At 49.0% G+C, this 60,948-nt stretch overlaps 1 protein-coding gene and 14 non-coding genes across 15 annotated transcripts in view; 9 read left to right on the top strand and 6 right to left on the bottom strand.

Annotated features, from left to right (window-relative positions):
• The first annotated feature begins 4,115 nt into the window (after positions 1-4,115).
• On the top strand, positions 4,116-4,188 carry TRNAR-UCG (transfer RNA arginine (anticodon UCG)). Its single transcript has one exon. It is a non-coding gene; the product is annotated as a tRNA-Arg (tRNA).
• Positions 4,189-5,707: 1,519 nt separating this feature from the next.
• Positions 5,708-5,780, top strand: TRNAR-UCG (transfer RNA arginine (anticodon UCG)). Its single transcript has one exon. It is a non-coding gene; the product is annotated as a tRNA-Arg (tRNA).
• Positions 5,781-7,329: 1,549 nt separating this feature from the next.
• TRNAR-UCG (transfer RNA arginine (anticodon UCG)) lies at positions 7,330-7,402 on the top strand. Its single transcript has one exon. It is a non-coding gene; the product is annotated as a tRNA-Arg (tRNA).
• A 3,789-nt stretch (positions 7,403-11,191) lies between these two features.
• Positions 11,192-11,264, top strand: TRNAR-UCG (transfer RNA arginine (anticodon UCG)). The gene has a single exon. It is a non-coding gene; the product is annotated as a tRNA-Arg (tRNA).
• Positions 11,265-12,051: 787 nt separating this feature from the next.
• Positions 12,052-12,124, bottom strand: TRNAR-UCG (transfer RNA arginine (anticodon UCG)). Its single transcript has one exon. It is a non-coding gene; the product is annotated as a tRNA-Arg (tRNA).
• Positions 12,125-13,099: 975 nt separating this feature from the next.
• Positions 13,100-13,172, top strand: TRNAR-UCG (transfer RNA arginine (anticodon UCG)). The gene has a single exon. It is a non-coding gene; the product is annotated as a tRNA-Arg (tRNA).
• Positions 13,173-14,089: 917 nt separating this feature from the next.
• Positions 14,090-14,162, top strand: TRNAR-UCG (transfer RNA arginine (anticodon UCG)). Its single transcript has one exon. It is a non-coding gene; the product is annotated as a tRNA-Arg (tRNA).
• Positions 14,163-16,332: 2,170 nt separating this feature from the next.
• TRNAR-UCG (transfer RNA arginine (anticodon UCG)) lies at positions 16,333-16,405 on the top strand. Its single transcript has one exon. It is a non-coding gene; the product is annotated as a tRNA-Arg (tRNA).
• Positions 16,406-20,282: 3,877 nt separating this feature from the next.
• TRNAR-UCG (transfer RNA arginine (anticodon UCG)) lies at positions 20,283-20,355 on the bottom strand. Its single transcript has one exon. It is a non-coding gene; the product is annotated as a tRNA-Arg (tRNA).
• A 1,020-nt stretch (positions 20,356-21,375) lies between these two features.
• On the top strand, positions 21,376-21,448 carry TRNAR-UCG (transfer RNA arginine (anticodon UCG)). The gene has a single exon. It is a non-coding gene; the product is annotated as a tRNA-Arg (tRNA).
• Positions 21,449-25,831: 4,383 nt separating this feature from the next.
• On the bottom strand, positions 25,832-25,904 carry TRNAR-UCG (transfer RNA arginine (anticodon UCG)). Its single transcript has one exon. It is a non-coding gene; the product is annotated as a tRNA-Arg (tRNA).
• A 1,681-nt stretch (positions 25,905-27,585) lies between these two features.
• On the bottom strand, positions 27,586-27,658 carry TRNAR-UCG (transfer RNA arginine (anticodon UCG)). Its single transcript has one exon. It is a non-coding gene; the product is annotated as a tRNA-Arg (tRNA).
• A 1,067-nt stretch (positions 27,659-28,725) lies between these two features.
• Positions 28,726-28,798, bottom strand: TRNAR-UCG (transfer RNA arginine (anticodon UCG)). The gene has a single exon. It is a non-coding gene; the product is annotated as a tRNA-Arg (tRNA).
• Positions 28,799-30,584: 1,786 nt separating this feature from the next.
• On the bottom strand, positions 30,585-30,657 carry TRNAR-UCG (transfer RNA arginine (anticodon UCG)). Its single transcript has one exon. It is a non-coding gene; the product is annotated as a tRNA-Arg (tRNA).
• Positions 30,658-60,113: 29,456 nt separating this feature from the next.
• The window catches only part of LOC119105393 (uncharacterized), a 30,623-nt gene continuing 29,788 nt past the window's right edge, over positions 60,114-60,948 (top strand). Inside the window, exon 1 of the mRNA XM_037228860.1 lies at positions 60,114-60,312. The gene's annotated coding sequence lies outside the window, so the exon portion shown is untranslated. The remainder of the gene's footprint in view (positions 60,313-60,948) is intronic.

The following is a 60,948-nucleotide window of genomic DNA, read 5'->3' as shown; positions in this document are numbered from 1 at the left end:
GAAGCATGAGGCGCCACTCGCATCAGGCCTGCCTGTTCTCCGCCTCCCAATTACAGGGCTGAGAGCACTTGCGGGCACTGGCACCAAATGTCTCGTGGTACCAGCAGCAGCTGCCTGGCGAGTCAGCCCGGGATCTGGGACGGGAGCGGGAGGCCTGGCGTGACCGCCCAGGTGTGGCCGAGCGAGACCTGGATCGGTAGACGCGCTCTTCCAGTCGCTTGTTTGACGCTTCCAGTCGGCTGACCATGGCAGTCAAACTGGCGATGGCGGCCGCCAAGCCTGATCCCTCTGCGTTGGCGCAGGTCAGCTGGCTGGGACCAGGGGCTGGCGTGGCCGATGACCCTCCCGCGATGCTCGCAGAAGCAGGCGGGCGAGACTCCTCCAGAAACCTATCTGCTGCCGCAGCCAGATCCTCCAGAGGCGTGCTGTCGGGAAGGAGCGAGAGGGCTGCCCTCGCTGCCTAAACAGCATGCGCAGCAGGTTGTTGTCGGCCGGCACGTCTCCTGCTGACGTTAGTTCGCCGCGCATGCTGCGCAGAAGCTGCGAGGGCGCCCTGTCGCCCAGCTGCTGGTGGCGCAGCAGGGCTTCCAAGCGGCTGGCTCGAGAGTGCGCCAGCCTCTCCCGCAACGCCACACACAGCACACCAAACTCTCCACGCTTGGTGACTTTAACGTCACGCACCTGCGAGGCGATGGCCATTGGCAGGTTTGCCACCAGCAGCTTAACCTTGGTGGCAGAGTCCGTGATGCCGGACGCATCGAAAGCACCAGCCAGAGTTCTGAGACCTGAGACCTGCACCAGCCAGAGTTCTGCAGCTTCCGGCGAGAACGCTGGCAGCCTGAAGGACGCTAGCGGCCGTGGATGAGTCGCGGTCACGTCCATGCTGGCCGGCGCCGGCGACAGCGCGGGCGTCTCGGCCTCGCCGTGGTCTCCAGCCATTATCACCCTTCAGATCACATCGGGGTCACCAATATCGCGGCACTGGCCGTCCGCGATCTCCGGCAAACGACACAACCGGTGGATGCGCGATATATATGTATATTCTGTGCAGGTGGCCGAGTTGACCTCGTATGAAGATTGCGCGCGTGCCCCCGGTGTCGCAGCGTGGGACGTCAAGGCCGGTGCGGCGCCGTCGCGCACCGTAACTAAAAACTATTAGATTGTGTTACATAATCGAGAACGACTACTGAGAGGACACTGTTAAATAACAGTTGAACTTCACAATTAATAATAATAACATCCCTATCTACAATCGACACGAATTAAGTAGGTAATTACAAAGACAGAAAATAACTCACATGACACATTTCACATACATTCAAGGTCTGGCGCAAACGAACTTATATACAAACACGACGCGGCAGGCACAGGCTTAAAACACTGCCGTGCGTTGACGCCACAGAGCTCACGGTAAAATAAGGTGTTATAACCGAAATCCTGTGCGGAAATTGCGAGAAAACCTGCGATTTAATAGTCCCGCGGGTTGAGCAGGTGTGGGATCACACTTATTTGACATAGGAGTGTGAATCAGGCGTTTGAAATGGGTGTGATCACTGCTAGTGCGTGCCAGTGGCTTGTATTGGTCTTGATGTGATGGGGCGTGTGCGTGCGAGGTTTGTACTTCTTAGGGAGAACATTGATTTGGCATTCTTTGAATCTAATAACTTCCAGCAACTGTGATATATTGACGCCTGCCTCTATCTTCAGGTTTCCGTTTGAACATAACAAGGCAGTGATGTCGGCAAACTGGATGAAACACTAGACCTATGCTGCAGGGGTGTTCAGGGCTAATTTGCTCCTTCATTATGATCATGCCGACAGTTTGAATTCATTCAGGTATTACAGCATGTAATTAATCCATTGCATGCCATTACATTAGCAATTCAATTAGGCAGTAGGGACAGGCCAGCAGATCCCATTAATGCACTTGTTTGGTTTAAGGTCGCATGATACGGCTTTGCAAAATTCTCTTTCACTTAATAATTCTTAAAACATAGTGGTGTAATATTATAGGTGCACGTACCATTGTCTTGACAAATTTTGTATGCGTGCTTGTGAGTCATCATTGTCATGGTTCTGCAACTTGTGTAAGATGCTGGGTGCTGAGGAAGGTGGAGAAGTATTGCTGTTGATTTCTTGGATAGCACTTGACAGTATTTTATCATGAGCCTTGTGTGCACCGGCAGCTTCAGCACTTCCTTGCATTTCGCCCATCTAGCAATAATTACATGCACTTGTCATGTCTCCAGCGTTGTGCAGGGTCAGCATGTTTGGAAGTCCATTTCACAACATGCGATATTTTCTTGTCATTCGTGTGCTATTACTTGTGCGAACAATACTTTTGAGTGACACAACCTGATGGCTGCAGCATGCTGCATGACTGTGGAAGCAGAAGACGTGTTTACATCTTTGTCACCCACGTTTGGTGTGTTCCCAAAGCAGGCTGAGCAAGTATGTTACTTATTGGCTGTGTGCTTGGCTGAAAGTGTTTGTATATTGTATCATGTGTTTTTGGTCAGTCATATGTCAGATGCGGATTTAATACAGAAATGCATGCTTAACCCGTCTTTTCATGATGGACTTTATTAAGAAAGCAGCAGGAATTGTGGTACAAAACTGCATCATTGTTCATTATGCCATGCAGCAGCACAGCACTGAGGTAGCACCACGATGACACTGTTGACCCGTGCCATCACATAATGTACCTCATTGGTTGACTACTCTGTGTCAAGCTTATGAGATGACAGCTAATAATTTATGAATGACTGGCAACAACTGATTTAACATCGCCAAAGGGCTATCACCATCGAGAATGGTGTTGCACCACAATGGTTATGTAATGGTTAGCTAGTAGCTGCATAAATAATCCCAAGCAAGAAAAACACTTGGTACACTTGGTATAGAGCACCTGATCATCTTCACCATAGAAAGAACAATGCTTTGGCAATTAATTCATAGCAATGCTACATATTTATTTATTGTTGCATGCAACTGCATTTCCAGCTACAAATAATGAGAAAGTAACTACTGTGCACATCACATCATGTCAATGTCAGGACTACAGCACTGCAGGCGAGGGTAAGTCGATAATACGACATTGACATCCTCAACAGTCCCTGGCAGGTTTCGGTAAGAAATTCATGACGCCATATAATAGTCTTCACAGCATGTCGTGCTTTAATATTGCCAATCTGCCCCAAAAGCTGACGGTCGCTACGTTGCGTATGTCAAACAGTCCAATAAAGCTTTTCTTACGACCAGTACCAAGACAAAACATCTACAAACAAGTCATTCACTAATCCGCCGCCCAACACAGCGCCCGCGACGAGAATGGCCGGTTGGCGTCAGCTATCGTGCGTTTCGAGGTATTCTTTACTCCTTATGTCTGGATACCAGATGCTGCCAGCTACTGCTGTCGTCACAAAACGATTTCATGACGCCATCGAGCAATGATGCGATGGAGTGCATTTTTATGAAATTTAAAATTTTGTTACTCAGGGTCATTTTTGAGCCTTAAAAGCCTGCCAACAATTACAAGTAAGCTTTTCCCATCATATCTGATACTCATCTCAACATCTTCAAGTGTAGAACATTCGCTTTAACTGAACCTATTCCGTGAGCGTTACAGTGTGGGTCGGTTACATATCAGAAGGCGAGCATACTCTGCCTCTCCCAAATTTTGAAGGAAGCATCCTACCGATTTTCTCCCGGAAAACGTCGACAAAATTCGTCTTTATGCAAGCCAAATTCCAAAAATATTAATTCGATTGAAAGGTATGTTACCGGGGGTTCAACGTCCACAGTCCAGCAAAATTGATGACAAGTCACCCTGCCTCATGTATGCAACGTGAGTCAATAGGCGTTGCACCCTTGATGTTGATGTTTTGGTTGATGTTGATTATGTTTATGTTGTTGAAGAGCTATTTTGAACATTAAAAAATCGGTTAGCAGGTAAGCAGGCAAAGCGAGCATATTTAACTGATCCATCGGTAGAAAGCGTACAAACACAGCGCCGAACAATGGCATGATGAGTTTTAGGCGCATGGCAAGGAAGACGGCGCGAAAATGTGACAGCAGCAGTTAGTTAACTCATATGTGTGAAAGCATACCACATTGGCCGCGTAGCCTAATGGATAAGGCGCCTGACTTCGGATCAGGAGATTGCAGGTTCGAGTCCTGCCGTGGTCGAAACTGTGATGCACAGGCGTCCCGCCCCCCCCCCCCCCCCCCCCTCCACCTCCATTGACATGTGAGCGGACAGACAAATGCTGCCTTTCCCAGATTTCGAAAGAATCATCCGACCAACTTTGCCCCTGAAAACGGCGTCGGCGACGTGTTCTTTATTCTTAGAACAAGTATTTATTCAGGACGAGTTATAAATACATCGAATCTGATTAAAACAGAGTGTTATCGAGGGTTTATTTTTTAAGGTATTAGGTAGAAAGCGAGCATTGGTAGAAAGCATGCAAACACACCACCGAATAATGACATGACAAGCCTTAGGCGCGTGGTAAACAAGAGGGCGGGAAAATGTAACAACAACAGTCAGCTCAGTAAATGCTGGGTCAGTGCCCTCTCAATAAATACGAGGTTAGCCCCAACTTAGTAAACACGAGGACAATTCCGTGGTGCCCACATGGCTGAACGAATAAGGTGTATGCTTCGATCGCACGCGTACGATCAGGAGATTGCGTGTTCGAGGCCTGCCGTGGTCGAGAACTGTTGTTTTGACCTCATCCAAGCGCCATGCTGCTCAGCTTCCTCGGGCCTCAGCGTATGACAGTCCCGTCCCCCACCCCTACCTAACCCATTTATTGAACTTATTTCGTGAGCGTTGCAGTGCATAAATTTTGAAGGAGGCACCCCACTAATGTTCCCCGCAAAAAGTCGAAATATTCGTTCTTATGCAAACCAAATTCTAAGCATATTAATTCGATTGAAAAGGTATGCTACCGAAGGTTCAGCGTCCAAAGTCCGGCGAGATTTGTGACAAGTCATCCTGCCTCATGTATGCAACATGAGTCAATAGGCGCTAAGCGCCTCATGTTGAAATTGAAAGCTATTTTGAACATTCAAAAATCGTCTAGCAGGTAGGCAGGCAAAGCGAGCATGGGTAGGAAGCATGCGAACACACCGTCGAGCAATGGCATGATGAGTTTTAGGCGCGTGGTATACAGGGCGGCGGGAAAATGTGACGGCAGCAGTTAGTTAGCTCATAGATGTGAGTGTTATGCCACCGTCGCCGCGTGGCCTAATGGATAAGGCGCCTGACTTCGGATCAGGGGATTGCAGGTTCGAGTCCCGCCGTGGTTGAAGGCGGGTGTTTTGACCTTGCTCAAAAGGCAAGCTGCTGGCGCTGCCCAGGCGCCTGCGCATCACAGCCCCCCCCCCCCCCCCCCATCGAGCGGGCCGTTGGCATTGCGGTTTGATTCAGTAACGTATAGGAGGGCAAACAAGTTCTGCCTTTGCCAAGTTCTGTCTTTCTGTAGAAAGCGAACATGGGTGGACGGCATGCAACACCCCACCGAATAATGACATGATGAGCTTTAGGCGCGTGTTGAATAAGACGGCGGGAATGACGGCGAAAATGTGGCAGCGACAGTCAACCCAGAAAATATTGGGCCAGTGCCCTCTCAATAAACACGAGATTGCTCCCAACACAGTAAATAAGAGAGCTAACTCATAGATGTGAGTACCGTGGAACTGTGGCCGCGTGGCCTAATGGATAAGGCGCCTGACTTCGGATCAGGAGATTGCAGGTTCGAGTCCTGCCGTGGTCGGAAGTGGATGTTTTAACCTCGCCAGGCGCCTGTGCATCACAACCCCCTCCCCATGGACTGGGCCGGCAGGCGGTTTGATTCAGTAACGTAAAGGGGTAAACAAAGTCTGCCTTTGCCAGATTTCGCAAGAATCAGCCGACCACTTTTGCCCTGGAAAATGGCGACGTGTTCTTACTCTTTGGAATAAGCATTGATGCGAGACGAATTCTGAATATATGAAATTCGATTAAAAGAAGTGATGTCGAGGGTTATTTAGAAAGCGAGCATGGGCAGAAAACATGCAAACACACCACCGAATAATGACATGGTGAGCGTTAGGCGCGTGGTAAACAAGATGGCGGTAAAATGTGACAACAGCAGTCAACTCAGTAAATACTGTGCCAGTGCCCTCCACGCTAAATACGAGGTTAGTCCCAACTGAGTGAACACGAGGGCAATTCCGTGGTGCCCACATGGCTTAACGGAGATTGCGGGTTCGACGCCTGCCGTAGTCGAGAACTGCTGTTTTGACCTCATCCAAAAGGCATGATGTTCAGCTTCCTCGGGCCTTAGCGTATGCCAGTCCCGTCCCCCACCCCTACCCCACCCATTTACTGAACCTATTTCGTGAGCGTTGCAGTGTGTATATTTTGAAAGAAGCATGCTACTAGTTTTCTCCCGCAAAAAGTCGACCTCCTCGTCTTCATGCAAGTCAAGCTCTAAAAATATTAATTCGATTGAAAAGCTGTGTTACCGAGGGTTCAAGCTCCGAAGTTCGTCGAGATTTATGACAAGTCATCCTGCCTCATGTGTGCAACGTGAGTCAATAGGCGCTAAACGTCTCATGTTGATATTGAGAGCTATTTTGAACATTCAAAAATCGTCTAGCGGGTAGGCAGACAAAGAGCGCATAGGCAAAAGGCATGCAAACGCACCGTCGAACAATAACATGGTGAGTTTTAGGTGCGTGGTAAACAGGGCGGCGGGAAAAGTGTGACAGCAGCAGTTCGTTAACTCATAGATGTGAGCACCATACCGCGTTGGCCGCATGGCCTAATGGATAAAGCGCCTGACTTCGGATCAGGAGATTGCAGGTTCGGGTCCTGCCGTGGTCGAAAGTGGGTGTTTTAACCTTGCTGAAAAGGTATTCTTTTGGTTCTCGCCAGATGCCTGTGCATCACGCCTCCCCCCCCCCCCCCCCTTTCCGTCAACCAATTGACTGGGCCTTTTCCGTTGGCATTGCGGTGTGATTCAGCAACATGTAAGAGGGCAGACAAATTCTGCCTTTCCCAGATTTCGCAAGAATCATGCAACCAATTTTACCCCGGAAAACGGTGACGTGTTCTTTATTTTTAGAATGAGTGATCATGCAAGTTAAATTCAAAAGACATCAACTTCGATCACAAAGTATTGTTACCGAGGGTGAGGTAGAAAGCAAGCATGGGTAGAAAGCATGCAAATAGGCCGCCCAATAATGACATGATAAGCCTTAGGCGCGTGGTAAACAAGACGGCGGGAAATGTGACAGCAGTAGTTAGTTAACACACATGTGTGTGGAAATCGCCACGGCGGCCGCGTGGCCTAATGGATAAGGCGCCTGACTTCGGATCAGGAGATTGCAGGTTCGAGTCCTGCCGTGGTCGAAAGCGGGTGTTTATTCGTCCTTCCTCGCCTAAAAGTTATGCTGTTGCGGCTCACCGGACGCTTGTGCATCACAGCCCCCCCCCCCCCCCCCCCCCACCTCCATTTGACATGTGAGAGGGCAGACAAATACTGCCTTTCCCAGATTTCGTAAGAATCATCTGACCAATTTTGCCCCTGAAAACGGCGTCGGCGACGTGTTCTTTATTCTTAGAACAAGTTTTTATTCAGGACGAATTATAAATACATCGAATCTGATTAAAAATGAGTGTTATCGAGGGTTAGGTAGAAAGCGAGCATGGGTAGAAAGCATGCAAACACACCACCGAATAATGACATGACAAGCCTTAGGCGCGTGGTAAACAAGACGGCGGGAAAATGTAACAACAGTCAGCTCAGTAAATGCTGGGTCAGTGCCCTCTCAATAAATACGAGGTTAGTCCCAACTTCGTAAATACGAGGGCAGTTCGACGGTGGCCGCATGGTCTAACGGATAAGGCATACGCTTCGGATCAGCCGGTTGCAGGTTTGAGTCCTGCCGCCATGCTGATCGGCTTCCTTGGGCGTCGCCGTATGGCAGTCCCCTCCCCCCTACCCCATCCACTTAAGAGAATGCTCCTCTTTTTCACGGGATATTGAACTGAAATAACCATATTGAAGATTTTTTGATGCAGTGCACGGCCATTCACTTTTTTTTAGAGCCAAAGCCCTCTGATTCCTGAGCTATCTGATTCCTGAGCTACATAGCCATAGGTCGATGTTACAAAAAGACAACACCACCGTGTGCAAAAAATACAGCACCGAAAAAATAACGACACTCTCCTAAATGTAAAAAATCTACTTCTGCTGGCGTATTTCTTACAGACAGCTCAGTTGGCGCCTCGTGTACCGGAGCAAAGAAACCTGGACGGTTTATGGATGAGCAAGGCATTATGAAATTTGAGGAAATGTTACAGTAATTTTAGATACATATTTTACCAGATATCTAACACATATTGAGGAACAAGTTTAGATCTTGGACAAAAATTGTGTAACACAAGTACAGCCTCTTGATTTGTATCAGCATGAACCCCCGTTGGGACTTGGTTTTGAAGGGAGCACACGGTGAAATGCAGTGTTATAACCGAAAACCTGCGCGGAAATTGCGAGAAAGCCTGTGATTTAATAGCCCCGCGGGTTGAGCAGGTGTGCGATCACACTCATTTGACATAAGGGTTGAATCAGGCGCTTGAAATGGGTGTGATCACTTGTAGTGCGTGCCAGTGGCTTGTATTGATCTTGATGTGATGGGGCATGTGCGTGCGAGGTTTGTAATTCTGAAAGAGAACATTGGTTTGGTATTCTTTGAATCTAATGACTTCCAACAAACTGTGAAATATTGATACCTGCCTCTATCTTGAGGTGTCCATTTGAACATAACAAGGTAGTGATGTCGGCAAACTGAAAGAAACACTAGACCTATGCTGCAGGGGTGTTCAGGGCTAATTTGCTCCTTCATTATGATCATGCCGACAGTTTGAACTCATTTAGGTATTACAGCATGTAATTAATCCATTGCATGCCATTACATTAGCAATTCATTTAGGCAGTAGGGACAGGCCAGCAGATCCCATTAATGCACTTGTTTGGTTTAAGGTCGCATGATACAGCTTTGCAAAATTCTCTTTCACTTAATAATTCTTAAAACATAGTGGTGTAATATTATAGGTGCACGTACCACTGTCTTGACAAATTTTGTATGCGTGCTTGTGAGTCATCATTGTCATGGTTCTGCAACTTGTGTAGGATGCTGGGTGCTGAGGAAGGTGGAGAAGTATCGCTGTTGATTTCTTGGATAACGCTGATAGTATTTTATCATGAGCCTTTTGTGCACCGGCAGCTTCAGCACTTCCTTGCATTTCGCCCATCTAGCAATAATTACATGCACTTGTCATGTCTCCAGCGTTGTGCAAGGTCAGCATGTTCGCAAGTCCATTTCACAACATGCGATATTTTCTCGTCATTCGTGTGCTATTACTTGTGTGAACAATATTTTTGAGTGAAGCAACCTGATGGCTGCAGCATGCTGCATGACTGTGGAAGCAGAAGACGTGTTTACATCTTTGTCACCCACGTTTTGTGGATTCCCAAAACAGGCTGAGCAAGTATGTTACTTATTGGCTGTGTGCTTGGCTGAAAGTGTTTGTATATTGTATCATGTGTTTTTGGTCAGTCATATGTCAGATGCGGGTTTAATACAGAAATGCATGCTTAACCCATCTTTTCATGATGGACTTTATTAAGAAAGCAGCAGGAATTGTGGTACAAAACTGCATCATTGTTCATTATGCCATGCAGCAGCACAGCACTGAGGTAGCACCACGATGACACTGTTGACCCGTGCCATCACATAATGTACCTCATTGGTTGACTACTCTGTGTCAAGCTTATGAGATGACAGCTAATAATTTATGAATGACTGGCAACAACTGATTTAACATCGCCAAAGGGCTATCACCATCGAGAATGATGTTGCACCACAATGGTTGTGTAATGGTTAGCTAGCAGCTGCACAAATAATCCTAAGCAAGAAAAACACTTGGTACACTTGGTATAAAACACCCCATCATCTTCACCATAGAAAGAACAATGCTTTGGCAATTAATTCATAGCAATGCTACATATTTATTTATTGTTGCATGCAACTGCATTTCCAGCTACAAATAATGAGAAAGTAACTACTGTGCACATCACATCATGTCAATGTCAGGACTACAGCACTGCAGGAGAGTAAGTCGATAATACGACACTGACATCCTCAACAGTCCCTGGCAGGTTTCGGTAGGAAATTCATGACGCTATATAATAGTCTTCACAGCATGTCGTGCTTTAATATTGCCAATCTGCCCCAAAAGCTGACGGTCGCTACGTTGCGTATGTCAAACAGTCCAATAAAGCTTTTCTTACGACCAGGTACCAAGACAAAACATCTACAAACAAGTCATTCACTAATCCGCCGCCCAACACAGCGCCCGCGACGAGAATGGCCAGATGGCGTCAGCTATCGTGCGTTTCAAGGTATTCTTTACTCTTTAGGTCTGGATTCCAGATGCTGCCAGGTTCTGCTGTCGTCACAAAACGACTTGATGACGCCATCGAGCAATGATGCAATGGGGTGCATTTTTATAAATTTAAAATTTTGTTACTCAGGGTCATTTTTGAACCTACCTTAGGTATTGGTAGGCTCTTAGCCTACCAATAATTACAAGTAAGCTTTTCCCATCATATCTGATGCTCATCTCAATATCTTCAAGTGTAGAACATTCGCTTTAACTGAGCCTATTCCGTGAGCGTTACAGTGTGAGTCGGTAACATGTCAGAAGGCAGGCAAACTCTGCCCTCCCGAAATTTTAAAGAAGCATCCTACCAACTTTCTCCCGGAAAACGTCGACCAATTCGTCTTTATGCAAGCCAAATTCCAAAAATATTAATTCGATTGAAAGGTATGTTACCGGGGGTTCAACGTCCAAAGTCCGGCAAGACTTATGACAAGTCACCCTGCCTCATGTATGCAACGTGAGTCAATAGACGTTGCACCCTTGATGTTGATATTGAGAGCTATTTTGAACATTCAAAAATCGGTTAGCAGGTAGGCAGGCAAAGCGAGCATATTTACCTGATCCATCGGTAGAAAGCGTACAAACACAGCGCCGAACAATGGCATGATGAGTTTTAGGCGCATGGCAAGGAAGACGGCGGGAAAATGTGACAGCAGCAGTTAGTTAACTCATGTGTGAGAAGCATACCACGGTGGCCGCGTGGCCTAATGGATAAGGCGCCTGACTTCGGATCAGGAGATTGCAGGTTCGAGTCCTGCCGTGGTCGATGGAGGGCATCTTGGCCTCTGCCCAGCGTGCGTTTTGCTGGGTCATCTTGCGGTCGCCATCTCAGATCATCTCAACAGATGCGAATTGCGCCTTCTCGTGTGTCATGGGTTAGGCCACGACGCAAACGACGCTGTACACGATGCTGTACTCTGTCCTGTCATGCCATCCCATTCTCGGCCATACGCCCTGCCATGTTCTGGTGGTGCGGGCTGGTTCCCTTCCTTCTGAATCCATTCCGGTTCAGAAGATGCGGGAAATACTAAGCAGTCAGAACAGGCTGTCTTCTGTCCTACTGGTGCGGTTCTTCGCTTTTGGCTTACTTGTCTACAGTAGCAGCTGTCCCCAACATATTCGGATAGCTCACCGGACGTTTGCCTGGGTCACAAATATAAAAACAAACGAAAGAAGGAGAAAAAAGACCAGAAATCTTGCAGCCCCAAGCTCTGAACTGCGTACTGCCAAAAGATGCCTCAAAAGCCGACTAATGACGCGGTCTTTGAACTTGCTGCTCAGCGAGGAACGGGGCGAATTTCATCTGTCCAGCTGCTCTAAGTTGCTAACGCCAGGAACTTCGAACTATAGCTCCTACCTTGGCTTTTAATGACCGCTGCTCTGGCAGCAGCTGCAGATGGGTCTCACCGATGAATCTGTCTGCCCGCTTACATGTTACTGAATCACACCGCAACGCCAACGCGGTCAGGGGGGGGGGGGGGGCGACTGTGATCCACAGGCGTTCAGCAAGGCTCAACGGCACCCCTCGTGGGCGAGGTTAAAACGTCCCCTTTCGACCACGGCAGGACTCGAACCTGCAATCTCCTGATCCGAAGTCAGGCGCCTTATCCATTAGGCCACGCGGCCGCCACCCACTACCCGTCGGTTTGCTGTCGTGTCTGATTGCTGCCGCCACAGTTTCCCGACGTCTCATTTGCTGCACACCTAACCTGAAAATCATCCGATCAATTTTGCCCGGAGGACGGCGACGTGTTCTTTGTTCTTTGAATAAGTCTTTATGCAATACCAATTCTAAATACATGGAATTCGATTGAAAAAGAGTGTTACTAAAGGTTAGGTAGAAAGCGGGCATGGGTAGAAAGCATGCAAACAGACCACCCAGTAATAGCATGATAAGCTTTAAGTGCGTGGTTATAGAGACAGCGGGAACATGTGACAGCAGCAGTTAACTCAGCAAATACTGGGCCTGTGCCCTCTCAGTAAATACAAGTCCCAACTTAGTAAATACGAGGGCGGTTCCACGGAGGCAACGTGGCTTAACGAATATGGCGTGCGCTTCGGATCAGGAGATTGCAGGCTCAAGTCCTGCCGTGGTCGAGAACAGGTGTTTTGACCTCATCCAAAGGGCATGCTGTTCAGCTTCCTCGAGCGTCAGCGGGTGACAGTCCCCTCCCCCTGCACCACCCATTAACTGAATCTGCTCCGTGACCGTTGCAGTGGGAGTCGGTAACGTGTTAGAAGGCTGGCAAACTCTGCCTCTCCCAGATTTTGAAGACGCATCCTACCAATTTTCTCCCGGAAAACGTCGACCTACTCGTCTTCATGCAAGCCAAGTTCTAAACATATTAAATCGATTGAAAAGGCATGTTACCGAGGGTTCCACGTCCAAAGTCCGGCAGGATTTGTGACCAGTCATCCTGCCTCATGTACACAACGTGAGTCAATAAGCGTTGCGCGCCTGCTGTTGATATTGGGAGCTATTTTGGCATGATTAGTTTAAGGCATGATGGCATGATTAGTTTAAGGCGCGTGGGAAAAGAGACGGCGGGAAATTGTCACAGCAGCAGGTGGAACTCATATGTGTGAGAGTAACGCCACTGTGGCCGCGTGGCCTAATGGATAAGGCGCCTGACTTCGGATCAGGAGATTGCAGGTTCGAGTCCTGCCGTGGTCGACAGCGGGAGTTTTGGCCTCTGCCCAGCGTACATTTTGCTGATTCATTTTGGGGTCGTCATCTCAGATCGTCTCAATAGATTCGAGTTGCGCCTTCTCGTGCGTCATGCGTTACGCGACAACGACGCAAACGACGCTGCACACGATGACGTGCTCTATCCTGTCATGCGCTGCCATTCTCGGCCATTCGCCCTGCCATGTCCTGGTGGTGCTGGATGATTCCCATCGTTCTGAGCCCATTCCGGCTCAGAAGATACGGGATATAGTGAGCAGTCAGGACAGGCCGCCTTCTGTCCTGCCGCCGCGGTCCTTTGCTGTTCACTTTCTCGTCCACAGTAGCAGCTGCTCCATTACATTCGGATAGCCCGCCCGTACGTCTGCGAGGGCCACAGACTTACACCTGAAGTCGGGCAGCCTCAGATCTGGACTGTGAACTGGCCAAAGCTGGCTCATAAGCCGACTAATGACGCGGTCTTTGAACTCGCTGTTCAGCAAGATCGGAGCAAATTTCGTCCGCCCAGTTTCTCCATATTGCTGACACCAGGAGTTTCGAGCTGTAGCTCGTACCTTGGCTCTCAGTCGCCGCTGCTCAGGCAGCAGCTGCAGATGGGTCTCGCCGGTGACGGGCGGACTTTCTCACCTCTGCGTTCAGTGTTACGCCTCAACGCCAGGGTTTTGTGATGTTCAATGTCTTGAAACTGACTATCAGTTCAAATCAGTCACTCGGAATGTTCAATGAACCACTGGTGTCATCCATGCGGTTGGCAGTCATGGGCACGACAGCGTTGGGCGATAGACGTCTCAGCTTTCTGCTAAGCACTGTGGCCACCCTCAGGTTAGGTGTGCAGTAAATAGTACGGCGGGAAACTGTGACGGCAGCAGTAAGGCACGACGGTAAACCGACAGGAGCTGTGCGGAGGCCGCGTGGCCTAATGGATAAGGCGCCTGACTTCGGATCAGGAGATTGCAGGTTCGAGTCCTGCCGTGGTCGAAAGTGGGTGTTTTGACTTCTGCCCAGCAGACCATCCGCTAACCTTTGCAGGCATCCGCTACTCGAAATCTTAAAGTAAATGACAATTAATAGATGTCACTTGTGAAGATATCGAAGCAAGCATCAGGTATGGTGAAATAATCTCGCTTAGAGCTAGAGATGTAAAAAAAGACTGCCCTGAACAACAAAATTCCTCTATATAGTATATGTAGCCCTCAATACGTCATTGCTTGATTGCATCATGGAACATCTGTGTGCAAGCACTCATCTCTAAGTCTTCAATCTCCCGAGAGGTGGCCCGCGATTGTGCTGGATATGTTCTGGACCAAACATGGACAGGTGTTCGTGTGTTGACCCTTTATCGTGGTGCTCTTGCATACTATCTTTGAGTTTAAGGTGTATACTTGCATTAACATGCTCGGGTGGCGCTTTTCTTAAGTTATTCGAGTACGAGCTTTATTTCCATACCAACCGGAATGATTGCAAAACTTCTTGTATGATGGGAACGCAATTCGTTGTTGGAACGCAATGGGAACGCAGAAAACGCAGTTCGTGTTAGATTCTTACAAAGCTTGCACAACATTGGCTTACAGCCAATTAACAGTTGTTGTATACGAAAATCATGCTCACGAACACCAACGCATGTCTTGACCTTAAACGCGCAGTGAAATGGCAGGATATGAATAACGGCCTTATGATGCCATAGATATGTGGCCAACCTCGACATTTTTTGCACATCTTCGCATGCGTGTAACTCAGAAACCAGAAGACTTGGCTTTAAGAAGGGCAGGGCTGTGAACCGCACTGAATAATCTTCAAGGTAGCTCTTTCAGTGCATACCTACACAGATCTATGGGAGATCTTTTCAAACATGCTAGAGTATGATCCGGTTCATGGCTCAAACGCGGAGGAAGACAAACGGAGGTTTAAAATTTCGGTCATGTCAGTGCCACCAACCTCCAGAATTGAACTGCAAACGCTGACACTCGGTAATGAAGTGCCAAGCGTAGCACATACATGACAATGCTCTTTTTATAAAAAAAGACAGGCAGAAAGTGGTTTTGAAGGTCGCGTAAGGCTTTACCTGATTGGTGTACTTAATGCCAGTGTATTTGAATTTTGGTGACTGTAACCATGATAAGGCGGTAAACGAGCAAATATGGGCGACCCTTTTAACTCAAGTCCTATAACTTGAAGCTGTCCGTTATGGCAGCAGGAGTGTTATATCGCACTGCACCACATTCCGATGGTAACTCATCAGTAACTGTTATTTGAGACACGTCAAACCAGGCCGTGGAGCGAATGCAAAGTGTGCATAGCCCTCGCCATCTCAGGTCATCTTGATAGAAGTAAAATACATCTTCTCAAGAACCATGCGTCTTTTCAAAGACGCAAACGATGCTGTACTTTGTCCTAACATGCTCTGCCCTTTTCTGCCTTACGCCTTACAAATCCTGTTACTCCGTACCGATTCCCATCACTCTGAGTCTAATCCTTTTAGACGATGCGGGAAATACTGAGCAGTCACAACCGACTGTGTTCTGTGCTGCCGCTGCGGCCATTCGCTGTTGGCTTACTTGTACACAGTAGCACCTGCTTCACCGTATTCGGATAGCTCGGCGGACGTCTGCCTGGTCCACAGACCAAAACCGAAGTCTGGCAGCCTCAGGTCTGGACTGTGAGCTGGCCAAAGTTGGCCCATCAGCCATGTAATCACGCGGTTTTAAACTCGCTGCTCAGCCAGGAGCGGGTAGCGAAGGTCGTGTGCAGAGTTACTTAATCTTGCTGACACATCATCTTCAAGCTGAAACTATTGTCTGGCTTTGGCCATAGCTGCTCTAACAGCAGCTGCAGATCGGTCTCGCTGGTGACTGGATGGATTTTGGCTGAGCCAGAATATCAGCACTTGGTCCTCCACAGTGGCGGCATTCATCACCAGACTTTCTTGCCACACTGCGTTCGGCATTCCACTTCAACGTCGGGTCTATGCGGTGAGCAATGGTTTAAACCTTTTCATCCGTCCGTATCAGTCCCTAGGTATGTTCAAAAGAACCACTAGCATCATTCAGCGCTGTGACAACCTCAGGCTATGCGTGTGATAAACAACACGGCGGGAAAACGTTACAATAGTAATGAGTCGGCTTAGGAAGCGCGAGAGGAGCTGAAATGTGGCCGCGTGGCCTAATGGATAAGGCGCCTGACTTCGGATCAGGAGATTGCAGGTTCGAGTCCTGCCGTGGTCGAAAGCGGATGTATTAACCTCGCCCAAAAGGGTAGCTGTTGAGCCTGGTGGCTGTTGAGCCTGGTGGCTGAAGCCGGGCGTTTTGACCTTGCACAAAGGACATGCTGCTGAGATTTCCCGGAAGCGTGTGCATTATAGTCACCCCCCATTCCCCATGGACCTGCATTTTGCTGACACCAGCATTTTTGAGTCGTAGCTCTTACCTTGGTTATTGGCCATATCTGCTCTGGCAGCAGCTGCAGATGGGTCTCAGCGGTGACGGGCGGAATCTGGCGGAGCCAACATATCACTACTTGGTCCTCCTCAATGGTGATCCATCACAAGTCATTCTCACCTCTCTGCGTTCAATATTACACTTCAACGCCAGGGTCTTGTGATGTCCAATGTCTTGAAACTGCTTCTCAGTCCAAATCAGTCACTTGGGCTGTTTAAAGAACCACTGGTATCATCCATGTGGTTGGCAGTCATGGGCACGACAGCGTTGGGCGATAGAGAGACGCCCCAACATTCTGCTAAGCACTGTGGCAACCCTCAGGTTAGGTGTGTAGTAAATGGGACGGCAGGGAACTGTGAAGGCAGCAGCTAGGCACGACGGCAAACCGACGGGACTTCGATGGAAGCCGTGTGGCATAATGGACAAGGCGCCTGACTACGGATCAGGAGATTGCAGGTTCGAGTCCTGGCGTGGACGAAAGTGGGTGTTTTGACCTCACCCAAAAGGCATGCTGTTGAGTTTCACCGGACGCCTGGGTATCACAGCCCCTCCTCCCCCGCGCTGATTGAAACTATTCCGTAAGCGTTGCAGTGGGATTCGGCTAACGTGTAAGAAGGCCGGAAAACGCTGCCTTGCCCAGATTTCGTGAGAATTATCTGACCAATTTACTCCCGGATAACGACGACGCATATTTTATTCTTAGAATTAGTCTTTATGCAAGAAAAATGATAAAGATATGTAATTCGATCGAAAAAGAGTGGTACCGAGAGGTAAACGTCCAAAGTCCGGGTGATTTCTGACCAGTCACGCTGCATCACGTATGTTACGTGAGTCAATAGGTGCTGCACGTGTGTTGTTGATGTTGAGAGCTGTTTTGAACACGAAAAAACATGGACGTATCCAGGCAGAGCGCAAAGGGGAATAATTGCTGGGCAAAAGCAGGCTGGCAGGTTAGCAGGCAAAGCGAGAATATGTGTAAAATACGGGAACACATCGCCGTATAATCTTATGGTAAGCTTTAGGCGTCCGATAAAAAAACGGCGGAAAACTGTGACTCAGCAGTAAGCCACCTCAGAAACCGTGAGGCCGTTTCGTATCGGCCGCGTGGCCTGATGGATAGGGCGCCTGACTTCGGGTCAGGAGATTGCAGGTTCGAGTCCTACAGTGGCCGGTGAGTGCATTTTTGAGCTCTGGCCATTGGGCATGCTGCTGGCTGTCGCCGGCCGGGCGGGTATTCTATGGTGTCTGCCGTTGACCCCCGACTCCGTGGGCGAGATCGTATGACACGATGTTGCTGATAACGGAATCACAATATTCACTCGACTTATTCTCTCCTGCAAAGCGCTGGTCGATTCCGCATAACGTAACGAAAGCGCTAAATAGTTAAGAATGGAGTGTTTTTAACAGATATTACAGGGCGCAAGACGTTAAGTTTCAGGAAATGTTTGCATAAAGCCCTCGCTGCGTTATTCCCCTCAACGAAATTTGATAGGTATTCGCATTGGGTGTTCATATCCTGAATTACTGAAAATGCTCCAAAACTATAGGCACAGTCATGCAGCGTGGAAAGAGGAGTTTTTGTGACGGAAGTGATTGTGGAATCTTCCACCCAATTTTCTTGATGGAAACATAAAATTAAGATGTTTTAAGCACATAATATGTGCTTAATAATGCGTTTAAAAAACGGATATATATATATATATATATATATATATATATATGTATGTATATATGTACATACCCACCCACTCCTCTTTCCAACAGTGCTGTGACATATTTACGGCTGAAATAAAAGTTTGAGTTGCATTCCACATCAGAAAAGAAACCTGTGCAATCCTTTTATAATCCGTCTCCTCCTGATTGATTTCCATCGCTCACCGCTATACTAAGTCCACTCCGCCATTGGCCGCTACGTCTGCTCCCATCTTTCGCTGTCCGTCGCGCCCACCGCAGCGCGTGCTCGCGCCACATTCCGGAGCATCTAAAGACAATTGACCGTTAGGCTGCCGTTTAACGCTGCGATGGACGCTGCAGAGCATTCTGATGACTTCGCAACCTGAATTCGCGAATGCCTGAAGACTGCGCCTCTGAGTCCGGCACAGTGAAAGCGCGTTTCATGTTTTTCTTTCGCGGCTGATGTCACCCAAAACGAATCGGTCTGTTACAAATAATATGTGTTATAAAGTGTTATATCATGTGTTATATCATAAAGCAAAATGACATACACTGATGAGCGATCAACATCAGCTATGGAAAGAATGATACGGTATGGCAAACCGTCCAAATTTTTCATGTCCATGCCTTTCATTTCCGCCTTTGTAACCACGTATATCACAACTTTTCTGGACTAATAAGAGTGGTGTTGCCAGGATTTCGCCAAAGAGGGGCCATATCCGGGAATCTAGAAATATAAATAACAGAGGCTGTTTCAGCAAAGGAGGCTCCCATTCTGGACTTCATTTCAGGCTCGCGATCTAACTTTGATACATCAAGGTCGCTTCTGAGGCTTTGCCAAACGGCGTCAAAGGCTCGCAAGAAATTGCACCTCCTGTGGTGACTTGCAACTACTGTCACATTTTCCCACCGCCTTGATTTAAGGGCATGTCTCACAGCTAAACGTATGGAGGCAAACATCAGACATCATAAAATAACAACTCATGCAACTATTGGTATGCATTAAAAAGGGAATGTTCCACATTTGAAGATAGTTAGGCAAGCATCAGACATAATGAACTAAGTTCACTTTTAACTACTGGTTTACCCTGAAGTTCTAACACTGCTGGAGAGAACACAATTTCTCTATTAAATAACTATCTCCTCAATACGTCATTATTTGATTGTGTCATCGTACTTCGCACAACATTGATTGGGGCCCAATGGAAGGCCGTCATTTTTTGGAAATGCTGCTCACGAACGCGAGTTATGAACGACGCGACGCTTATATTTATGTTAGCCTTGATCGCAAAATGGCAAGAACATGGAATTGAATGACGTTTTCATTGCGTCATTAATGCCTCATGAGCTTGAGATAGTCTCCACGAAATAGTCCGCACATCTTCGCAGGCATGTAGCTCAGAAAGTAGAGTGGTTGAGGTCTTCAGAAGGACTAGGCTGTAAATTGCACCAAATGACTTTTAAGATGGCTATTCCAGCTCAAAACGTGATTCAAAAGGTGGAACACTCTTTTAGAGTGCAAAACATGCCTCCATGCAACACAATTTTCTCTAGCAAATGGTTATGCTACTCAATACGCATGGCTTGATCGCATCATGGAACATTTGCATGACGCCAGAGGAGCTGCCAAATTAGCTGTGTGGAATAACTTTGGTAGCGGACGGGCAGACACACTTGTAGCAATTAAAGTTCTCGAGGGGTGTTATCGGCGCGTTGTTGGCAGAACCCAAGCATCGTAATGTGCACATACTTTGATCCTTCCCTGGGGTATACTTGCATAATAATATGTGATGTTGTATTGTCTACTTGCATTAACATTCTCGTTCATGACAATGTTGTTCGATCCCGCAAACTGTAAAACCCCCTGAAGCGTAAACCGTACCTGTCTCTAGCATGCACAAGATTTCAAAACGCGGGAGGCCTGCAACACCCACTCGTGCAGCAAAGATCGGCAGAACAACTGCTGGGTAAAGGTCAAGACTCCTAACATCGACCACGGCAGGACTCGAACCTGCAATCTCCTGATCCGAAGTCAGGCGCCTTATCCATTAGGCCACGCGGCCGCCGCGAAAACAGGCCCGCACTTACTTAGGCTACTTATTGTTGCTGTCACATTTTCCCAGCGCCTTGTTTACCGCGCGCCAAGTGTGAAGCTTGTCGCGCCATTGCTTGGTGCTGTTCTTTGTTGGTGACAAAGCCCAGCACAAGATTGGTATTTAAAGTACCCCCAGACTTCATAATGCAGCCGTCTTGAGCCTGGATAGTTGATCCAAGGAAAAGGTCACTGGTGCTCAGCTTAGTTCAGTGACCAGGTTTGACCTTTGGAAGATCATGGAGACCAAAGACATGCGAAATATTTTGATTTTTTAAGCTGAATGTGCGTTAAGGGTCATGCTACGTGGTGTCATCTCGGTTCAGCGACCTACTCTGACCCTTCAGAGGCCCATGCAATAAGGTGCGTTCTAACAGAATTTGAAATTGCGTTACCCAGAGGCATTTTTGAACCTTAGAAGCTTACCAATAGTTTCAAGTAAGCTTTTCCCATCATATCTGATGCCCATCTTAATATCTTCAAGTGTAGAACAGTTCGCTTTAACTGAACCTGTTCCGTGAGTGTTGCAGTGTGAGTCGGTAACATGTCAGAAGACAGGCAAACTTCTGCCTCTCCCAAATTTTGAAAGAAGCATCCTACCAGTTTTCTCCCGGAAAACGTGGACCAATTCGTCTTTATACAAGGCAAATTCCAACAAACATTAATTCGATTGAAAGGTATGTTACCAGGGGTTCAACGTCCAAAGTCCAGCACGATTTATGACAAGTCACCCTGCCTCATGTATGCAACATGAAACAATAGGCGTTGCACGCCTGATGTTGATATTGGGAGCTATTTTGAACATTCAAAAATCGGTTAGCAGGTAGGCAGGCAAAGTGAGCATATTTACCTGATCCATCGGCAGAAAGCGTACAAACACAGCACCGAACAATGACATGATGAGTTTTAGGCGCATGGTAAGGAAGACGGCGGGAAAATGTGACGGCAGCAGGAAAATGTGACATTCATATGTGTGAGAAAATATCGCGGTGGCCGCGTGGCCTAATGGATAAGACACCTGACTTCGGATCAGGAGATTGCAGGTTCGAGTCCTGCCGTGGTCGATATCGGTCGTTTTGGCCTCTGCCCAGCGTAAATTTTGTTGGGTCATTTTGCGGTTGCCATCTCAGATCATCTCAACAGACGCGAATTGCGCCTATTCGTGCGTCATGGGTTAGGCCACGACGCAAACGACGCTGTACACGATGCTGTACTCTGTCCTGTCATGCCATCCCATTCTCGGCCATACGCCCTGCCACGTCCTGGTGGTGCGGGCTGGTTCCCATCTTTCTGAATCTATTCCAGTTCAGAAGATGCTCGAAATACTGAGCAGTCAGAACAGGCTGTCTTCTGTCCTACCGCTGCGGTTCTTCGCTTTTGGCTTATTGTCTACAGTAGCAGCTGTTCCAACATATTCGGATAGCTCACCGGACGTTTGCCTGGGCTACAAATATAGAAACAAACCAAAGAAGGAGAAAAAAGACCAGAAATTTGCAGCCCCAGCTCTAAACTGCGTACTGCCCAAAGATGGCTCATAAGCCGACTAATGGCGCGGTCTTTGAACTTGCTGCTCAGCAGGGAACGGGGCGAATTTCGTCTGTCCATTTGTCGGAGAAAATCGGTAGGATGCTTCCTTCAAAATTTGGGAGAGGCAGAGTTTGCCTGCCTTCTGACATGTTACCGACTCACACTGTAACGCTCACGGAATTGGTTCAGTTAAAGCGAATGTTCTACACTTGAAGATATTGAGATGAGCATCAGATATGATGGGAAAGGCTTACTTGTAATTATTGGTAGGCTTTTAAGGCTCAAAAATGACCCTGAGTAACAGAATCTAAAAATTTATAAAAATGCACCCCATTGCATCATTGCTCGATGGCGTCATGAAATCGTTTTATGACAACAGCAGTACCTGGCAGCATCTGGTATCTAGATCTAAAGAGTAAAGAATACCTCGAAACGCACGATAGCTGACGTCAACCGGCCATTCTCGTCGCGGGCGTTGTGTTGGGCGGCGGATTAGTGAATGACTTGTTTGTAGATGTTTTGTCTTGGTACTGGTCGTAAGAGAAGCTTTGGTGGACTGTTTGACATACGCAATGTAGCGACCGTCAGCTTTTGGGGCAGATTAACAATATCAAAGCACGATGTGCTGTGAAGACTGTTGTATAGCGTCATGAATCTCTTACCGAAACCTGCCAGGGACTGTTGAGGATGTCAATACTGTGTTATCGACTTACCCTTGCCTGCAGTGCTGTAGTCCTCACATTGACATTATGTGATGTGCACAGTAGTTACTTTCTTATTATTTGTAGCTGGAAATGCAGTTGCATGCAACAAATGATAAGTCTGTAGCATTGCTATGAAGTAATTGCCAAAGCATTGTTGTTTCTACGGTAAAGATGATAAGGTTGAGCTACCACGTGTTTTTCTTGTTTAAGATTATTTATGCAACTACTAGCTAACCATTATATTACCATTGTGGTGCAACGGCGTTCTCGAGGGTTGCCATGTTGCCCTTTGGCGATGTTAAATCAATTGTTACCAGTCATTCACAAATTATAATCTGTCATCTCATAGTCTTGACACAGAGTAGTCAACCAGTGTAGTACATTAGGTAATGGCACGGGTCAACATTGTCATCGTGGTGCTACCTCAGCGTTGTACTATTGCATTGGATAATGAGCAATGATGTAGTTTTTGCACTGCAATTCCTGCTGCTTTCATAACAAAGCCCATCATGAAAAGATAGGTTAAGTATGCACTTTGGTATTTAGTCCACATCTGGATGGGCGCAACATGACCACAATAGTCGACGCGCCCTAAAACTCCAATCAACAACAACAAATCCACATCTGACATATGACTGACCAAAAACACATCCTACAATATACAAATCACTTTCAGCCAAGCACACAACCAATAAGTAACATACTTGCTCAGCCTGTTTTGGGAATACACAATACGTGGGTGACAAAGATGCAAACACGTCTTCTGCTTCCACAGCCATGCAGCATGCTGCAGCCATCAGGCTGCTTCAGTCAAAAATATGGTTCACATAAGTAATAACACATGTATGACAAGAAAATATGACATGTAGTGAAATGGCATTGCAAACATGCTGACCTTGCACAGCGCTAGGGACATGACAAGTGCATGTAGTTATTGTTAGAGGGGCGAAATGCAAGGAAGTGATGAAGCTGCCGGTGCACACCAGGCTCATGATAAAATATTATCAAGTGTTATCCAACAAACCAACAGCAATACTTCACCATCCTTTCTCGGCACCCAGCATTTTACACAAGTTGCGGAACTATGACAATGATGACTCACAAGCGATGCTCGCCGCATACAAAATTTGTTAAGACATTAGTACGTGCACCTACAATAATACAGCATTGTATTTTAAGAATTCTTGAGTGAAAGAGAAATTTGCAAAGCTGTATCATGTGACCTGATGCCAAGCATGCGCATTAATGGGCTCTGCTGATCTGTCCCTACTGCATAAATGAATTGGTGATGTAATGGCATGCAATGGATTAATTACATGCTGTAATGCCTGAATGAGTTCAAACTGTTGGCACGATCATAACAAAGTAGCAAATTAGCCCTGAACACCCCTGCAGCATAGGTCTAGTGTTTCATCCAGTTTGCCAACAGCACTACCTTGTTATGTTCGAACGGAAAACCTAAAGATAGAGGCAGGTATCAATATATCACAGTTGCTGGAGGTCATTAGATTCAAAGAATACCAAATCAATGTTCTCTCTAAGAATTACAGACCTCGCACGCACACGCCCCATCACATCAAGACCAATACAAGCCACTGGCACGCACTAGCAGTGATCACACCCACTGCAAGCGCCTGATTCACACTCCTATGTCAAATAAGTGTGATCCCACACCTGCTCAACCCGCGGGACTATTAAATCGCAGGTTTTCTCGCAATTTCCGCACAGGTTTTCGGTTATAACACTGCATTTCACCGCGAGCTCCCTGCAAAACCATGTCCCAACTACGCTAATAGTTCATGCTAATACAACTCAAGAGGTTGTACTTGTGTTACACAATTTTTGTCCAAGATTTAAACTTGTCCTTCAATATGTGTTAGACATCTAGTAAAATATATATCTAAAATTACTGTAAATCACTGTAAAATTTGTAATTACTTCAAAATTACTGTAAATTACTGTATCTAAATTCACTGTAAAATCCCCTAATTTATGATGTCTTGCTAATCCATAAACCGTGCAGGTTTCTTTGCTCCGGTACATGAGGCGCCAACTGAGCTGTCTGTAAGAAATACGCCAGTAGAAGAAGATTTGTTTTGACATTCAGGAGAGTGTCGCTATTTTTTCGGTGCTGTACTTTTTGCGCACAGTGGTGTTGTCTTTTTATAACATTGACCTATGGTCTAGAAATAAAGAAAAAATACCCCGTTGGCGACGCGTACCGCACAACCCGAAAGTGCTCGCGCTTACGTTCACGACACACATTCAGCAGCGGACATCTTATTAACAGCCAATCATCCTTCGTGGATTGCATCATACGTGCCGCATCATCGCTCTTGTGAATGTATCAGCGGCCATGGTGTTTTGACCATAGGCAGAAAACAGCCTGTAATATAACGACAATCGTAGGACGTTTCTATCAAGACATCGATGCCCAGGTGGCTTTGAAATAGTCTCCAAATAGGCCTTTTCGCACTTTTGCGGGCGTATAGCTCAGGGTTCAGAGGGTTTTGGCTCTTAAAAAGGGCATGGACGTTAACTGCATCATAAGGTCCTCAATATGGTTATTTCAGTTCAATACCCCATACAAAAGAGAAACTTTCTCTTTAGTGGATGGGGTAGGGGGAGCGGACTGCCATACGCCGACGCCCGAGGAAGCCGAACAGCATGCCGGCAGGACTCGAACCTGCAACCGCCTGATCCGAAGCGTATGCCTTATCCGTTAGACCATGCGGCCACCGTCGAACTGCCCTCGTATTTACTGTTTTGGGACTAGCCTCGTATTTACTGAGAGGGCACTGGCCCGCATTTACTGAGCTGACTGCTGCTGTCACATTTTCCCGTCGTATCGTTTACCATGCGCCTATAAGCTTATCATGTCATTATTCGGTGGTGTGTTTGCATGCTTTCTACCCATGCTCGCTTTCTACCTAACCCTCGATAACACTCATTTTTAATCGGATTCGATGTATTTATAATTCGCCCTGAATAAATACTTATTCTAAGAATAAAGAACACGTCGCCGACGCCGTTTTCAGGGGCAAAATTGGTCGGATGATTCTTGCGAAATCTGGGAAAGGCAGTATTTGTCTGCCCTCCACATGTCAATGGAGGTGGGGGGGGGGGGGGGGGGGGGAGGGGGCTGTGATGCACAAGCGTCCGGGAGCCGCAACAGCATAACTTTTAGGCGAGGAAGGACGCATAAACACCCGCTTTCGACCACGGCAGGACTCGAACCTGCAATCTCCTGATCCGAAGTCAGGCGCCTTATCCATTAGGCCACGCGGCCGCAGTGGTGTCCTCCACACACATGTGGGTTAACTAACTGCTGCTGTCACATTTCCCGCCGTCTTGTTTACCACGCGTCTAAGGCTTATCATGTCATTATTGGGTGGTCTATTTGCATGCTTTCTACCCATGCTTGCTTTCTACCTCACCCTCGGTAACAATCCTTTGTAATCGAATTTGATATCTTTAGAATTTGTCTTGCATGATCACTCATTCTAAGAATAAAGAACACGTCGCCGTTTTCCGGGGTAAAATTGGGTGGATGATTCTTGCGAGATCTGGGAAAGGCAGAAATTGTCTGCCCACTTACATGTTACTGAATCACACCGCAATGCCAACGGAAAAGGCCCAGTCAGTTGGTTGAAGGAGGGGGGGGGGGGGGAGGGGAGGCATGATGCACAGGCATCTGGCGAGAACCAAAAGAATACCTTTAGGGCACGGTTAAAACATCCACTTTCGACCACGGCAGGATTAGAATCTAAAATCTCCTGATCCGAAGTCAGGCGCTTCATCCATTAGGCCACGCTGCATCCACCCAATTCCCGTCGGTTTACTGTCGTGCCCAACTGCTGCCGTCACAGTTTCCCGGCGTGTCATTTACTGCACATCCAACCTGAAGTTTGCCACTGGGCTCCGCAGAAAGGTGAGGCGTGTCTCTATCGCCCCACGCTGTCGTACACATGGCTGTCAATCACGTGGATGATACCAATGGCTCATAATTTGGACTGACGAGCAGTTTCAAGACATTAGACATCACAAAACCCTGGCGTTGAAGTGTAATACCGAGCGCAGAGAGGTGGGAAGAACCTGTGATGGACCGCCTATTGTGGAAGGCCAAGTACTGATATGCTGGCTCCGCCAAAGTCCGCCCGTCACCACTGAGACCCATCTGCAGCTGCTGCCAGAGCAGCGGTGACTAGAAGCCAAGATAAGGGCTACAGCCCGAAACCTCTGGCTTCAGCAAGATAGAGCAGCTCGGCGCACGAAATTCGCCCCGTTCCTTGCTGAGCAGCCAGTTCAAAGACCGCGTTATTAGTCGGCTTATAAGCCATCTTTGGCTAGTTCACATTGCCAGACCTGAGGCTGGCAGGACCTCTGGTTTATGTCTGTGGCCCTCGCAGACGTCCGGCGGGCTATCCAAATATGATGGAGCAGCAACTACTGTGGACGAGTCAGCCAACAGCAAAGCACCTGCATCGGCAGGACAGAAGACAGCCTGTTCTGACCGCTCAGTATATCCCGAATCTTCTGAACCGGAATGGATTCAGAACGATGGGAACCAGCCCGCACCACCAGGACATGGCAAGTCGTTTGGCCGAGAATGGCAGGGCGCGACTGGACGGAGAATATCGTGCACAGCATCGTTTGCGTCACTGTTGCATAACGCGTGACGCACGAGAAGGCGTAACTCGCATCTTTTAAGATGATCTGAGATTACCACGCCAAGATGACCCAGCAAAATGTATGTTGAGCAAAGGCCAAAAAGCCCGGTAATATTAGCAATCGGCGGCTCTGACACGTGCGACATTCGAGACCGCTGTTCGCTTCCGCCGAATTTGAACCGCTACCCGTAACCGACTCTTGCATGCTTAAGATTTCGAATAGCGGCATGGCTACAATGCCGGATCGTTCAGCGAAGGTCAGCAGGATGTCGGCTGGGCGGAGGTCAAAACGCCCACCACCGACCACGGCAGGACACGAACCTGCAATCTCCTGATCCGAAGTCAGGCGCGTTACCCATTAGGCCACGCGGCCACCGCGGTATGATACTCACATCTATGAGTTAGCTAACTGTTGCTGTCACACTTTCCCGCCGCCTTGTTTACCACGCGCCTTAAACTCATCATGTCATCGTTCGACGGTGCGTTTGCATGCTTTCTGCCTATGCGCGCTTTGTCTGCCTACCTACTAAACGATTTTTGAATGCTCAAAATAGTTCTTAATATCAACATCAGGCGTTTAGCGCCTATTGACTCACGTTACATACATGAGGCAGGATGACTTGTCATAAATCTCGACGAACTTCGGACCTTAAACCCTCGGCAACACACCTTTCCAATCGAATTAGTATTTTTAGAGCTTGGCTTGCATGAAGACGAGTAGGTTGACTTTTTGCGGGAGAAAACTAGTAGCATGCTTCTTTCAAAATCTACATACTGCAACGCTCACGAAATAGGTTCAGTTGATGGGTGGGGTAGGGGTGGGGGACGGGACTGTCATACGCTGAGGCCCGAGGAAGCTGAACAGCATGCCGCTTAGATGAGATCAAAACAATAGTTCTCGACCACGGCAGGCCTCGAACACGCAATCTCCTGATCGTACGCGTACGATCGAAGCATACACCTTATTCGTTAAGCCATGTGGGCACCACGGAATTGCCCTCGTGTTCACTCAGTTGGGACTAACCTCGCACTTACTGAGAGGGCACTGGCCCAGTATTTACTGAGTTGACTGCTGTCGTCATATTTTACCGCCATCTTGTTTACCACGCGCCTAACGCTCATCATGTCATTATTCGGTGGTGTGTTTGCATGTTTTCTACCCATGCTCGGTATCTACAAAACCCTCGGCATCACTCCTTTTTAATCGAATGTCATGTGTTGAGAATTCGTCTCGCATAAATGCTTATTGCAAGGATTAATAACACGTCGCCATTTTCCACGGCAAAATTGGCCGGCTGATTCTTGCCAAATCTGGCAAAGGCAGAATTTGTTTACCCCCTATGCGTTACTGAACCAAACCGCAATACCAACGGCTCAGTCCATGGGGGGGGGGGGGGGTTGTGATGCACAGGCGCCTAGCGAGGTTAAAACACCCGCTTCCGACCACGGCAGGACTCGAACCTGCAATCTCCTGATCCGAAGTCAGGCGCCTTATCCATTAGGCCACGCGGCCACCGTTGCACGACACTTACATCTATGAGTTAACTGACTGCTGCTGTCACATTTCCCCGCCGCCCTGTTTACCACGCGCCTAAAGCTCATTATGCCAATGTTCGACGGTGTGTTTGCATGCTTCTTACCTATGCTCGCTTTGCCTGCCTACCTTCTAAACGATTTTTGAATGTTCAAAATAGCTTTCAATTTCAGCATGAGGCGCTTAGCGCCTATTGACTCAAGTCGCATACATGAGGCAGGATGACTTGTCACAAGTCTTGCCGGACTTTGGACGTTGAACCTTCGGTAACATTCTTTTTCAATCGAATTAGTATGTTTAGACTTTGGCTCACATAAGGACGAATAGGTCTACTTTTTGCGGGGAAAAATTAGTAGGATGCTTCCTTCAAAATTTATACACTGCAACGCTCACGAAATAGGTTCAGTAAATGGGTGGGGTAGGGGTGGGGGAGGGGACTGTCATACGCTGAGGCCCGAGGAAGCTGAACAGCATGGCGCTTGGATGAGGTCAAAACAACAGTTCTCGACCACGGCAGGCCTCGAACACGCAATCTCCTGATCGTACGCGTGCGATCGAAGCATACACCTTACTCGTTGAGCCATGTGGGCACCACGGAATTACCCTCGTGTTTACTCAGTTGGGACTAACCTCGCACTTACTGAGAGGGCACTGGCCCAGTATTTACTGAGTTGACTGCTGTTGTCACATTTTACCACCATCTTGTTTACCACGCGCCTAACGCTCATCATGTCATTATTCGGTGGTGTGTTTGCATGCTTTCTACCCATGCTCGCTTTCTAAATAACCCTCGGCATCAGTCCTTTTTAATCGAATTTCATGTACTCAGAATTCGTCTCGCATCAATGCTTATTCCAAGGATTAAGAACACGTGGCCATTTTCCAGGGCAAAATTGGTCGACTGATTCTTGGGAAATCCGGCAAAGGCAGAATTTGTTTTCCCTCCTATACGTTGTGATGGGGGTCGTGATGCACAGGCGCTTGGCGAGGTCAAAACGACCGCTATCGACCACGGCAGGACTCGAACCAAGACCCTGGGCATCACATCACAATCACTTGGACATCACAAGACCCTGGCGTTGAAGTGTGACACTGAACGCACAGAGGTGAGAAGCACTTGTGATGGATCACCATTGTGGAGGGCCAAGTACCGATATGCCGGCTCCGCCAAAGTCCGCCCGTCACCACTGAGATCCATCTGCAGCTGCTGCCAGAGCAGCGGTGACTAGAAGCGAGGGCACGAGCTACAGCTCGAAACTCCTAACGTCAGGAATTTAGAGCAACTGGGCAGACGAATTTCGCCCCGTTCCCTGCTGATCAGCAAGTTCAAAGACCGCGTCACTAGTCGGCGTATGAGCCTTCTTTGGGCAGTACGCAGACCAGACCTCGGTCTGCAAGACTCCCGGTTTTGTTCTTTTCTCCTTCTTTTGGTTGTGTGTTTTGTGGCCCTCGCAGACGTCCGCTGGGCTATCCGAATATGATGGAGCACCTACCACTGTGGACGAGTCAGCCAACAGCGAAGGACCACAACGGTTGGACGGAATGCAGCCTATTCTGACTGCTCAGTATTTCCCGTATCTTCTGAACCGCGTTGGAATTTGACTCACTTTAAGCACTCACTTACACCACTTGCGGAGAGGTGTCGGTGTTGCTCTGCAGCGCTCACGGAAAAGGGTCAGTCAATGGTGGAGGCGCTGTGATGCGCGTTCTGCGTTCGGCGAAACTCAACAGCATGTCCTTTGGGTGAGGTCAAAACACCCGACCTCGACCACGGCAGGACTCGAACCTGCAATCTCCTGATCCGAAGTCAAGGGCCTTATCCATTAGGCCACGCGGCCCCGACCGAACCGCTCCGCACTTTTTGTGGCGCTTTACTGCTGTCGTTACATTTTGCCGCTGTCTTGTTTACCGCGCAAATAACCTGCAAGTTGTCACCTTATTGATCGATGATGCACTTGCAGTCGTCGTGTTCCAGCTATATTTTTCACTAGAACTGAATGTTGCGAGGTTCTCGGTTCGTCACATGATGCAGGGCATTGCGCTCGAGAGAAGTACAACGAGTAGATAAGTTTGGCGCGCCTCTTATAAGCCTCTTCGTGCTTAGGACAAACACATAAAACCACAAGTGTGCTGCATAGAAGGCTGTATGCCACTAGATAGGCTGTATGCCACTAGTCTAAAATACGCCAGCTGCATCATTCTGAGCAGCTACCCATACAGCGCGTTATGTGCACGTGGTAGCATACCATCATTAATGTGAACATATCGAACCAGCCACTCGCCATCCAGTTGGGTGTGCTTCCCGATCGGTGTGTATTTGCGAGTCAAGTAGGCATTCGGCACATTATTCTGATCAATTTGCTGCCGTCAATGCGCGAGGGAGATCCCCGCTCCCCTCCCCCCTCCGACCGCCTCACAGTGTGCATGTTTATGGACGGTAATAATGACTCTGTGCTGGTCCGCTCATCGGCCACGTGCCGCCACGAAACGCTGAGTACCCCGGCACGTGCCACGTGCCAGTCGAACGTCATCATTCATGTGACGTCACTTGGCACACGTGCCGCGCGATAATCCATTAAATGGAAGCTACAGTCGGTTGGTAGTTGTTTGGCGGCAGCGCATTCTGCTGCCAGCCCGTGTCAAACTGCTGGATTCCGCGTGGGCCCTCCCCTCCCCTCGAACCGTTGGGGAGACGAAGCGGAACGGACGGCCCATACAAAAGTTTTAATAGACCGAAGCTATCCCTGCTGCGGAGTTCTTTTGGACGCGCTTCGTATAGGCATGGCCATGATTGGATACATTTCGCGCTGGATTTTCCGGGTGCATTGTGTTAGATAATATGATGCGTTCAGTGTTTTTTTCAACCTATGAAATATTGGGAATCGGACCAGAACAAATTTCAGTGCGTGGGTGTGGTCATGTTTACGATGATGCAGGGGTGACGCAAGGCAGGTTCAAATCAATGAGGTCCCCATATCTGAGCTAGGGTGTCCTTAACCGCATTCAGAAGGTCTTTCTATTACAAAAGGTCCCTTTTCTCGATCAGGTCGTTTCTCTTTATGAATGAAGTAGCCCCTGATCTGGAGCAGGAGACCCGCGTTTTGTACACTGCCGTCAATTTCTCCCGTTGCTGGCGCGGAAGGTCGTTTTATGAACCAAGAGACCTCTGTTCTGAGTCAGAAAGTCTCCTCTTGATGTCAGAAGTTCACTCTTCTGTATCAAGACTTAGTCGTCCCTCTCCCGACTTAGGACATGTTTTGAAATAATGACTCTGCTGAATTGGGACGCTCGTTATTCACAGTCACTTGTGATCACTCAAATCTAAGGTGAGTTTCAGCTGCGACAAATTGCCTTTGAATTGCGCTGCGACGTACAGGTTATTCCCCACACCCTGTATGCCCTAATCAGTACGACACTGATCATATCACATACACACTCGAACCAAAGACACCTGGATTTAGATCTTGTAATGATGGGTACCAGACCGGCTTGACGTCTATGATCCATGGTACACTATAACTTAAGTCATCGCAATATATTGCGTATGCCAGGAAAAGTAATGGCATGCTTATATCGATAATGAGTCAAGTTTAACGTAATGCCGGCCAGACGGACATGTACAGCCACATGAACGGGCTCGTGCCTTTTCAAGATACCAAGTCAGTATATACCAGGTAGTCTGAGCGTTGGAGTACTCAACGTCGTGAGCTTCATATTCTTCAAGCTGGGGAGGTACGGTGTACATGCCTTTGGGGAGAAGAGCAGGGTCGCTGTGGGGTCCACCTGTCTTCTCACGCTCAAACTCAGGAAGCTTATCGAGAAGTCTTTCCAAGGAGGCCCCCGCGGAGGGACCTCATTTTGTCCAGTAGGCCCCTAGAATATTGTGTGATCAACTCAAAACCCGTGATGCAGCCCACGTAAAGGGAAAATATTCATTTTAGGCATCCAACTATATTTCATAAATGTGTGAATGTCAGCTTTTATATCTGATCGAGCCATGCCAGCAAAACACTTCCGTTTCGTACTAAGTTAACACACAATGACAAACAAAAATCGCCTGTTGAAATATTGAAAATATGCCAGTAAAACAGCCGTTGCCGTCTGTAGCAATTGACGGAGATGAATGACTTGCTACATCGATCTGAAATATTTGCATAGAATAAAGCGCTACTTAAACGTTATTTGAGGCACACACCTTGAGGTAAACGCCATGAGGACATGCGAGGTACTTTTCTCCGCGTCGTGCGTGTGTCTTTACTTACCAAAGTCTACAAGCGTGTTCGTGCAGAATGTGGTAAGACATGAACAAAATCGTTGAGCTTGCTTAAGGTTCCCGGCACGTACCCGCATTGTTCTGTACTGAGCCATGCTGTTAAGCTGTTTTGTTCTTTGGAATCATTCAAATGAGTGCTTACGTAACCAGCCCTTGAGACGCAATTATGCATACCGTAATCCGTTGTAATGCCTATCGTTTATTTCACCGCCTTTATCTAGACTAATATAATTCGTAAACACGAGAGCTTGCGATCAACAACGCAGCAAAGACAGCCATCTAGAAGATATCCTTCTCACAAGAATAGACCACAGCCGTTTCAACTCTGCCCCTCCGCTCTTTCCCTCATCGCCACCACCAAACCTCTCCGACACCCGCCGTGACGCGCTGCGCATCGCCACCCTCCCACCTCCCCGCCGCGGGCGGACAATACTGGCATCGCCTCGCCGCCTCCCCTCCGGTGCTCCGGCGCGGCCGGCGCCCCCGTCGCCGCCTCTGGCCGCTGACCTGGCACCGGCCGAGGCGGCCTAATGAGCGCTCTTCACACCCGGCGCGGCGCCCGGATGTGTCGGAGGAAGCGCCCCGGCCCAGGCGCCGATTGGCTGGCGATCCATCATGGCCGCCGCTGGCCGGCCGGCCGGAGCGCAGAAACGGACGAGGCGGCGTTCGCGGCGCGGACACCGGTATGGATCGCCGCGAGCGGTGCGGTCTGCCATTGTGCGAGACGCGGGGGACGGAGCGGGCGCGGCCGCGGCAGATCCCAGCATTCTCGCTCGAATCAATGTCCTATCGAAACACTCAACGGCGGCTGACTTGCCTCGGAAGTGATAGAAACGGTGTCGGATTAGTTTTGTGACAGGCGGTATCGCGTTTCGAGAAGGCCAAACTTTGGGAGTGATATTCGATCAGCGCAAACTTGTTCTGCAAAATAAACGTCTTTCAGCGACCAGCTCAGCCCTTTCATCTGCGTTGAATCCCGTGAAGAACATACAAAGCCATGGCTCATGGTCAGCTGTGATCTAAAACTCGTACTGAATTTAAGAAAACGATGTCTGTAAGATCATTCCACCACCTCACTGTACAGTTGCCTGCACCTGATTCCTTGTAGACTGACTTACGGGCAGCCAAGAAAGTGGAGCCAGTGTAATCAGCTTGTCGGGCAGGAACATGAACTTTAATGTCATCCCTCTCATGGCAAATCCCACATTCTGAACTAAACCTCATTGTTACTAGCATAACGTTTAGTGAAGTTTTTTTCTTCGCCTTATCTAGCGCACTGAAGTTGTAATGTCTCCTGCCGCAAGGCCCATCACTTCAAAACATGAGGGGTTCATAACAGTAGTTAGAATACTCCTTGTAGTTCATGGCAGTAGCGTCATTTACGTCAAGCTGTTGGCATACCCAGAGTCGTGTTTTCGATGCGTTGCAGGCGCCACGGGTGATACAAGATGTCAACGTGTCTGTTGACGTGTGTTCTGCGCATGGAAACAATCATCAGTTCGTTAATTTTCCTTTGCTTGGCATGGGGATCACGCAAACGACCTATCGAGGTAAAATCACGTAAATCATGCACACAAACTTGGGCAGTCGGAGTAGTAAGAGTAGACAGCCGGAATAATGTAACGCCCAGCCCAATGGCCAATATTGTGACGTTAGCAACAGACCAAGATCTTCTAATCATGCGTATGATTAACAATTCAAACTTGCGAATTTGGCAAAATTGGCAATTTTGAATTTTTAGTTTGATGCTCACATTCGTTTCGATAAAGAATGTACCCGAAATATAACTGCAAATGTCTCCCCTTTTCCTGGTTATTCTACGAGGAATGGGCTAGCAGTAGTGTCTTATGTATATGTATAATACTCCTGACAAATATACTTAAAATTTACGAATGTGAGACATCTTTTACTCCAGGCCAAATGCATTCAACACAAAGAATTGCCGAATGGTACGCTAAACTGGTGTTTAGCCGAATAGCCGAATTTAAACAGGAAATTTTTGAGTGAGCCAATGGGTTTCGAAAACGGAGTTTGCTGTCTATGAGGAACCAATGGGAACCAGAAACATGGGTCTGGCGTTTTTAAAAAACCAAGGGAAACCATAAAACAGGAACTGATGTTCATGATGGAGCCGATGGGGACCATCAGTCGGTGAAACATCTTTGCGACGGTTTCAGTAAGCTCCAGGAACCAGGGTCCGATGTCTGCAAGACATCAGATGGGATCCAGTTAAAAGGTTCTGGTGTTTGTAAAACATCAAATGGGATCCAGTGACCAGACGTTGGTGTTAACGAAAGGTCCAGTGGGAGCCAGGATTCATGGTCTCGTTTTCCGTGGTGGAGGTAGGAATTATGAGCCAACGTTGGGAGCTTGGCAAATGCCTACGAGCAGAATGCGTGATTATTTATGATGCAATGGTGTAAACATGTCGGGTTTAGTGTCGGAATCTGGCTATGCTTGTTGATATGATAAATATTATGACATGCCAATAAAGGGGGCGAACTAGGAAAAGATATGACAAGGACAAGTATATGGCTTGTGTATCGAACACAATGCGCCTTTGGCCTCCCAGCAGGGTCCAGATTCCGCCGCGGCGTATGAAGATTGACAAGTACGATTTTCAAGCATCTGAACTCTGTGACCAAAAGGTGTTTTCCTCCACGAGTGTCGCACATCCCACTGATTTTTGACATTGCCAGAGGCGGATACAAACCTCATAACTTGGGGTAAGTCGGCATGTGTTATTAATTTACGAGCTTATACAGATCAACATTATATGTTATTTGCCCGATGTTTTGGAGATAAAAAATGGTTGCCTAGATTTCAAGGCAGCCGGGGTGGCGAATCTGCTACTGTATCTGCTGTTCGCCTTTCGAGCGTGCCTAACCACGGAACTGGGACGAAGAAGCAATGGAGCTTTGCGGTATCTCAGCAGGCAAAAACTCTGACCCCGGCTGTTCAGGTGAATGTCTTTGAATAATGTCGTCTGCTTCTACACGTGTCCACATAAGCTGCAAGAATAATACAAGACATCATTACCCAGCATGTACCTTGTGACTTAAATCCAATACAGACCTGATGGATGCTTACTAGCTTTTCCGAGTCCCTTTAAGCTTTCGATTATTCGTGGGACATCAATACAGACCGGCATCAATACAGACCGGCGTCAATACAGACCGGCGTCATTACATACCAGCACCAACACAGACCGGCATCAATACAGACCGGCATCAAAACAGACCGGCATCAATACAGACCGGCATCAATACAGACCGGCGTCATTACATACCAGCACCAACACAGACCGGCATCAATACAGACCGGCATCAAAACAGACCGGCATCAATACAGACCGGCATCAATACAGACCGGCGTCATTACATACCAGCACCAACACAGACCGGCATCAATACAGACCGGCATCAAAACAGACCGGCATCAATACAGACCGGCATCAATACAGACCGGCGTCATTACATACCAGCATCAATATAGACCGGCATCAATACAGACCTGAATCAAACGCCGGGCACCACTTCCACCGACTGCTAACTTGCCGGTCGGACCGTGGCCCCGATCCGGCCACGACGGGCGCCTGGACCGTGACGCTGTCCACCGAGCTCAATAACAAACACGAGCAGCGATTTCGGGCCGGCGGCCAGTCATGCGGCACGCCCCCGCCATCCCGACGGGCAGACCCAGGGGCGGATCAAGGGGTTGCAGGGTGCGCCGCCACCATCGCCTACCAAACGGCTCTGCTGACACAGGTCTACTATATCCCAGTGGAGAAGTGAGCATTTCCTCCGAGGCTGGTAAGCGTCGGGGCGGTTGGACTCCGTGTACGCCAGCCCTGCCGTCGCCCGTGGCCGAGCGGGAGCGGGTGGAGCTGCAGCCGGCAGCTGCGACGGCCGGGTAACGAGTCGCCGATGGTATCAGGGTGCGCTTCCACCTGTTCTCCGGCACGGAACTGGGGCCGCGTACACGCACGGGGCACCCGGTGGGCGGCCGGGGGCGGGGGCCGGTCGGTGCGCAGCTGGGCTTGATTTTAGGGCTGTTCAGGTTTTTCGCATTCTCTTCATCCTTCCGCTTTCATATCTGGGTGAGTGCACTTCATGCTTCGAACTAACTGACCAGTGCTCCGGGGCGAGCTGTATGTAACTGTGAGCAGGTTGTTTTGTGCACACAGTACCACTAGATTCACAGATTTGGTGCCGGTGTTCCGCCAAGAAAAGCGCATCCATCGAAAATAGACCATCCCCAGCAACACAACTGCTGTTTTTTTTTAGTTTCGGTCGATTGGAGGAAGATGTAAAGGGTATAGAGGGAGCTTTGTATCTCCCATTCACGAGGAAATGGTCACAAGGTTCTCGGCATTCCTTGCAAAATTCATTGAATACAACCCCCTCCCCCCCCCCCCCTCCAACGTTTGTCTCTGTCTCCGTCTCACAATGGAAGTTGAATGTTTTGTGAGCTAACTAAGTTAAGGAACTTGAAAGCAAAAGCTTAAATTATTATCAAAAGCCTGTGTGCACATTCCGACGATCAAAAGGCCTCCAATGAGCCTTATCGGTTTCCGCATGCGAAAACCCATAACGCTCATTGGAGTCTCACTATATGGCGGAGGGACTGTTTTGTTTTTTTAGAGAGAGAATGTGTAAGAAAGCAGGATGAGCTGCAGGTTGCTTGTGGACGGTGGGACGAATCAGAACAGACGGGATGTTCGAATCGGATTTCATTAACCAAATAAGGAGGTTAATTATGGGCCATTTCGTGCACATCGGTCAGCAACTACGCATTTTGACTCAGGGAGGTAACAAGGTTCTCCGCAACCCTCGCAAAATCCTTTGAATTTAGTCAGACTTGCCACACCAAAATAGTGAAAGGCCTCGAAGATTCTACTTCAAACCTCTTTATCAAATCTATGTTTCCACATCCGCCCACCATTCCCCCTAAAACTATCCATAGCCGAGTTTTATGCAACCTCCGACAGACGCCCGCCACTGAGGGAAGGGACACTAGAGGGGAGGGGCCGCTGGAGGGGGGCCGGATGGCGCTCCGCCGAACTGGACGGGCGCCGGACACGCGGCTCTTCCTCCAGAAATCCGCCGGGCCGCCGCACGCCCCGCAGGAAATCGCCCGCCACCTGGCCCCGTGACGTCACCAGGGCTGCTGACGTCACGCTGGCGACAGCCAGCTGATCGATGTCTTCATTTCCGCTCGGCTTGGCTCGCGACTTGAACGAGCCCCGAGCGCAGCCCGCGCGGATTAAACGAGCGACAGACGGAACGGTGAGATGGGCTGATTTCGGCGAAGGGTTGGGATTTTAACTTTCTCTCTGCTGTTAGCGGCTCTGGAACTCTTGAGGGACGGGTTACCGGCACTACCTGATGAGCAGACGCATCATTCAGATTATGTTCTGGAATTCAGTATACATGTCAAAATATGTGCGGCTTTGATCTTTAGGGGCCGTGGATACCAGTCACTCATATTATGGTAATATCAATACTTGTGACTAGTTTTGAGACATTTCGGTGTTCAGATAGGCCGGTACCCATCCCGTTTTTAGTTTCAAGTTTGTGCATTCAGTTTGGATTTTTTCCATCTTCGGATATGCGTTAAAACCGAGCAATGATGTCTTTGATTCAGAGCGTGCCACGTTCACCCATTAACATCATGGATACACTTTAGATTGATATACCTCGTGTTCTTACATTTGGAAAGCATCATATTGGCGTGATCAGGATTTCGCCCAGGAGGTGGCCAGATGTGGTCATGGAGGGCTCTGTTTTTTCGGGACCTGCTTAGGTTCGGGATTTAATTATTGTGCTACAGGAACCCGTTCTTGTCATTTCCCAAGCCCTTCGAAAATCTTAAACTGTTAAAAAATACTGACCCAGGTGCCCCCGCCACTTTCAGGGAAGAGGCATGGCTTTCACGGTCATGTGCCCCCTTGATTACGCCACTGGCCTCGGTGACTTGTGACCCGGAGAGGGTGCCTCGAATTTTGAGTTGGGGGACAGCTTTTCTGGGGCCTCCTTGACAAAATGAGGCCTCCTTATAAGGGGCTTCCTGAAAAGTGTCGTATGCAAGGGGGAGAGGCACAGAAGGCGTGAGCCTCTTATCATACCTAAAATGGATCACAATCAAGTAATAGATCTAGACAATTAAGAAATCAAGAATGGGAGCCTTGTGATTAGTTAAGAAAGAGCCTCGGCAACTTAAAACAGGGCCTCCTGTAAGAGATATTGTCCTCCTAATGCATACACGGGCCTCTTAATGTATGACAGTATGTTACTGATTAAATAAGGAGCTTTCAAATCCACCAAAGGAGCATACTCTGTTTTGCATGCGGTTTCGAATCAGCACGCAAAACAGGACATGCTGATGCGAGCCCGCGGCTATCTGAGATTGAAAGAGTCTCCTTTCTAGAAATGAGGCCTCCTGAACATAGGGGTGTCTTCCAACCCCGAACAGAGGCCTCCTAGCATGTAACGGGGGCTCCAGAGCCAGCAAAGGGTCTTCTTTAACACAGCATTGGGCAAAAATTGGGCCTGATATAGAGCATGACTACCTTATTCGTAAATACAGTATCACGCTCGAAAACGGTCCTCGTTATGCACAACCCAGTCAAGTGAGCCCGAGTTATTGCTCTCTAGCACAGGCATGAGACCGCTTGATCTTAATTTTGGTAATACATGGGTAGCTACAATGCCTTTAGTTTGAGGAGAGGAGCCTTGCAATTTCTGGGTGGGGGCGGAGGGTGGGGGAACACACTCTTGTCACTCTGACTGTAGGCAAGCGAGGCAACTGTCCCCTGTCCACCTCCTCCGTGTTAGGCCGCCCCTGTTCTTGTGAACAACAGCAGGACACTGTCATCCCTTGAGGCAGGCATAGGATAAGAGGATGTACCAGTACCGGATATGTTGCAATGGGTATCCTAAGCAAGGCCAGAGTATTAACCACGTGTTATATTCACATTGGGGTGCCGAAAACAAGTTTGTTTTTTTAGCCCCCCGTGCGTAATTTTGTGTCGTGCTCTACATTTCAAATATTTTGTTTCCCTACGAGATTTTATTAAAAATGTAATAATTTTGTGAGATTTTCGTCAAAGCACAGACATGACGATAGACGCTCACCACCTGGTGGTTCTCTGTCATGACAGCGTTTAGTTGCCGTGTCTGCAGCATGGACGTCACTGTATGTACTTTCAGGGGGGGGGGGGGGGGGGGGCTGAGCCTCCCCCAACGCTAACATGAATCCTCCCCAGTGCTGACTTGGGTCCACCCCCCTCCCATGCTGACTAGAGTCCGCCCCCCCGCAATGCTCCTCTGAGCCCCCTCACTACATTTGAGTAAGGAGGGAATACTGGGCCATAAAAGTACATAAAATTATTGTACTGTTTGCATACTACCCACCTAGATGATCACTATTCATGTCGTGTTCAGTTTGCTCCAAATAGTATCCTGTAAGTACCTCGGGCTTTGTCACGCCAACTCCTTCGTATGGTAAGCCAGTCTGCACATGTTTGACTCCTTCGTATGGTAAGCCAGTCTGCACATGTTTGACTCCTTCGTATGGTAAGCCAGTCTGCACATGTTTGACAAGTTTTGCACATGAGAACACCTGGGCTGGGATAAGGAACAATCTATGGTAATATTTGGCAGCCGTTTGAATAACGGGGGGTTTCAATAAAATTTAAACCATGTTTTTCTCAGCATTAGCAAGGATATTTGCCGTACAATCGAGCCTGTGGTAGTTATTCGAATGACAATTGAATGGTACATGATCAGTCAAAGCGGTAGCCATCATCGATCCCTTATGAAGAGTTATATTTTTCAATTATATATATATATATATATATATATAAAGACTTTTTCCTGTGAATTACATCCCACTCCAAGCTTGTCACGAAAGACAGCTTGACATCGCTCTAAAATGTGAAGAATTCCCCGGCAGTAAAACAACTTTGGAATGTACAACACATTTTTTAAAACTTTGTGTTATCTTAGCATCGCGGACGCAGACCACCTTAGCAAAATTTCGAAGAGAAGTTAGATTTTGGGAATGGGTTTGGTAAATTTTTTCGGTCAGTACTCCCACACCTATTTTAAAAAGTGACACACCTAGTACGCAACGTTTGCATGCGGCTACAAGGGAAGACATAGCGTAAGGCTCTAATAATGCTCTAGGTTTTACAATCTGGCTATTTTGAAAGAAGTTCATAGAAGACGGCTTGCTTGCTCTTTCCTAAACATCTGAAAAGATACAATTTGTGGACCTGAATCCATCAAGCAGGTGCACTTTAAGATAATATACAACATTCGAGCACTCTTCAATGAGCCTCTGTCAGCGACTGTGGGGTGGAGACAACCCTTCGGTATATAGCTTGCGCCTCAGGCTATAGGGGCCATGTAGGGGCCTATAGGGTCCTCGATCCATCAGACCGGAAAGGTAGGTGACCATGTATGGTACAAATGTGAGGGACGCAGCGTTTTGGGGCGCCCTCTTTGTTTATGGGTGCGCCGGCCAGTGATAGGTGTAGCGTTGGATAGTACATAGGGCTGAGCGACGATGAAGCGGAAGCTGCAATGACAAACCGCCTCTGGAAAACTGCGATGGCAAATCGCCTATGGAGAAGCTGCAATGACAAACCGCTTATGGTAAAACTGCGATGGTAAACCGCCTGTGGGGAATGGGTGATTTTAGTTTTACACGTGGGCTTAATAGACGTGGGCATTCGTCTTTATCATGCACATTTAAGAAATGTGCCAAGTTCACGGTTTAAGTTTTCATTTTGCCCCTCTAATTCTATAAATGATGCATGCCCATATGTGTCGCTTTCTGGAACGATGGCAATGACATTGTCTCTCCGAAGTCACTGCCATCGCGGAGAATCCGTTGTGTGCGATTCCAGCTTTCAGAAGCCGATCCACATCGAATGCAAACTAGCTGTTCTGACCGGTCCTTCATCAAGCGCTTAACCGTAACCAGTCGTTCGCTGAATGGCCAAATAACTCCCAGATTGTATAAATATGCGTCTGCGAACTATGCAGAAGACAGTAACTTTCTAGCATATTCACCTATACGCTACATTTCTGTCATCAAACAGGACATTTTTGCTAGGCTAAGGTGAAACTTTATGGTGGGGGAGATCACGACCCCTGTCTTAGCAGCCCCTAAGCTGGTACCAGCGTCAGAGAGCAACTTAAACACACCACCCACCACTAATGCCAACGACAAGCTCCCCCCCCCCCCCCCCAGGGCCTCGAATGCCGCTGCCTCGCAGCGGTCCCGGCTCCCGACGCCGCAGACTTCTCCGTGGGGGGGGGGGGGGGGGTCGGATCGGCCGCCATCCCGCCGGGCTGCCGGCCGGCGTCGGCGTCGATAATTCTCCCGCTAACGACGCCGGCCGGGCCCGGCCGGACACGGCGCGACATCAATCCCGGCGTCGATGGCGACGAGGCGACGGCAACGGCCGTGCCGATCCGACGCGGCGCCAGAGCAGGACTGGTCCGGCCCGTTCGGGGAGCTGGCCCGGCCGGGGACTGCCTGGCGCGGACAGTGGAGGCCCCGCTCCTGTCGCCAGGGACTCTATCGTGGCCTGGAAGGTGCTGAAATCGAAGGAGACTTGTCCAAGCTCTAACCTGACATCAAATGTCTTGCCTGTTATGGCAGTGCGTGGCGTTGCTATTGGCGGAGATCTGTCCAAGCCCTGTCTTGGGCCTGGCGGGCGAATGTTTTGCTTCGGTCGCAGAAGGCCTTCTGTTTGTCGGAGACCATCCCGGCCCAGATCGGACGGCGGCTTCTCGTGTTGTATCTGAGAGTGATGCCGGCAGTTTGGGCCGCCGGACTGATGTCGGAGGGCCGTTGAAGCCACGGGTTAGGTCCTGCCAGGTATCAGGTCAGGTCAGGTATCAGGTAGTGGCCCCGTCGGTGGCGATTGTGATTGATCACTCTCAGGTGGAGATAATGGCATGCGGCTACATGAGCCAACATAGCAGACACGTGCATAGTCTGTTGTAGCAATTCAATAAAGGTAAAATATGATCTCAAATAAAAATTAAGAATAGTTGAACATAACAACAGACTAGAAGCCCGAGTTATTAGCTAAACGGGCGAACACATTTTTTTTTAACTGGATCACTTCAGCTAGCATACGCCAACAACCTGACCTGCAGCGACATTTAAAATGGCGAACGATGTTGCAAAAGTATTCAAGAAAGTTCAGAGGCATAGCCAAAAGAACGGCCAAGGGGAATATGGCCCCTGAACCAAGAGGCTCACATTGGGTACTGGTTGACTGCGCAGGAATTGGCTCATATTCGCAAGATTTCGGAGGAAATATTACGCTTGGCCGGGTGGGGAAAGTAATGGCTATGTGACTGAGAAAAAAAATGAAAATTTTGCAAGCGTTGCGTCGTTTCATTTTGGCGGTGCACAGGAAGGTCTTAAAGGAGATAACAAATGTCCTTTCTCGCACCAGCTGAGAACTGGTGAAACCCGTACTACACATGAAAGCATAAATTTCACATGTGCTTTGTTTTAAGTTCATTCCGTCGTACCATGTTGTTCATATCATTTGATGAGACCCCTTTCACCTATTCTTCCCTCGTTTCAACCTCGTAACATTCTTATTCCTGGTGGCACAGAAACTGTGCATACCAACCCTACGCAGGCGTCCAGAGGGGTGAGGAGCACCCGCCCCTACCCATTTACCAAGGGGTAACTGCATACCCTTAACTGCCCGCCTCTGCCCGTCCGTTCTCCTCGATGTGGAACATGACACGTATGGACTCACCCCCGAAGTCTTTATTCCTCTGCGTCTTCTCATGACCTTGTCCGTCAGTTCCGCCGCAGCTGAACGCAGGTTCAGCACTCTGCAGCGGCTAAAAACGGTTCCCAGACAAAAAATGGAATGAAAAACTCGACCGAAAAATTCGAACGGTCAAAGGTCAAAGAGGATCAAAGCCGTCGGAGATAAAAACCGAACCGGAAAATTGTTACGCCAAAAAGCCGAAAGGGGTTAAATTCATCGATCATACAAGTTAACAGAAAATTGCAGTCGAATCAGAAAAATTTGAGGAACAAAAACTCGAAAGGAACAAGAGCCGTCATGGACACGAGTTGAACCAGAACAAGTCAAAAGACGAGAGGTCGACGTGGATAAAATTCGACAAGAATAAAAGTAGAAACGGAGCAAGTCAAAAGATAGACCATTGGCAGGTATAAAAGTCAGCCACAATAAGAAAAAGCGTAAGCCAGCAAAATTACTTAAAACAAAAAAGTAATCAGGATTTGGCGCGCTGTATGAGAAGCGGACGAAGGCTGCGAGGAGGATAGATGGGACTGAAGGGGATTGGGTGAGTTGGATGGGACGGGTGGCATCTGACGGGACCGTAAGTGGCCAGATCATATCAGGAGGAGTCGGGCGAGGGAAGACGAGATGGGACCTGATCAGATAGAAACGTGCGGGACCAGATGGAACCGGATGGAACGGAACCGCACTGGACTGGACGGCACCAGACGGAGCCACGGGTGACCGGACGCGATCTGACAGGACTGGACGTCACCGGATGTGGTCGGAAGGAACCGGACGGACAGGACGAGACCAGACGGAGCTACGGGTGACCGGGCGCGATCGGACAGGGCTGGAGGTCACCGGACGTGGTCGGAAGGAACCGGACGGACAGGACGGGACCAGACGGAAAGCAGACGGAACCAGATAGAATCAGATGGAACCGGATGGAGCCAGACAGAACTAGACGAAGCCGGACGGAAACGGAGGGAACCGGATGGAACCGGACGGGATCGAAGGGAGAAGGACATAACTAGATGAATAGAAAGTGGCTTGGAGCAGGTGAAGTCCTTCCTTGTCGAGAGAGGAGCGGTTGACAGCCCTGTGCATTATTTCTTCCAGTCAACACAGACAGGACCGATGTAAATATTTTAAAAAGCTGTGGTTCGTAGTCTCTACCCACATAAAGACTGTGCATAGCAATGTTAATTTACAGGGAATGCTTCACACTTCATTATATAAAAGCAAGCATGATATGTGATGGAAAATGCTCACTGAGAACAAGTGGTATATTTTTAAGTGGAAAACACTGCTCTAGACATCACAATCTTCTGTTTAGTCAACATGCTTCTCAATGCGTCATGATTAAATTACGTCATTGTACCTTGGAAAATATTGGTTGGCAGCCAGTTGACGGCCTATATATCTGGAAATCGCGCTCACGAACGCCAGATATGAACGTCTCGACAATTACATTTTTCTTGGCCTTGATCACTGCACAGCCTATGGAAAGGCAGAGTTTAAATGACGTCATTTTGATGTCATGAATGATGAGGTGACTGCAATGGTCTCCTCGATATACCCTTTCCCATTTTTGTGGGCGTATAGCTTAGAAACTAGAGGGGGTTAGGTCTCAAGAAGAGCAGGATTGTAAACAGCACTGAAAGGCTTTCGAGGTGGCTAGTTCAGTTCAGAACGCCATAAACGTGTGGAAGACTCCGTTGAGGAGAGCGCCTGTTATCAGCACCCTTGCATCTTGCCTTCAGTTCCTAACTCTCTTGACTCATTTCCTTTTTCCTTTGATGCCTCATGCGCTCAAAACTCATAGCCTCGCATCTTGGGGCCCAGTCTCGGAACTTGGAGGAACACTAAGGTTTCGAGGTGTTTCTCTCTCGAGGTGCCATGGGCTGATAACGCCCAATCTCATCACTTTGCACGGCGAAGCAAACGCACATAGCCGGCAGGCTGGCTCCGTCCGTATGACGGGGCACAGCGTGGCTGCGGGCCGCTGCGGAGGGGGAGAGCTCCAGTCCCCCTCCCTCGCGCGGCGGCCGACGGCGCCGGAAGCGGGGGTAATGGTGGTGGCCGGAAGGTGCACCAGGGGGGGGGGGGGGGGGGCAGAGGGAGCGTCGGGCGCCGCGCGGCCGGTGAGCGCTGCTGGAATCCCCTCAGCGCACGCGTCAGGCTGGTGGGGCCTGGTAGCTGTTCAGTTGGCAGTGCTCACGAGTGGTCTGCCTGTGTTCTCACCCCTCGTATCATCGGCGGTTTCGGTAATGCTTTCACTTGTGTGTCCTGGCGTCCTGTCCTAGTGGTGTGTCGCGGTGGTGAGGAACTTGAAGAGAAGGCCCAGAACGGCTACGAACTTTAGAAGCCAGGAAGGTTCATCCCGCCTTTGTGTGCGCATCACCACAAAGTGACGTGATAACGTAAAGGGAGGTTTTTGACTGGAATAGAATGGAAAACATGCATGTTGCGCCCGCCGTGCTCCAGCCCATACCACGTACGTGTAACCGGAACGGCACCACTTCAGGCGACGCACCACTGGTACCACTGGCACCACCGGGTGGACCGACGCCACGCATGTTGACAGGGCCAGGTCACTTTACGGCCTAATTCAATCGACGGCCGTCCCGCGAGTGCATAATGGCCCAATAAAGGGGCCCGAGTCGCCGCAGCGTCTTCCTTGGCGGGCTTTAATGTCTCTTAATCGCTGGATGGTCGGGGCATTTCAGAGCATTGATCAAAAGGCGGCTGGGCCGGCGAACGGACGTGCGCCATTGATTTGCACACACTCCATTAAACCGTTGTAGGACAGCGGTGCTATCTGCCCCTGAATTTATACTGTGCCGGCGCGCGTTGGCGGGTGGCGCGGCGAGACGTCCCCACCACCCACGTCATTGTTGCGCCCAGATTGATGACGAGGAAAATTGCTGGATGCTGCGGAATGGTGGAAATATGGCCCATGCTTCGTTTTTGTTCGCGATTGGACAGGAAGTCTCTGCCATCAAGCACCGAGCGAAGGGCAGCGCGGGTGATGAGCCTGACGCTTCGCCACGCAAGACTTGAGGACACGAGACGTGTGCGTTATGGTGTTTAGTCAGTGGCATGTATGTACGCATGTACACAGCACATACGGAATGTCTTCATCGCTATCACAGCTGGGACATGAAGCTCTCCGAGCTGATCCCCTTGGATCCTGGAAAACGAACCGGACGAACCGCGCTGCAACATCTCGGCGGGCTTGTTCCCTCTGCGCTTTATTTGATTGATGCAATGTGTCTACCTCAAATAAAGCTTCTTCAGGCTCGTTTCAAGCTAACACTGGGATCGCTACCTCGCTGACGGAGCAGTACGCAGATGTCCTGATTCACCGGCGCTGCTCCACCATGTAAAATGTATCAGCACCTCCTGATGCATACCAGTACAGCCGATGTGCAGTTGCAGCCTGTACTTCTGATCTATGCGGATGCCGCTCACCCCCATTGACATTCATTAGGCGCAGCAGTAACCTTGATGAAACCACCAGCTTCTGAATGCATCAGAGTATTGCGCCCGAGGCTCTGCTCCCACCAGTACCTCAGACTGCACCATTAATTAGGCTGGATTCCCCCAGTACCGTACATTGAAACCGGGATTGCTGATCTTCTCGGAACCCCAGAGTTATCGGTACTCTACCAGTTAACCGGACTTTATAATTACGCCGTATTTAGTCCGTGTTTCTGACCGCACCCATACCCCTGGCTGCACCAGCACACCTGTCCGTGCCGATACTGCTGACTGAACCAGCACGCCTGCCTGGACCAGCACGCCTGCCTGGACCAGCACGTCGACTCTGGCGGGCGCGGCGGCCCGCGCCGCCGGCCGGTCGGGCGGCAGGAGCGCGGCGGCCGGTCGGACGGCAGGAGCGCGGGCGGCCCCGCGCCCATTATCCGGCCTCCCTGCTGGTAATTGGGCAGAAACAGGCTGGCGCGCCTCACTGCTGCCTGTTTATCGGCAGCACAATGCTGCGACAGACCCGTCAATGGCGCAGTCCGGCCGAAAGCGCGCCACTATTGTTGACGAGATGGGAGGAGAATCGCCAGTCCCGGGAGCAAGGGCGAAGCGATCGTACGGCATGTGATCGGTCTGAGGATTGGCGCTGAGGGACACGACGGAGGGCTTGCTGTGGAGGAGTTCGACAAACTTTAGGAACATGCTTTTTACGGACTTATGTGTGAAGTGTGGTTGCAGATGCTCTCGGAATAACTGGGGATTCAGAACGGCATGCACTGAAAGCAGCGGTGTAGTCTCGCAATATAGGTGGTGGGATGGGCAAGGAAAATATAGATTAACCTATCCCTAAAACACCCCAAAGCGGGTTTCTCTCCGGAGTTGACCCACTTTCCCTTCAAAGTTGCGGAGGGTTGGAGCTCCCTTTCCTGAACTGATAGGAAGCTCCAGACTGAGCCCCTGTTTAAAGGGTCAGAAATAGTACTTTTGGAAATGTAAATGTTCACGTAACCTACGAACTAGGAGCAACGTTATCCTCTCTTTAAGCGCTATGTTAAGAGCGAGGTGTACAGATACGCAACCATCGGGGAAGCAGACCAGCACAGCTTCAGAAGAGCCCGCTTCAGCGTACCAGTAACTGTTACAGAAAACGCGAAGTAAAAATGTCTAGCAGGACTGAGGACACTACGACCGAGTTCGTTCATACAAATCCCCTCATGTGATGGCCATGCTAAACACGACTACCATGGGTAAGCAAAACGTAGCCGAGCTGTATTTGCTCACTAAATAGCAGACACACTGACGCGTTGAGTGGACACAAACTTAAGTGGAATGACGCGTACTCAAATACATTTAAAACGACGGGGAGTTCGGCTAACGATTTTATGTTTCGGGGGATGAGTATTTCACTTTTCAGCGCGAAAAATGGCAAGGAATGCGATTCAGACGAAGACAAGGTAGCACAGAGCAGGGATGTAAAACTGCATAACTAAGGTGTTGTTGAAACAGAGCTTGGAAGAAAAGACGAAGAGAAAACAAAAGAGAGAGTGAGAGAGAGAGGGAGAGAGAGAGTGGGAGGGAGAGGGGGAGAGAGGGAAGGAGTGAGAAAGGGAGAGAGAGAGAGAGAGAGGGAGGGAGGGAGGGAGGGAGGGAAAGAGAGAGAGATGGTGATAAGGTTGTCTTTTGCCTTAATGTACCTTAAGCGCATGCATTAGCCATGCGCGGATGCCGACGTTTCCGGAGTGCATGAGATCATCGGATACAGACATATTTTGCTTCCGTTCTTTAGGTCGCGTGCCGCACGCTTAGCTGTTGCCAAACAAAATGTGTTGCGCACTTTTAAGGTATTGAAAACGTTCATATTTAAATAGTTGGTTGAACATGACGATCCATCCTCTCTCTGCTTCAAATTCATATAACACAGCGCACTCATCCCAGCTTTCCATGCGTTCTATATCCCACCTAAAGTGTAGACGCTGAACGCAAAAGGCAAGCAGGCGGGATCACATTCCTTCCCCCCCCCTCCCCCCCCCCCAGAAATGTAATGCATTTCTTTCATCCGGCCAGTTTAATGATAATACATACAATTTTTACAGTTTGCGAGGAGCTGATGGCCCCAGTCATTCCATTTCCGCAGACACAGCAAGTTGATTCATAAAATCAGCTGGACTTCAATGAACAGAGTATCTCGCACATGCTTGTTGTTATTACATTATTATCTTTGCCAGTAGTGTTCACTCTTCTATGCGTTAGCAGCAGCACCAGTCTTTCCAGTAGGGCCTTATCGCTAAAACGGGCATATTGTTACTCACTTGTCTATCTTTCGCCTACCGCAGTCCGATGCCTTTGCGCAGTCCTCACATCCACCGATAATAATATCTCGCTTCAGAGATTCCTCCACCTACAGTCGTACCTACCACGCCTGCCGTGCGGACTACCTACCTACCGTGGTTCCTACCACTAATTGCCGTATGCCCTCAGCCGTAATCTCCCCAAACTATGTGTGGTGTCTCACGTGAGGCTCCCCTGCGTCCTCGGCCCCGATGTCTCGCCTGACTGCTCTCTCTGCATGTCGCTGTCTAATGCATCGCTCCAGGTTCCCACTCACATTGCTGTTGGCCGTCTCACCCAGTCCCTCTGCCCATCTCTGTCAGATGTCTCGCCCAGCTCCCCTGCCCAGTCCTGTCCGCTGTTTCCCAGCGGCCCTGTTTCCGCGGCAGCCGGCTTCCGGCAGCCCTCTCGCCACGCGCGCGAAGGGCTTGTCGCGCACCCGGAAACAGCTCTACAGCACTGTTGCATGGCGCGCGCTAATGGCGTCACTTCCGGTCGCCGCGCCGACAATGAGTCCGCCAAACAATGCATAATACAGGCCGAGGCGGCCGAGATAGCCTCGGGCAATGCCGGCGGCGACGCGACCCGGCACGCAAGGCGTTGACCTCTGACGCCCGCGGCGACGGTGGACGGACGCTGCTGATGGCGAGGCCTGGATGCCGCCGGGTCCTCCGCAATGCGGTCAGAGGTCACGACATGGTCACACATTTGCGTCCTGTTTCTTTTCGTATTCGCCCCCGGCGCAAAGTCTGCTGGGACGCGTTCATTCTGCATTTACTACAGACAGGCTGGGACCCGTTGTACCGAGCCGTGCGTGTGGCAGGGAAGCTGGAGGAATTCATGTGCGTTTGACCAGTTGCCATTGATGTGCACTGTCCTCTGAAAGCAGTGACACCCTGCCGTCCACGCAGCCCCTGGATTGGGGATAATCCCGATCTGTTGTGTGTAATGCGGGAGCGCGACCACGCTTACTGGTCATGACGCAGGTGCGGCGCAGAGACCGACCGCGCAGAATATCGGCGTCTGCGAAACCGGGTTAAGGGCTGCTGCGCTCAGGCCAAGCGCGACTTTCTGCGCGCCAGTATCCTATCTGACCGGGCTAGTTTCTGGCGGACTATCCGTGAGTCTGGACTTTGACCCGCTGGAAGGAAGGTGGTTCTGAGGAGGCAATGCCCGCTCACATGGCCGACGATTTGAACTGTCACTTCGCCTCATTTGGTCCAAAAATCGCGGCCGAGCTGATGGCGAGCTGCCGTGGCAACTCCATCCTGTTTTGTCTATATAAAATTCGCCATCATCTTGCACCCGAAACTCACAAACTCCTTACCCAGGCCCATGTTTTCCCTCATGTCATGTACTTCCTGCCAGTCTGGGGGGGGGGGCATCGCCTGCTCTCTCGGCCGGGTGCAAAAACTCGTGAATTTCGCGGTCAGGATCGACTCGCAGGCGCGGGACCGAGATCCTTTTTCACCGGTCGTAAGGTCGCTGGGCGAGCGCGGAATCAGCGACTTTGTTAAGCGCCGCGACCACAGTGGCTTCTTCAAGATCCGAAATGACCTCCGTGCCCTGGTGGCGGTCCGGTCGCTGTTCACGCCTCGGACCGCTGTGAGTGAGCACATCACGGGATCGGCGGTGACCGGCGCTTTGGAGCTGCCCCATGCCAGGCTGTCTGTGTCGCGGACGGTATTTTTAGATCGTGTGGCCTCGTCCTGGAACACCCGCCCTCAGCCGATATGACCTCCCGGAGCCGTGTGCTGCGCTCATATCTTGACTTGGCCAATGTGAAAAAGAGGGTTTGGTTTGACTTTGTAAGCATTTCTCAAGCTCTCCACGTGTTCTCATCATTGTCGCGTCTTCGTTTTCGCTCCATAACTTGCAACCCATTGACTTGAATCAAACATTAAAATACATATGGAACGATCTATAGTAAACACATGGCATGACATGACATACCCCGACAGCCGTGGATGGGGTGGCGAGATCGTGTTGGGATCAAGGTCATGTCGGTGTCAGGAGGCCAAGAGGCCACGCAGCACCTGCCGAAGATCGAGCGGCGGGACGTGGCAATGGTGTATGCCGGAAGCAGCGAAATGTGTTAAGAAAAAAACGACATCAGGACAGATGGCATGACCCGTCGGCTTCCGTTCGTGTTCCCGTAAGCGCCCTTTTGTAGGCCGCGATAAAAAATGGGGTCAGAATGCGAGTAGGTCGGCTTACGCAGCAAGGACGTCGCCCCTGCTGCCGCGGGCCAAGCCGAAACGAGGATTTCTTGATATTGTTTTGAGAGGGTTATGTAACCGGGATCACGGACAGGACTGACACGCGGGAGCCAAAAGCACCAACCATTCCGTCAACATCCCACCAAGCTCACATCCCACCAATCTACTACTGTTTCTCGTTCTTGGTGGTCTGTCCCTCTCAGTCATTGGGATACTATTCTACGAACGAGTTGCTGTTTTTGTTTGTTTGTTTTTGCCTTTACCCACACTTTTGCAGGCAATCAAACCGGTGGGCTGACAGTAGCGTTAATTGGTTGTCCCAATGACTCTCTCTCTCTCTCTCTCTCTCTCTCTCTCTCTCTCTCTCTCTCTCTCTCTCTCTCTCTCTCTCTCTCTCTCCCTCTCCTCTCTCTCTCTCCCGCCCTCCTTTCTTCTCCGTCTCCTCCTTCCCCTCTGTCCCTCTCCCTCTTTCTGCCCCTCTGCCTCCCTCCCTCCCTCTGCATTTTCTCATTAGAAGCAGTCACCACCCGGATATTACGGCGTCAGCCAAATGAGTGAGATAGTAGCCCGTTCATTACGCACAGGCACTATCATCGTCACATCGCTAATTAGTGGTGGAGACATACCAAAACCAAGGCGGCGATAACGACGCGGAACGAGCCGAGCTTTGCGAAATGGCGGTATGCTGGATGACTATGATGAGGCCGTTCATTACGTCTGAACGCTTAGCGTTAACTTATGGCGGTAATTGCTTATGAAATAGCTGCGGGAATCCTGGAGAGATTCCAAGCAATATGAAGATGGAGCGGTTTTAACGCCTGGCGTCCTCATATATGCGTAATAAGTTTAGATGATGTACCAGTGTGACACGAGGTTTTGATTCGGCCTGGCGACCGGCATTGGGGCTCGGGCAACATTGACCCGCATGCACAAATGACCAATCAATTAACTGGTGAACAGGTTGCGCCGGACTTGCAACAAACGGCATTGGCACGGAGTATTCGAAAGTATTGTTAGGATCCCTAGTGTGTCTAGTTGACAGCCATTAATGTTAGGTCTGGATGTGGTTATCTTGCCCCTATCGCCCCCGAGTTGCGCCCATTTTCAGCTACATTCTCCGCGACTGGTGCTGTGTATGCTGATTTGCATCAATTACTTGTTATTGCATTCAGATGATGATGATAAGACCAGGAAGTGCGGAAGCTCATTTGCAAATGAATGCCTATTGCCGTAAGAGGGAGACGGAACACCTATCAGGGTGGTGCGCAAAAGCGGGACGCACGGGGAGGCGTGGCGGCAACAACAAAAAATGCCTTACATGAGACGGAAGGCACTTCGACGTACGTCACATAAAAAAACAGCTTCGAGGGCAGCATTACAGTGGCCAGCCTGTTAGGAAATCAGCTAAGGAACTAAGCAAGTCACAAACAGACTAAGCTTTCGGGTACAGAAGTCTTATTTTCAGTTAGACGAATTTCATGAAAAACGAGTTTGCATATACTAACGTCAGCATGTGATTGAAATGGATAGAAAAGATTGTTCACCCTACTCTTTGTATGTTTTCATTGAAACTGGTCTGTAGTAGTCGATGTGGAGCCAAGCTCGGGCATCTCGAACCACTATCATCGTCAGGCTCCATTCCAAGAAAAATCGACGGGATATAACACATTTCAGGTCTCAATAAAGGAATACTTGTGTGGGCTGTCTTATGTCCCCTATCCCATGGAACAGCTTTTATAAACGTCGGGGATTCGCCAAGAGACTCTGGTATTTTTGAGCGGTCACGTAGCCTGGGTGTCTGCGGGGTCTTTACACTGAAGGGTAAGCTGAAATCTGCGAAAAACACAGCGTCAATGTTGTGATCACCATCTGCATTGCCTGCCTTTTTTAACATATTTGCTTCAAGAGTATATTTTAAGCCATAACCTCACATTCCAATGTAACATGACCTGCTTGACCTTGATACATTTACAATGCCAATTTTCAAAGTTCAGCATCAAAGGTCTCAGCACTAGTCTTTTTTAAAGGAAAAACGAAGCAGAACTATTGTTTTCTTCTAGTGCACATAATATGTGTTCCAATTTCGGCATGCAGGGCCAATGTTCACGCATGTGACACGAAACGACGATCATTGCCTCCAAATTCACGAAAAAGGCACCGAACTGCACGCACCTGAACGTGTTTAGACATACAATGATCCAATGCGTTTGCATCCATGGTAATTGTAGTTCAGCGCATCTGCGCACCTGCAGGCTTTTCGATAATATGACCAAGCGAGCTAGAATTCAAGTGATAGGTTATGATAATCCGGCAGTGTGATAACCTCAAACAACACGAACGACGATCCTACGCTGGCGTGGCCCTGGCGCGTTCCGTTTCTTTGAGTTACTTTCAACACATGTCCCGTAACGACAGACAGTTCTGTGCCGTCACGGTGTGGTGGTCGCTGCTAGGCACTTCCAGCGTTTCAATGTCCACTCCACCGGGCTGGCTTTTAAGAAGCGTTCGGTGGATGGGCCCTGACGATAGTGCGGTTGGCTAGCTTGTGTCACCAGGAAATCCCAGCAGCCGTCGTCATAAAGTGTGTCTGGGGAAAGACCAGAGCAGTAAAACACTGGGTACTCCACAGTTTTGCCTGGTATGTCTTTCTATACACTGTAATGTACCAGAATCGGGATTAAGAATGATCTAAGAATGTTACATCAAAAGTTGGTAGTGCTGAGTTAACAACATCTCTGGTGTGGCTGTGGTCATCAAGTGTAATCGCGTTCATCGGTCGTAGAGTGCTAGAAGTTCGGGGTACTGGTAATGGCAGTAAGGTGGCATTGTTTTTAAGCGACTTCACCTGCATCTAGATAGTACTGATATATCTTGGTCTATGCCCGTTCACATTGTGCCTCAGTTTATATATCACGACTCATTTTAAGCATGCTGTAGCATAATCGGTTACATTATGACTCGGTTACGACACAGGGAGCCAGTTATGCACATTGCATCATCGGTACTGGCTGGCGAGTGTTTCATGAAAGTGCGTCTGGTTGTTGTCTAAAGACTGTTTTTACATTCCACATGTGGTAGCATTACACTACACCGTTATCTACAGAGATGTTGTCACCTGCAAGATAGGCCGTGCCAACTATGTCGACTAGCATTCATGCACGATCACATTAGATCCTTTCATTGGGAAGTAGATGGCAACATCAGGTAGTGGCAACTTAAACACATTTTCTATTATATTTATCCACAAGAACCACTGGTCAGTCTGCGCTCTGTTTGGAAAGTATCACATGATACCAAAAATTTACTGAGTTTTCTGGCATTGCTCATCCTGTTTGGCATTGCAAAGTTCTTTGCCCTCCAGACTAAGAGTGTCAATTTGAGCAAATTATTGGTGGCCTGTGCTGAGGGTCTGTCCTCCTAGCGCCCTCCCCCCCCTCCTCCATATATGTTTTTTGTTGGATTTGGTACGCTTCATTTTGGTCAGCATTATTTTGTATTTTGTATCTTTGCACCCTTCATCCAATAGTCCTGTCTTTCAGCACTGTAATAACCATCGCAGCCAAATGATGCCCATTGCAGCTTATCTTTGTGTGGTATTCATATTTTACCCCAACTTGTGTAATATTGCAGCAACAATAATGGATGGGCAAGCCAGAGAAAGAGAAAAAGAGAAAATGGGACAGGAACCCTGCACAAAATAGTGACAATTGACATGCCAATTCCAAAATTGCAACTGTCCCATGCAGCTGCCTGCTGTCCAAAACACGCACTCCACAATGGTCCTGTGCTCGGTACTAAAATTTGTAGCTAGGCATCATTATAAAGCATCTTCGTGACTGATGCTAGACTTTATGCTTGAACAATGGGATCGTTCAGGATACAGGGCTAACAATTTCATTATGGCAGTACAGAAAGTTTTATTATCCCACGAATGATTTCGGCATTCTAGCATATGCAGCAGTAAAATTTTGGCTCAAATGTTGTAATACTTTGGACTGAATGTTGATTTGTAGCCGTTATTCCAAGCATGACACCTATTTCGCGACATCATAACATGATTGTATCAATCTAACTTCTTTGTAACAACTGGAGCAAATGTTAAGTGGAAGATGCCCCTGTCCGAGCTGGGCACAGTTGGCTTTGAACGGCCACCATCGCGATGGGTTCCATACGTCAGACACACTAAAGCTATGCGCCCTCTGCCTGGGTGGCTGGATTGCTGATGTGGAATTCAACGGGTGACTCCCAGTGACGTCATTGTGGGCAGGTGCAGCGCCACGAATTTCCTGAGGTCTCCTGGACAAAATGGGCTCTCTTCACAGAGAGGCCTCCTGGGTGGTGCCATATTCCAGGGAGGTGGGCAATGAGTGCATGCCTCCTCTTATCAGACTGCCACATGTATCATATCCAAGTATCTAAGTCTCAATAATTACAAAATTTAAAAATAGAGCAATGCTGATCTGATCTGACTGATCATGCTCCCTAGTCAAATTTTTGACTCTTATTCGGATTCAACAATCAAAACAATCTCACAGGTTTTGGTCACCGAGATATTCTGAAGGTCAAATAAGATCATTGACCTGGAACGAACGCCAGTGACCTTTTGCTTAGAAGAGGAATGTCGGTTTAAGGTGGATGCATGAGGAGGTTTGAGGGTGTTCCGGACACGGACTTGGAAGTTGGCCTTGTTTGACATTATTTGGCCTGAGGTTATGGTCCAGGTGTTTTAGGACTGCACACCACTGAGTTTACATATTGACCTATCTACCGTGAGCATTTTAGGTAAAGCTCTAATGATTTTTTAGATCTCAGGGTGGTCGAATTGACCACGCTCCACTCATCCTAAAGGAGCGCCCACTAAGCCAGCTGCCCGGCGCGTTTGCTTAAAATTTGGTGGTCGTCCTCACTAAAAGACCGAAACATGAAGAAAGACTTGAACCTAAGGCCTAAAATCCTCTAGTCTCTGAGCTATATACCCGCAAAGATAAGCATACTTTTTCGTGCATACTATTTTAGGGGTACCCAAGCATCCATTATGTCATAATAACGGCATCCAAATCCTGCCATTTTACGGGCTATACGGTGTTCAAGGTCAGGAAAGATATAACTATCGAGTCGTCCATATTTGGCGTTGGTGAGCACCGTTTCCAGATGTGTAACGCCCGTCAATTGGCTCGCAACCAATGTTGTGCAAGTTATGCAAGATTCTGACACGAATTACGTTTTATGACACATGAAATAAAAAATTATGCACTCCTCTTAATTATCATGAAAATAAGACTGGAAATGAAATGGTTTAAGAATAGCACCATGACCGCACATATGAACATGAGTAGGCACCTTACACTCACAGCTAGCTTTGCAAGAATACCTATAGAAAGGACCAAAACACAAGAACCTAATGCAATTTGGCTCAGCACACATCCAGCACCACCGCGGGCCACCTCTCGGGAGCCACAAGTGAGTGCTGTCATACAAATGTTCCATGATGCAATCAAATAATGACGCACTGATGTGCACATTCACAAAATAGAGAAATTTTGCTGTCTTGGGCATTCTTTTCCACTTCAAAAGTTTCCACAATAGTTAGACGTGAGCTTACTTCATCATATGTGATGTTTGCCACAATATCTTCAAAAGTGGAACAGTCCATTGGATGGAGTTTTAGAGTGGCACTTCTTCAAGTGTTGTCAATGGTATCCTGACTCTTTTGAACAGTGTCACGTTTTCCATGACTCCACTGTGACCCTTGTGTGGCATCATAGGACACTCGCATGAGAGTCTATTGGTGTAATGAAACAATCCGATAGGTGTCTTCTCAAGGGTCAAAAAGGGACTTTCCAAAAACTCCGGGATCAAAGGGATTGCACAGCACCTTTTTAGAGTTGGCAACGGTTAAGGGATAAAAACAGACAAAAGGCTCTCTAAATATGTTTTTTCCAGAATCTTCTGACGCGCTTTGCTAAAGGATTTACTCTCAGAGAAGCTCCCTGGGGAGTACATGTCCCTCAGTGTATGGTGGGACATAGTTATGTATGCTTCTGGTTACTTTTGTTTTTCGGTTAAATCCTGGCAAGCCTATTTAAATAAATGATTACGTAAGTTACATCTAGTTTTAATAGTGCAACAGTTAACGTCAGCTGCCAAATACATGCATTGCTGTTCGCATCTTAAGCCAGTATTTGATCTGAGTCGGAAAATCAGAAGCAATCAGTTTGTACTTGAAAGGCTCCCGTGTTATGAAACGCATTCACTTCTTAAGTTTACTTATTTACAAGCCATCCTCGTCGCACCTTCTCTAAATATCAGTCTTAGAAAACAGCACACATGTGCAATGAACACGTTTGGCAAGACCAAACGAGAAACTGGGTTTAAACGAAAGTTTTGAAGAGTGTTTGGTGGAAATGGAAAGGCCTTAAACGTTTTCTGTGTTGCTGAGTGTGCAATTGACTTTCACATGACATGTATGTAAAAATACCGAACATTGTGGCCTCATGTTATATATGTTAAGGGATGTCTAATTTTCACTTTTGATGCAAAATAAAGGGGGTTTTCCCGAAACCCATTTTCCTTCGTTTGTGTGGGATATTTTTGCTCGACCAGACATATTTGCATTTGGAAACGCACTTCATAAGCGGTACCCATAGTCGAGGGCCACTATAACTATATGCACATGAACACAAATATAACAAATGTGTGTAGATTTTCTCAAATTCGAAGGGAGTGCTTGCACGGGATCGCCCAAATATCCAAATGCACACACCGCACCAAAAGTTTTGCTATAGCACGGGCTCTGACACGGCGCTCCACTGGCACCATTAGCACTGCTGGCCCCGGTGCGAGCGTCCCTCAGCGCCAGTCGGCAGCAGTTCTGCAGTCATTACGCGCGTCCTTCCCCTCCTTTCAGGTAATAACACCGAGCGAATGGCTCACCATTCACCGTTTAGCATACAACAATAGGCGAGCCGGTATCAGCGGTGGGACGCGGATAAGCGCGATCACTGCGCACGCAAGCAGCAGTTAGGGACCATTTCACAGATCGTTCGCCAGTCCAGGATGCACCGGGTCTTGAGGGCGTTTTAAAGGGCGGAAGTCCTTTCCGGCCCCCGTTTGCGGTTGTGAAACATCGTTGAGCCGCGCAAGCGATCGACCCGGTGACAAATCGGCGGGCTGGCCACACTCAAATGGCCCCCGGCACGAGACCGGGACTGATTCAGGGTCTGCTGGCGTGAAACGCCGTGCACGGGAACCCGGTAGAGGCCAGACTGCTGACTGGAGCACAGGAAGGTGATGTCCTGTTATTTGCCGTTAAAGCAGGATCAAGATGGGATGGTACAAGGTGTGGACAGCTGGTGGATTGTGAGGGGGGGACAGGGCACACCAACTGGACTCGGGCCAGTCTGAAGCTCCGGGACTGTGGTTTCATGTCGACATTAGTGCTTTTCGCAGACCCGGACAGCTAATCCGTGTGGTCCGACTGGACCTGATAAATTTGCTGTTCGTGACCTAGAGCCACCAAGGCCATGCACAATAAAGTGTGTGTATGGTGGACATATCGTGCAGAAGTAATTGTGTCTGTCCTCGTGAGGAATTAGTGAACCTGTGGTTAATGTTGTAATCGCCCTACGTTCCTTTTGCCGAACCCTCTATAGATGATTGTAGCGATCGTAATCAGTGAGAACACGGCGGGGACGCCTCAGAGGGCCTGGGAAAATTTTCCAGTCAGACTGAGCTCTAGCATGAGCTACAGCAGCAGCAACAGCAGCTTGTCACGCGGCTCTGACGAGCTGGCTACTGACGCGATCAACCAAAATCACGCGTTTATGCAAAACAGCGAAACCGGGCGCCGGCGCGACGAGCCGGAGTGACGACTCTCCGAGCGGCGCTGTGCCCTTCGCGGCGGCGGCGGCGGCAGCGGCGGTGGCGCCTTCGACTGGCGGAGATGGCCCATCATTCGGCCGGCAATGATCCGTGGCTCCCGCCGGCCAGGGGTCTCGGCGTCAATATGTTACAAGGGCGCCGGCCGCCCGCGCCGGCCCATTGGTGCAGCCGGCCGCCAGAGGCGGCCCCCCGCGTAATTACGCTCTCATTAGACGCGGATTGGTCGAGCGCGGCGCCGATGCCACGCCCACCGGGACGGCCCGAGTTTGCCTCGGCTATCTGCCACTTCCGCGCCCATTTCCTCTGGGTAATGAAAGAAGTGGACTTAAGCACACAAGTTGGACGTTACGAATTTATGTTATTCAATTATTGGTTTCGAGCTTTGGTCGCCGCCTATTTGCGTTGAAATACGAGCGACCATTGCGTCTGCCGGTTGGACGGCTAACTGCGCGACGCCAGCCAGTAACGACGCGGCTCTCCGTCGACGAGCAGCGCCCCGGTCGAGGTAAGCCGGCGCCCCTTCGGCCGCCCTAGCACGTGCCCAGGTCGCTCGCGGCAGGTAGGGACGTCCCTCGCCGTCGGGTCCCTCCCCCGCAATGGCCTGTTGTCGCTCCCGCCCCCGCCGCCCGCTCGTTAAAGAGCGGATTCCATGGAAAAACTCATTTCCGTCGCCACATCCTGAACAGTCGGCCGTATCGCCAGTAAACCTTCCGTCCGCAAGCCGCCGGATCGCCTTCCGCGTCCGGCTCGCCGCTTCCGGCGAGCTTCCTGAACCGGAGGCGCCCCGGCAAAGAAACGCACGTGGCGCGTGGGCGGCGGTCGCTGCGGTCAGGTGGTCGCCGGATGGCGGACTGATTGGCCGTTGCGTGGCCCGGAAGTGGTCACATGACCATTACGGGCCGGAAGGTCACTGGTTGACCCGACCGCCCGTCGATTGCGTTATGTCGCGTTAGCAAGGTGGGAACAGGATTTAATAGCGGGATATGCATACTCTCATCTGGTTGAATCTGAGTGGCAGACCACTTTGCTGGAACCAGCGCTTCAGATCATTCCAAAATATTTATGTACGTAGCCTGATATGACCTGATCTCCATTTCGCTTAAGTGAAGCACGTTGAAGTGATTGTATGCAGCAATAACGC

The sequence above is a fragment of the Pollicipes pollicipes genome, unplaced genomic scaffold (genome assembly GCF_011947565.3).
Source record: "Pollicipes pollicipes isolate AB1234 unplaced genomic scaffold, Ppol_2.1 Scaffold_6138;HRSCAF=7277_pilon_pilon_pilon, whole genome shotgun sequence".
NCBI lineage: Eukaryota > Metazoa > Arthropoda > Thecostraca > Pollicipedomorpha > Pollicipedidae > Pollicipes > Pollicipes pollicipes.
Note: the sequence above shows the minus strand (reverse complement) of the source record. Positions and strands in the feature narration are given on the sequence as shown.